At 41.1% G+C, this 72089-nt stretch overlaps 1 protein-coding gene across 1 annotated transcript; it reads right to left on the reverse strand.

Moving 5' to 3' along the window:
* Positions 1 to 5996: 5996 nt before the first annotated feature.
* Positions 5997 to 31559, reverse strand: SERPINB5 (serpin family B member 5). The gene is made up of 7 exons (XM_046671860.1): positions 31450 to 31559; positions 23451 to 23625; positions 20583 to 20720; positions 17814 to 17931; positions 15031 to 15173; positions 10603 to 10770; positions 5997 to 7779 (listed from the first exon to the last, which is right to left on the reverse strand). The coding sequence occupies exons 2-7, from the start codon at positions 23616 to 23618 to the stop codon at positions 7387 to 7389; spliced, it is 1128 nt and encodes a 375-aa protein (XP_046527816.1). The 5' UTR covers positions 23619 to 23625; positions 31450 to 31559; the 3' UTR covers positions 5997 to 7386.
* Between the last annotated feature and the right edge of the window lie 40530 nt (positions 31560 to 72089).

Below are 72089 nucleotides of genomic sequence, written 5' to 3' on the forward strand. Positions count from 1 at the left end.
CTGGCTTATTTCATTTAGCATAATGTCCTCCAGGTTCATCCATGTTGTCACGTATGGCAGGGTTTCCTTCTTTTTAAGGCTGAATAATATTCCATCGTATGTATATACCACATTTTCTTTATTCATCCATTGATGGGCACCTAGATTGTTTCCTTCTCTTGGCTATTGTAAATAGTGCTGCAATGAACATAGGAGTGCAAATATTTCTTTGAGATCTTGATTTCATTTCTTTTGGATATATACCCAGAAGTGGGATTGCTGGATCATATGGTAGTTCTATTTTTTATTTTTTGAAGAACCTCCCTACTGTTTTTCCCAGCAGCTGGGTCATTTTACGTTCCCACCAACAGTGTGCAAGGGAAAATCTACCTACTTCTAATTGGCCTAATTTTACATAAGGATCATTGTCCTAACAAAGTAAAATATTGAATTGATGATGGTGATATCAGCAATGGTAATTATAATAGTAGTAATAATGATTATGTGAGGATGCTTTTATTTCTTTTGCAAATTTTACTGAGTTCAGAGCAGGGCCCCTGGTAGGCTACACAGCACCTTTGTGTGAATTCAACAGACGTGACCCTTCCTCAGACAAGCACAGCCCCACACTCTGATGCACTGCTATAGGAATAGAATGCCCTCTCACCCTCTCAGTGGGGTGCGCTTGTGCAGTGATCAACCTACATAACCATATGCAGTGGTGCTTATGTAAGAGAAATCCAAATAAAGAGTAAAAAACTAGGCCAGTCCGGTGACACAGCAGTTAAGTTTATATGTTCCACTTTGGCAGCCCGGGGTTTGCCAGTTCAGATCGTGGGCGTGGACTCATGCACCACTGATCAAGCCATGCTGTGGCAGGCATCGCACATACCAAGTAGAGGAAGATGGGCGCAGATGTTTGCTCAGGGCCAATGTTCCTCAGCAAAAAGAGGAGGATTGACAGCAGATGTTAGCTCAGAGCTAATCCTCCTCAGAAAAAAAAAAAAGTAAAAAACTGGCTAGCCTGCAGGAAAACAGCCAGGTCTGTGTTTATAATTAGACAGAAAAAACAACCATATGTTGTCGAGGAGAAGAAGCTGATTTTATTGCCTTGACACTTCCCACCTCCCTTAGTAACTTCCTTCCTGGGACTGCTGGAAAAGGAGTCATTTGACCACTAGGGTCAGATCCTAGAATTGGCACAGGAGAGTCTCTGCCTCAGGTGTTTCCATCCTTTTGCTAAAGTGAGGGGTCGTAGCAATCATGCCTCTTCACCTTGGGGAGGCCAACCTTGATTCCCAATGTCAAAGAGGAGAGTCAGCTCAGGCAGCCCTTGACCATGCTTTGGAGGTGGAGGCAGTGCTTGGTTCCACGTAGATGGATGGGTAGGATTGGCTCAGGTAAAGGTTTGTCTTGGCTCAGGGGACTATTGGCGTCGCTAGGAATCTGAGATGACTGAGATGAGGGCCATGCTTGTATCAAGTAGAACCTGTGCCCCTGAAGGGCGAGCGTCTTGGACACTGGAATCCAGGCTTCCTGCCTCCACACTGGCGTTCTTTCCACAGCACTCACCTGGCAACTTGACAAACCTGGATTTTTCTCCTCAAGTTGATTTCCCAGATAAGTTTACTTTTCCCAAAATTTGCTCCACAAAACAATAGCCCTCCAAGATGCAGGGTGAGCACCAGGGTTAGAGGTCACATAAATTCTAGAAACGAGGCCCCACACTCTCCCCGAGAGAGTCACAAAGCACCTTGACTCCTCAAAAGCTTAGAAAGCACACGGAATCTGTTTAATGCTGTTCAGCACAACCTTTTCAAGACTTTTTAACCGTGGGCTTGTATTTCACAGCACAGAACTACTGTTCCACCAGACACACTTTGAGAAATACTGAAATTTTTTTTAAAAGTCAGCAAAGAAACTTTTGTTAGGTAGAAGAGACAACCAAGACAACTCAAATACATGGATTTATCTGCCCAATCAGGTGCTCTTTTCCCATCAATCAAAATTATGAGTTGATATTTACTATTTGTGGGAGGCCCAAGAGAGGCTGTGGTAGAGACAGGGCCGGCTCCGTTCATGAGCTCAGGCCACGTGGGCCTGACAGGCCTCCTGGAAGGCCGTGAGAAATTCTAGGCACACATCTGGGTCTATCTTGTGTCTAACAGGAAAAACACCATCTTCTTTTTCTGTTCCAGGAATTGGGTCAGAAACAGTCATTTACTCTTAGTAAAACACTTTGATGCCCTCGCTTGAAAACCCTCACCAACTGGAGCAGCTATTATTGTCAAGGCGGAGGATGGGGACAGGCTCAGAAGCCACTGAACAGGAAAACGCCCACCTACTAAATATTCCGTGACAGTGGGGTGGGGTTGAGGGCAAGAATGTTGAAGAAGCAGTTTCAGGTCTAAGAGCTAAAACCAAAGAAGGGAAGCCTTTTAAATCTGGTGTGAATGGTAGATGGCATAGAGTGGACTGAATGTGACCCCTGAGGAAAAAGCTCAGAATTTTCAGAAAATGTGTTACCTTTAACCAGAAATGTTTGAAAAGGAAACATTCCTAGAAGGTTGGCTGATTGTGTAAATATTTAGGTAAAGTTTATCTCTATCTACATTCATTTGTCTTCTATTTAACGTAATATTTCATTTCTAACATAAAGAGAAGAAAATCTGCTCTTGAAGTTAGATGGTTTAATTCACAGAGTAAAAATTTTTTAATGTAACCCAATGCGTAGGGATGAAAAGAGTAGGCTCTGGAGTCAGAGGGCTGGGGTTTAAATCCTAACCACAGAGCTTACCAGCCACGTGTGCTCGGCAAGTTCATGCAGGCCTCTGAACCTCAGCTCCTTTCGCCTCAAACAGGTCTTCATAGGATTGTTGCGGAAGCTGAATTGTAATATATGTCATGCTTAGCACAGTGCCCAGCTCATAATTACTGCAAGACGGGCAGTGGGTTGATAAGAGTCATAATTGGAAAAAGTAATCACCAATAGTAATAACTTAATAATAATAATAATAATAATAAAAGATAGGGAGGCACTGGGAGAACCACTTTGGAAAACTGTGTGGCAGTATCTATCAAAGCTGAATATTTGCATAATCTTTGGCTCGGTAACCCTATTCCCTACTGTGCGCGTCTGGGTGTGCATAAATATGCGGCTGTTATATTTTTATATCCGCATTATACATGGCCTTCCCACAAGCAGCTCTGGTGTTAATTCCATAGCCCTGGGCATGCTGTCATCAGGCAATCTGGACACCTACTGCACAGCCGCAGTTTCAGCCTGGGCGCCTGTTGTTTCCTTCAGGTTCCACTACAATCCAGAGGCCCCCACAGGTCACCTCGTTTTTCCCTCCATAACCAGTGGGCACATGCTTCTCCCTCATGGGATTTCCTACCGCCTCGCTGTCTTTCTACATCTAACTGGTGCTCCCGGCCCAAACAAAATCCCACCTCGTTCTCAGTGCTTTCTGGGCCCAGCCACCTCAGGCAGAGGTATGCTCTCCTGCCAGTGAACACCAGTTAGCCTGTGCCCTCCCACAGGGCAGGAAAGGGGTCTTGTTCCTCCTGGTGTCCTGGTGGGGACTAGCACAGAGTCTGGCCAAGAAGATTTGTTTTGTTCTGTTTTCCTGAAGGACAAGCACAGTCTAATTCTTTTGGCAACATTGGGTGGCCAGAGGTGCCATGTGATGTACAAGTCAAAGCAAAGCCATCTAGAGGGCGCCTGCCCCAGTGTGTGGTCCAAAAGCCATGAGTCACAGTGGAAGGAATGTGGGCTTGGGGGTCAGAGAGAGCTGGAGCCATACCCTGCTGTTTACCAAGCTGGATGCTTCACCCAATTCTTTGAGCCTATATTTCTTCATGAACTAGGTGGCATAGCCCCTAAATCTGGGGTTATTGGGTGAGTGAGCAAATGGAGTAACATCCATAAAGCTCTTTCACATATAACACCTGGCCCATTAAAGATGCTCTATGCAACTGGGCTGGTTGCATCTAGGGATGTTTTGGTTGACAAGAAAGGGACTACCAGGATAAGACAAATATTTGGGGACTCCGAAATGGAGAAGGTATAGAGGAGAGAGGAATTCTTCTAGGTGCATTCAGTGTCCATTTTTCAAGGGTTAGTGCCAGTTGGAGGATGCTGGCATCAAGTACAGAGGTTAGGAGTTCTATATCTGAGCTTAGTCTGCATGAGTTCAAATCTAGCCACCAGCTTTCATTAGCTCTGTGACCTTGAGCTGATTATATATCTATTCCGTATCTCAGTATCCTCCTTTATAAGAGGGGATTTCCTTCTCATATGTTTTTTGTGATTATTAAATGAGATAATATACCTGTAACCAGTTTATTGGTGAACTGGGCTGGGCAGGTGGTAGGAAAATGCGACTTAATTCTTTCTTTCCAACGTCCTCGCAAGCCCAATCTGTTGCATCTTCCTCCCCATCCCCAGACCTAATCCCCTAAACTAAATGCCTTAGACAAGCACTTCTCCAGTCACTTCCATGTAATAAAGACATTTTCAGAGATGATAAAACCCAGAATTCTTCTAAATCAGAACTTCAGTCTCTCTTGATTTAAAGCTTCTCCAGCCACCACAGCTGGGGTCTGGTTCGGGCTCACTAACCCAAAGGGGAAAGGAAGTAGATGTGGGTTTCCTCACCATTTTGCCCACCACGCTCTTCCACCCCTCCCCACCCCCCCCCCCCCCCCCACAATACCCAAGATAGGGCAAGGGAAGGAGGGAGGGGGGAGCAGCAGAAAGACCTGACTTGACTGGTCAGTTGTAATCTAATATTTGGTACAAGAGGTGCCAAATGTCATCTCCTTCTCACAGGGTGCTCCTGTGGGTTCTTTGGAGACTCCACACCCTCCCTGGGTAGAGCTTTTGAGCAGAGTCTCAAAATAATCAAGCCTGGCCACCTCCACGTGTCACTGTAGCTGATAGCAAGCCAGCATTCTCCTCTCCACTCCCGCTCTATCCTATTTTTCCTTGTTTTGCCTTAGGGGCCCCTCCAGCCGGCCTCTGTCCTGTAGTTCGAGTCCCAGGTTTCTCAGCCTCGGCTCTGTGAGATTATTCTCTGCTATGGGGGCCTGTTCTGGGCATTGTAGGATGTTTAGCAGCATTCGTGGCCTCTACCCACTGGATGCCAGGAGCACTCCTCCCCTTAGGTATGACAACAAAAATGTCCCCAGGCAATGCCAAATGTCCCCTAGGGGGCAGGATTGCCCCTAGTTGAAAACCATGGGACTAGACTCTTCCAGACAAGAGCTAATCAAAAATCTCAGTGCTTGCTAAATTCCAGGAGACACATTAAGCCCCCTGAACACTTGGCTTTAAGAGGCACTAATCCCTGCCCTCCTCTAAACACTCACTAAGCTTTTCCCATACTTTCTATTTCGTAGCGTGGCGAAAGGGGATAACGAGCCAAGAGTGGCGAAACCTGATTTGGGCACTCTCAGCAATCCTGCCCAAATGGTCTTTCTTTTTTAGCATGTGGGGGCATTTGTCACTCTTTGTACTCAATAGACACATTCTATTTGAGTATGCCGCAGGGACAGGAAAAGGGCTGCGTTGAATACTGGGTTCAGGGACACCATAATTAATTTAAAACAAATGTACATGACACTGAGAGAAATGTACTTAATAAGAAATTATTTTAAGTATATATAGCTGAGTTACTAAAATCACATTTTGAAACTGAGTCCAAAGTGAAAAAGGCTGGAGAAAATTCCCGTGTCGTCCTGGAGGCTTCTGGTTCCATTGTGGACGTTTATGTGGTGGGAAGTCATTCTAGCACTCGCCTTGTCCTTTCCTCCCGAGGAAGAAAGGGAGCGGGAGGAGGAAACAGAGCTGGTTGCAGGAAGAAAGGGAATAGGGGCAGTAATTATCCTGGCTCCTTTTTGTTCTGCATCAATGCCCCCCACAGAGCGTTTACATACAGGAATGCTTTTGCAAGTGGATGGCTTCGTTCTCTTTCAAAATAGTAAATCCAACTTCATGGGGAAAAAAACAAAACTTGTAGTTCAATAATATTTTATTGTCAATAGCATAAAAGAAATTCAATATTGAACGTTCAGAGCAAGGAGAAAGTGGAACCTATTTACAATGAATGGCAGAAGGAAGGAATGTCACAAAATCTTCAGTAAATGTGCTCTTCTGGTAGCAAATTAATACAAACATGCAACACAGATAACCTATCAGAGCAACTTTAAGAATTACTATTAATATAAGTTAATACATTAGCTCTCTAAGTAACTAAACCCATAGACTTTGAAAAAAAAATACATGTCAAGGCAGCGTGAACATTTCCATAGCTTTAGTGATATTTTCTACAGGCATTAAGTTCCTCTTCCTTCCCCATTATTACGTTAGACAAAGAGACAAGTTCCTTCAGCACTCATCAGATTCTTTCAGGCGCTACTGTGAACGTCCCTGTGCATTTTAAGTTGCTGCTTGTCAGACATGCAAAACCTTGTCGAGTCAGTGAAAATTCCCTGCCTGCGGTCGACTGCCAACCAAAGGACGGGGCGGGCGTTCTATCAAAAGTGAAAGTGAATGTTTAATGAGATCTGAAATTCCCCTTGAGGTGCTTGCACTTCTGCTACTATAGGTCTGCAACTTCTTCTCCAACGTTCCAAAAGTTCAAAAAGCTCTGAAAACAAAGTTTTTTCATAAGCTGGTGGCACGCTCATTTGGCAGCAAAATCTGACTCTTATGGGCTACTTAGAGTCTTTATTTATTCGCTTTGTGTCAATATTCTACATTTTGTGGCAGGAATATTAAGGTATTGGTTTATAGGGTGCTGTCCAGACTCTATTAATGGAGTGCCACAATATACAGCATGCGCAACATATTATCTTTCTAAAATCCCAAGAAATCAGAGTTTGAAGAAAACATTTGTCCTGCAGCATTTAGCAAAAGGAGCTGTGGACTGAACACATGCCTGTACATGTGCCCAAGTCTCACTGGAGCCAGGAAAGTTTTGCAGATCCCAGGCACCACAGTTTCTGTAGTCTTTCAGGGAAGTGAGAATATCTGGAACATTCTGTATCCCCGTGAAGGAAGGCAAAGCTCTGACAGTAAAATCCTCCAGATCCTCCTTACAGGAATTTTCTTTGTGGAAGACTGGATTCCTGCCAATAACCCTAGATAGTCTGACAAATAATGAATACGTATTTTTCCTTTAAGGTGATTCCTTTTCATTAAAAGCATTGTCTTTTATGAGGCAGAAAAGGGAACAAAAGAAAGGACTGGGAAAGAAGGGCCTATTAGTGTGAGGGCTACTTATGACAAGTACCAGCTGCTTCCTGATGTAGCGAGAGTAACAATTTATTCTTTTAGAAAGTGATTCTCTGGATGCCCAGGTTACAGAAAGATCAGGTGGGACTTAACCAGGGCTCTGCCACTTAAGGAGAACAGAACTTGCCAAAGAAAATGATGTTTCGAGTTTTGTTGTGCCTGATGATGTAAATAAATGGGTGGTCAGCACTGAATTCATCCTTGTGTTGTAGGATTCGTGATCCTGGCACCTCTATGGAATCCCCACCATCCTCAGTTATTTCTAAGCACACTCTGTGAATAACATTTGAGAGGGCCACTCCCTTGGTCTCTGACATTCCAGAGAAATCAGATGTGTTCTCGTTAAAGATATTTTTCAGCCCTAGATTTTCCAGACTAGCCTTGGGATCAATCATCTTTTCCACCTTAAATTTTGGAATGGAGAGTTTGACTTTGGCATTGGCCATGATGCTGGGATTGGTCCACTGCAAGAGCGTCTCTGAGTCAAGTTGTTTTTCAATCTGAAGGATAAAAAAGGAGAGGAAATTATGTTTTTATTCCAATTGTAAAAGATCCTGCTTGACTAAAAACATGAAGCATCATTGCGAACCCAGTTTTGAAGCAGTGTAGATGCACCATCAAAGGTGGAATTGGCCCTGTGGTTTTGCTATGTGACTAATTTCTCTTATAAAAGATCCACCCAACCACCGAGCATTGTTCTCCTCCACCCCACCCTACAACAATGGTCGCTTTGCACTGAAATTTATGACGGCATTTCTTTTCTATACAGTAGCTCTATAGAAATGAATACATGGATTATGATATTGCATAAATAATAGTGAAATAAATATAAAATTAGAAGAGTTTTTATGCATTTCTTGAATGCTTATTTTGATTTCTCTGCTAGGAAATCCAGAATATTCATGTACTAGGCATGGCATCAAATTTGATAACTCACATTAAAGCTAAAGGTACTCTTTATTTTTAAATGAGAATTAAACTGTCGATCATTCTTTAAGATCACAGGTGATGAATGCATCCATTTCAGTTGGTTATTTTAAAAATGAGAGCTATGCAATGAAGCATAAAATGGTTCAGTCATAAAATTGTTCATTGAGCAAATCTTAAATTGTTCCTCGCCCTTCCAATCTCCCCACTGGCTGGAGGAGAAACATGTACAGCAGAGAATGATAATACCTTGACTATTACTATCATGGGACAGTCCTGCACTGAAGTCACTCACGTGAAACCTATTAAAATCAAGCAGATGGCAAGGTCACAGGCTGGTCACAAATTTGTTTTTTAATGGAGGTGGGAACCATTGGATTCTCTTGCTAATCTATAGTTATTTTTTCAATGGTACTGTTTCATTTAGAACAGATTATCAGGACCAAAAGATCATCATAAGTAACTAGAATTCTTGAGCCAAAAGATATATCCTCTTGCCCATTTACTACCTGGAAGTGAGAAGAGAGGAGAAAATTCATCCATAACTCAAAATGATCATTTAGAAGAAAAAAAAAGCTTTTTCCTCCATCTTGTGTATTATTGGTCAAATTATGTCCCCTAAAAATTCATATGTTGAAGTCCTAACCAGCAGTGCCTCATAATGTGATCTTACTTGGAAATAAGGTCCTTGTAGGTGTAATGACAGCCATAGGGTACTTAACAACAAGGATACATTCTGAGAAATGTATCTTGAGGCAATTTTGTCATTGTGTGAGCCTCATACACACAAACCTAGATGGTATAGCCTGCTACACACCTAGACTACATGGTATGAATTTTATGGAACCACCATCGCACATGCAGTCCATCATTGACTGAAACGTCATTATGCAGAACACGATTATAGTTAAGATGAGGTCATTAGGGTGGGCCCTAATCCAATATGACTGGTATCCTTAGAAAAATGGAAAATTTGGACACACATACAGACACACATACACAGGGAGAATGCCACGTGAAGGTGAAGACAGAGATTGAAGGGATGCGTCTACAAGCCAAGGAATGCCAAAGATTGCCAGCAAATCCCCAGAAGCCAGGAGAGAGGCCTGGAGCAGATTCTCCCTCACAGCCCTCTGAAGGAACCAGCCTGCCGACACCTTGATCTCAGACTTCCAGCCTCCAGAACTGGGAGAAAATACATTTCTGTTGTTTAAGCCTCACAGTTTGTGGTGCTGCATTATGGCAGCCAAAGCAAACCAATACAATACGTATTCTTGAATATCCCTTTCTGAGACTCGGAAGATCATTTCCTCTCTTTCCGTACTTTAATAAGAAAAAACTTGGCTTGAGAGTACTTAAAGTAAGTAAGGTAAAGTGCAGGACAGCTGAATAAGGCTGCAAGAAAAAATGAGGCCACAGCGAGAGGCAGAGTAAGAAAGAGAGAGAACAGTGAATAAAAGAAGAATGAAGATGGGAATTATAATTCAGTCAATAAAGTGATGGATAAAACGTAATGACAACTGAAGTAGCAAGCAAGATGGAGACCGAGGGAGAGTGTCCCCTGAAAGTCAGGGAGTGCTGAGGTGGGAAAGGAAATAACGCAGGTGACCCCTGGTTCCTGAGAGGGCCCCTCCTTCCTCCTAGCCAAGGGCTGAGGCCCACTGGAGGGGAGAGCTGAGGGGGAACAGGTGGACCAGGGGCGGCTGGATGGGGCTGATGGTGCAAACAGAAGCTAAAACGTCATTCACCAGCAGATAAAACTTCTACTGGTATTTAAACCTTGTGCCTCTAATAACCTGTGTAAGATGAAGCATAATACAATCTCATATATGTGTATGTATAAAAGGACTTTTTAAAACCCACAGAATGTATGACACAGAGTGAATCCTAATGTCAGTGGACTTTAGTGAAGCGTGTGTCAATATTGGCTCATCGATTGTAACAAATGTCCCACACCAACGCAAGATGCTGATCACAGGTACCCGAGCCTAGAGTTAAGACCACAGATTCTAACTTCCTGGGCTCAAATCCCGATTCTACATACCACCGACAAGTTATGTGATCATGGGCCAGTTACCTACCCTCTGTGCCTCAGTTCCCTTATTGGTAAACAAGAGTATGGTAATACTTTCTAAATCACAGGATTGTTGTGAGAATTAAATGAGATAGGACACACAGGGAACTTACAGTTCCTGGCACATTGTAAGTGCCAAATAGATGCTGACTGTTTTAATATTAAGGAGGAAGTCTTGGAAAGGACCACGAAACCCTTGGAGACAACCAAGCAAGTGAGATGTAAGGCAGGGCCCTTTGCACAGCCCCACGCAGCACCATCCACACGTCTCCTTGCTACGGCTGGTGGCACCATCATTCTGAAGACCTGCCTCCGTCCTCACCTTCTCCAGGCCCGTGGACTCATCTTCCACATCCTTGGGTAGCAGGATGAGCATGCTGAGGTGCTTATTCTGAAAGGGAAGCTCTATGATCTTACAATTGATACCATCGATGTTACCCATACAGAAAGTGGCCTCCATACTCATCATTTGCACTGGTTTGGTGTCCGTCTGTAAAAGGAGGAGAAATGTGGTTTGCATACTTTTCAGTTTACACATACACACATACACACACATATACACATAGATATATTTATACATACACATAGATACACATACACACATGTATATATACACACACACAAATATATATATACACATCTGTGTATACACACACACACATATATACATAAATTTGCTTTTCTTATAGTTTCAGATCATTATGGCTTAATGATCCATCACTGGCATCCAAACTGTAATGTAACCAAACCATCAGAGACTGTCCTGTAAGAGTTTATGACTTCCTTTGAAAAGTTATTCGCATACTTTATAATTTCACATGTTATATATTACAAGAACTATACCTAATATAATACTATATTTGCTCATATAAAACATTAAAAATAAGATGGTATGACTGAAAATATAGGCAAATTTTAACTTAGTCTTTGTAGATACCTATAATTACAAGGTCTTTAAACCATTCCTGGTGGAGCTGACTTGAAAGGAAATTCTAGCACAAACCCACATACCCATTTATATAGCTTTTCCTAACAAAATACCTAATAAAGAAAACTTAGCAACTAGCAGGAAAAAATCACATTTGTTTTCTCCTCTGTCACCTTTGGTTTTAGTCACCTCTCCCTCAGTCACCTCCTCCCTGCACCGCCACCTGCTCTGATCCGAGCACATGAAGAGGGCCTAGATTAAAGATAAGAACCTCGTGACAGAAACAGATGCCGTGACCTTGAGCAAGTCACTCAACCTCTCTGGGCCTCCGTTTCCTAGTCAGGAATGAGGGGATCGGAAATTTCAGGATGCTGTTACCTCTGGAAAAGAAGGGAGAAGGAGACAGGAGGGGAGAGGGCTACACAGACAGAGCAACTGTTGCTATAGTTTTTCTTTAAACTATCTGAAAAAAATAAGGCAAAATAGAAAGGTTTTGCAACGGTGGTTGTGGGGTTTTATTATTCTCCATAATTTTCTGTATGCTTAAAATATTTGGTAATTTTTAAAAAATGAGAATGTTAAAAAAATCATCTTTAAGTCCCTTCCGGATTCAACACCCCTCCCCCCCCCCCATCATGCAGGGAGCCTGGGAAAGGGTCTTATCCTCAGGCCTTTTCTCTTCTCTGTCCTCATTAATATCTAACCTTGTGTGTCTGATACAGAGGTGACTGATTTTCTGAAGGAAAATTAATTCATACTAAGGAGAAAAGACTGATAGTAATTTAGCATAATTTATTATTTTGATTTATACCTCCCATGGGATATTTGCTGTTAACTGAATCTCTTCGAGGAGAGATTTCAAACTTCATGTAACCCCTGCAGGGATAATATTGCAGTAAAACTTCTATCTGAAATCTTCAAACTGTAAACTGAATCTTACTCCACACCACTCTTGGAGCTAGACCTTACCTATTTTATTTTTTGTACATATCTCTATTTTAACATGTCACATTGTTAGAAATATTTATTTATGTGACTGTCTTTTCACTCCCCACCCAACTAGCCTGTAGTCAAAGCAGAAACCATGTCTTATTATTTGGTTTACGCCAGCACAAAGTGGTTGCTCACTAAAAGACTTGGTTGATAAATAATTGAAGACTTTGACTTGCTACATAACCGGAAACAGAATTATGAGAGAAAAACATACTTTTGAAATTAATTGGTAATTTTTACATTGATTTCTCTTAAAGAAGATATACATTTGTCTAAAATTCCCCATCAAGTTAGACTGCTAATAGTTTCTGAATTTGCATACTGTTGTGATCTCTGAAATTTGTCATCTATTTCATTTATCAGCACTGAATATGGATACAATAATCCCATTTTCTGAACCATAAATCAAGATATAAATTCTGAAAACAGGACTAAATAAAGATGATCTCAGAAAACACCAGATTTATATACGTGTGTGTGTGTGTGTGTATGTGTGTGTATCTACCTTGGTGGGAATAGGCACCATGCTAAACTGTGTTAATAATATAACTCCATCAGTTTAGTCTAGCCCTTAAAGGAGACACCACAGGACAGGAGAAAGGTTTAGTAACGTCACTGCAAAACTTCAGGGGCTGACAGAAGCAAGTCAAAGGAAACAGAGGACAAGTAATAGCCTCTGCATTCAAAAGGAGGGTGTCTCCCCACGCAGCCTGAGTTGTTTTATTGCTTTGTCAGGTGAAACACTGAGAGATCAATGACACTTCAAATCCTTATTAATTCTCTTTTTAGAGTCTGAGTTTCCAGGATGTGAAACAATCGAGCTTTATGACTTAATAACAAGAATAAAGGAAGAGCACACATTCTTCCTCCCTTCACAAAAGACACGCATTAACACTTTCTTAAATGTAAAAACTACAAATCTGAGGGTGGTCGGCGCAAAAGTCCACGGTGTCCTCACTGACTGTGCCGAGGTTTTGATGATGCTCTGGGCTGGTCCTGCGGCCATCAGGCAAGGCACCATCAGCAACACATTTCAGGTTTCACTTAAACATATACAGGGCCCGTTTGTCAGCCCTTCCCAGGGCGGAGGGCCAGCCAAACACTCAGGAAGGGACACTCCGTGTCAGCGTCACTGAGGCCAACACTCCTCCCCCACTCGGAGCAGAGGCTGCGTTCAGTCACGGTCCACTTCAGCTCCAGATAAAGCGCAACACTAGGAAAGTCCCAAAGCCACATTAAAAACGTAAGGACCTGTATATGAAAAACACAGAGTCTAAAGAGTCTAACGTTTTGTGCCTGGTATCTGAGGCACGCCCCTGTGTGCAGGGTCAGTCCTGCCCCCAAAGGTAGCTTTGAGAAGACCACTGTAATCCGCCGGGAGGCTAAACCGAGGAAGAGGAATTGGAAGGAGGACCTGGCTCCCTCCCTAGGACCAATGGATATTCTGAGCAGGGAAGGAACACAATCAGTGGTTGCTGTCCTCTCCCAGTGAAAAGGCTGAATGGATCTTGCACAGGGACCCAGGCTGGTCCCAAATGCCAATCAGGTTTTGTCTGCTTTTGACTGTTTATTCAAACTGACCCTTAAGGATTGGTCATTCATTCAACAAACATTTGCTCAGCACCTACTAATGTGTCAGGGACTGGGCCAAGAATTTATAAACAGAGATGAATAAGGCATTATCCCTGCCCTTAGAAAGCCCGTGCACTAGTGAGGGATCTAGATAAGTAAATAAATAATTTGATTTCGCTGTGGAAAGCACACTTGGGGGAGGGTGGAGGTGGAGAGGAATAACTCTATGGATACAAAAAAAAAGGTAATGGAAGCCAGTCCAGCTAACTCAGGTATAGATTGTATCTGGAAGGTCTTTTCTTCCTGCGGTCTAGCATTACGAAGATGCTATTACAATATTTGGCAAAAACAAAAGTGATTAATGCTAGGTACTCTAGGTGCTGGGAGAAACTTGAAAACTAGAATTGATGCATAGGAGTTCCAAGGTAAAAAAGCTACCTTCAGGTATCGTGCCAGCTGAAGCATAGGTTTGAGTGTGCGTTCTTAACACAAGTCAGATCTCATCAAAGGAGACCAAATCGCATCATCATAGAGCATCTTGGGGATTCCTAGGTCCTCTAACGAAGTCAGTCACTTTCCCAGTCTCAGTTCTTTGGTTTCCTTTATAGAAGAGGTACTTTACCTATTTATGTGAGTTACTTTGACACGGGACATGGCTTCATTATTCACCTCAGTAGCATTAATGAGACTTCGCTGCACAACAGGTTTCTAGTTCTTCCCCATAACGACTCCCAGCACGGCAGATGAGTAAGCCATACTTTTTCCCTCACAGCCAACAAGTCCCTCAAAGCATCTTATAAATTAAAGGATTAGAACCATTTACTTCACTATTAACAGGTGAGAAATGAGATCACAGAGGAACTGATTCATCTGGAAGAAGATTCTCAAACGGTCAATGATGACCCAAAGGCCTCTGATGTTGGGGTTTGGTTTCTTTCTTTTCTTTTCTTACCCTTTCTTGCTAATGGTCCCAAATATTTGTGGCTATTCTCCAGTTGGTGATTTCGCTCCACCCACTGGGTAATAAATTCTATGAGATCTCAGTCAGCTCAGACCCTGAGGACATTCTGGAAAAGAGTGAGAGTCTCTAGATTATGGTTCTTTTTCTCCCACTTGCCTCCCAGCTGTTCATCTCAAGAAAGACACACTACCTCCTGTGCCCTCATTTTCCTCACTGGAGCAAATGCCTCTGGTCCCCTTTGTTGCTATAATTTTTCAGATCTTAGCTGGGATCCTTTGACACGCGGCCCCACATACCTTGTTGACTCTGAAAGGGCATTCTTTGGTTTCTGACTCAGGAAATTTCTTCATCCATTTTCCGACAAAGTAGGCAGCATTAACCACAAGGATTTTGGTCTGGTCACTTACGCCGTTGTCAGTTAAAATGTTCTCAAAGCGGCCTGCAAACAATTTTAGGAAACCACACATGGCACAGGGTTATTCTTCCAAACCACATCTGACACACACACATGTCCACTCACTGAGTGTTTGACACTTGCTGGAGCCACACCAGGGAAGGCTGGCAGCCCAGACCACCTCGTGTCAGAAAGACCCCTTTCTCTCCTTCCATCTTGCCACAACAAGACTTACCAAAGAGACCGAGGGAGGAGAATGAAGGGAAAAAAGGAGGGAAAAGAAAGAAAGAGGAGGATGAAGGAAAACACAAGCTCCCACTTCTGGATGCCTATCCTATGCCAGGCAGTGTGCTAGACAATCAGATACACGAAATCAAACGTTTCTCCCCATTTTACAGATGAGGAAGCTGAGACTCGGTGTTAAGTCACTTGCTCACGATGACATACAAGCAAGGGTGGAGTCAGGATTCAAAGTTGGGTCTCTCCAACTTCAAAGCCTGTGCCATAGAATGGAAATGCATGAGAGCTTCCTTTACGCCTGGCCCTGTCCTTGGCATTTCACGTATATTATCTCCCTTCTCTCACAATGATCTTTAAGGCAAAGATCATTACGCCCATTTAACAGCTGAGGAAACTGAGGCTCAGAGAGGCCAAGTGACTTTCCTAGTTCGCTCAGCTGGAAAGCATGTCTGATGCCAGGACAGCGCTCTCCTCTCCAACCCACAGCTCTCCAGTGCCTCCCCAAACCGCACTGTTTGCCTGGAGGTCAGCTCTAATCACTACCATGGACTCAGTCACAACTATACTTACTACAGAGCTCAAATCCCCAACAGCTGAAATAGTTCAATGGTGATAATCCCTCGATAAAGGAAAGTCGTCACATTTGAACAGCATTGACATTTTGTGCAAAGGATTTGCATTTACCTAATCTCTCGGGTCCTCACACCACTGCTCAGAGCCCTCCTGTCCTGGGCCTGTGACCTGCAGGTGAAGGGAGGGCCCTGCACTGGTTTAATGCTCTGCCATCTTAAAATTCTTAATACATTTTTTAACAAAGGGCCTGCATTTTCATTTTGCACTGAGACCTGCAAATTATGTCACCGGTCCCAGCTATATGATGTATTATATACATGTTATTTAAGAAACCCAAAGACCAGAGAAATAAGGGAGCCGGTGAGTTGCAAAGCTTCAGCTTAAATCTCGAGCTTCTGATTCCAAATTCAGAAGTGTTTGCACCAAACTTTCTTCTCCACTAAAAATCTTAAATTTATGGAGATTTTAAAACAAAGGCCCTTGGAGAGAAAATACAATTATTTAGCAAGTCTAAAAGCAAAACTGTTACACAGCAATTTAAACACGAGCTGCTTTTTGCTTGTAAATTTTAAAAGTCTGCTTAAGCTGGTGTTATTGATACCAGTTTTTTTCTTTTCACACAAAGTTGAAGAAAGTTCATTTCAATGACAATTATGTATGTGTGTATACATTTGTGTGTGTATCTGTATCTATGGCTACCATATCTCATCTTGACTATCATATATTATTTGTTAGTATGTATTATCTAATTTGTTCCTCACCACAACCATGTAAAAACTACATTAGATAACATATGCTCCATTTCACAGTTCAGTAAACTGAGGCTCCAAGTCCAAATACCTCAGTTAATAAGTGTCAGCGTCCGGATTTGAATCCAGGTCTTGGCTGCTCCAAGACTATGTTCTTCCCATGTCCTCAAGCCTCAGCTCCAGAGGGGATGCCAGCATTCCTGAGTCAGTGCAGCGAGGGAGCCGCTGGGGCCCCTCTCACAGGCTGTGTGTCTCCCTTGCCCCCGAAGGGTGTCCCTCCCTAAAACGCTGCGACTACGGCTCAACTGAAAAATCCATCTGTACAGTTCACTCTTTCACGATTAGGTGCTGTGTCCCAACAGGTCCCTCCCTATACACATAAATATATCCCCTGGGAAGGGGGACATGCATACTTATTTGCACTTGATCTCAGCTTAGCTCCAAGTCCTCTTTAGCACGGGGTACGACTCACAGCGAATTTTAATGGAGGGAGGAATCATCGGGGAAGGGAGGGGCCTGAGGGGAGCTCCGAGCAAGAGGCAGGGCCCAGTAGATGCTGCAGAAGAGACTCAGGGCTATCAGAGGCCAGCTGGGATAGGAGCTGTGGACTGCGGACAGGTATCCACTGAGGTTTGTTTTGTTTTTGAGGTTTGTTTGTTTTGATTCTACATGTATATCGATTGCCTGAGACCTTTTTGTGTTTTTTTCCTTCATAAATTTGGAGAATTTTTAGCTGGAAGTGGCCTTAAGGATCATCAAGTTCTAGTCTAAGCCCTTCACTTCCAGACTGAAAAACTTGTGAAAAGCTCGTGACTTGCCCAAAGCTGTACTTTGAGAGCCGCACCCCGCCAGGCACCAGGAGGGCCGGCGGCAGCTCGGTAGAGAGCCCGGCAAGGAAGCTACAATGGACGCCCCAGGAATTCCTGCCAAGTGGTGAGATGGGGCAGGAAATGCCCAGAAATCCAAATGGCTGAAATGGCTTTATGGGCAAGAATCTAGCTTGTGAACCCAAAATATGCAAGGAATCCTCCAGATGTTCAAATTTTATGCTTAGCAGAAAGATTCATGAGAAGGCAGGGTCTGTTTACACAGACTTATAGCAGAATCCGTAAAGGATACTTGCCATCCGTGAGATCCTTAATTGAGTTGTTGATCTGAACTTTTGTTTCTTCCAATTTATCTTTGAAGTCAACAGTTTCCATTTCCTGTGCGTAGGGTCTCTTCGTAGAGCTGATGAACTCCTGAAAAACACCCGGTCCACAAAAATCACAGAGTGCCCAATCTGTAGTCAAACCATTGCGTTGTTACACGGTTCTAACAAAAGGATTTCTAAATATCTATTACTGTAAATACACTTTCATAATCTATAACACTATGTAAATTTAAACATCATGTAGAAATCAATGAATTTTCTTTGTATTAAGTGCTTCCTGTCCTTAATTCTAAGACAATATTGATTATTAAATGACTCCATCAATTTAGTATCAGCTTTGGGGAAAAAAAGAAATGCAATGTTAAATATATACAATTATAATATGGGTTCCAATTTCAGAAACATTAAAATGTAGATATGTATGTCTTAGAATAAATGTGCAGAAAAGGGAACTCTATGAGCAGAAAGCTCTTATCCTCACTGAAATAAAAATCCTGTAGGCTCTTGCTACTCAAAGTGGGGTCCAAGGACCAAGAGCCGCAGCATCACCTGGGATCTTACGAGAAATGCAGAACCTCAGACCCCACCCCAGACCTGCTGAATCAGAACGTGCATTTTAACAAGATTCCTGGGTGATTCAAATGCACGTTAAAGTTTGAAACACAGTGCTGTAGAGAATTTAGCAGTGGCTCTAATTCTACTGCTTGGTAAATATGCAAAACCCTAAATCCCACCCCTATTGATCTTGACTGAAGTGATCTGAGGCCAGGAATTTGCACTAGTAACAAACACCCGGGTAGTTCGGATGCAGGTGGCCCTCCTCAGCCCACACTTGTTTGTACCATTACCAGTAAATCTGCAGGTGATAGGCAACCAACAGGGTCAATGGAATGCAGCCTTAAAAAAAATTCCTTGCAATAATTCAAAATGTTTAACGAAAGTTCAACCAAACTAAACATGGCTGATTAAATGTCATAAGCACAAGGCTCCTTGAATTTCTTCAAAGCAACTACAGCCTTAGCCAATTTCATAGTGTTAATTGCAACCCAACCTTAGGACTGGGTATTGCCATTGACTGAGAGGGCTGGAGGCCCATAAGAACATCAGAGAGCCTCAGCAAGATGCAGGGCCTCCACTGTCCTCACTGCCAGCAACAAAATGTATGAAGCATCTCTTTAAGGACAGCCTAGGAAACTTTTAAAATTTTTCCATGCCCAAGTCCCAACTCACATCTCAATTTTTTATTTATTTTATTTTATTTTATTTGTTTATTTTTTTGGTGAGGAAGATTGGCCCTGAGCTCACATCTGTTGCCAATCTTCCTCTTTTGGCTTGAGAAAGATTGTTGCTGAGCTAATATTTGGCAATCTTCCTCTATTTTGTATGTGGCATGCCACCACAGCATGGCTTGATGAGCGGTGTGTATGTCTGCTCCTAGGATCCGAACCTGCAAACTGCAAGCCACCAAAGCAGAGCACATGAATCTAACCACTACACCACTGGGCCAGCCCCTCAATATATTTTTTTTTTAATTCACCAGGTGATGGTTGGAAGAAAAATGGCTGTGTATATGGGTCTTCAAGCATAAGAGTAAACTCACAACCATATCTAGTGACCCAAGTCCTCAAAAGTTCTCAACCAGAAAAGCAAAGATCTACTGCAGAAAGTAGTAAAGCTGTGTGAAACTGTTTAACTGGTAGTCTACCTTTTAGATTTGCAGAGCTTGAATTTTTTTTTTTTTTTTGAGGAAGATTTGACCTGAGCTAACATCCACTGCCAATTCTCCTCTTTTTGCTGGGGAAGACTGGCCCTGAGCTAACATATGTACCCATCTTCCTCTATTTTCTATGTGGGACGCCTGCTACAGCATGGCTTGAGAAGCGGTGCGGAGGTCTGCACCCAGGATCCAAACTGGCAAACTCCAGGCCACCAAAGCAGAGCACGCAAACTTAACTGCTACGCCACTGGGCCGGCCCCGCAGAGCTTGAAATTTTGACCATCCAAACACAATTGAATCAACTCTATATGACTAAAGTAGAGAATGAACTTCTATGTAGTGTAGGATGTTGGCTATATATTTCAAATACAGATTGTTTAAATATTATGATATACGCTGGGGCCAAATTTAAGGACACTATACTACATTGTTCTTTATATGATTCCTTCAAGAAATGGCTGAATTGCCAAAGCTACCTTGGATAGATACCCACATGACCAGTCTAGTAAAACAAACAAAACGGATTTGTGACTGATGAAAACTGTTAATCCATACCGTTATTATTCTTATTGATTTGAGAAACATCAGAACATTGTGTGCATAAACAAGTGAGGTGGAGAACTTAAAATGTTGTCCCAGGCCCTGTGCCCTGCTGTTTAAGGAGAAAGAGATTTAAATCATGAGCTGTCTTGCGCCTATGGAGGTATATTTATTAGAGAGGCAATAACCCCATTCTCCATTTCTCTCAGTGAGGAGCTAAGAGGAAGGGTGGGATCTACGAGTGTTTGAGAGGGAAGAGGGAAGCCCACGAGTTTCCCTATGTTTTGAGCTAGAAGATGTGGCTGCAACGGATTCCCCTACATTCAACCTCTCCACTAGGATTGTTTTATTTTAATAAGCCTCAAATCTTAAATGAGCATCCTGGAAGTGAACTTCACTGAAAAAAAGATGTGGGTCTAACCACATGAAAATGCCACTCCCAGGAAAAAGTTAAATCTTGCTAATCGCTTTAAACCACTTACCGTAGAAGGATTCAGAGATTTGTCCACATAGAGCCGTTTGATTAGTTTCAGGGAGTAAAAGGAACTAAGTTTGTTTACATCCGATGTTACGGTTTGAAATCCAAAGGGCACATCTTTGACATTCTCAAAATGAAGGACCTGTGAAGAGAAAACATCCATTACCCATGAAGCATTGCCTCTGCCCACTGCAGTGGATGCACGACAGTGGTCAGCCTCTTCAGGGGATACAGTGTATCCCTCCTCAATTGTTTCCATAAAGCAAGGCTTCTCAACCTTAGCACTGTTGACAGAATTCTTTGTTGCAGGCGGGGCGTAGGCTGTCTTGGATATTGTAGGATGCTTAGCAGCATCCCAGCCCTACTAGGTGTCAGTAGCACACCTTTCTCCATTTGTGACAACAAAAGATGTCTCCAGACATTACCAAATGTCCCCAGGGGGAGGGTGGGGGCAAAACTGTCTCCATTGAGAAACACTGCCATAAAGATACTCTTCTCTTGATTTAACTGTAGGAAAATTTGCCCTTTCTCCAAAGTGATACCTCTAATGCTCATACAGAAGGCTTTCCAAACTTGGAAAGGAATGAAGCTGGCTTATCATTTCCACCCAATTTAGAGACAACAAGAAAGAGATTAATACCAAGAGAGACAATCACTAGGCAGGTATCAGATTCCAGAACAGAGGTGTCTCTAGCCAGGCACTATGAAGTCCCTTCAGTTGCTCTAACAAGAGTCAAATGGGCTGATACATCACTGATGGTCAGCAGCAGGGCTGCCCGGGGTAGGCTAGAGCCAGACAGCTCTGCCTTTGAATCCCAGGCTGTTCCTACCAGAAACATAACCTCGCCCAACTCTTCAGGGCTCCACTTTCCCCTCTGTATGATGGACTGAGAATACCTACTTTTCTGAATTGTTACGAGGATTACAGATACTGTATATAAAGCACCTAAAACATTATATGGATTCAGAATGTTAATAATTATTCTTATAGTAATATTCCAAGCCACTCAAAACTAGGACACTATCTTCTGGAGGACTTAAATCCTTTTCTTTTGTTCCAACCCGGCATCTCCTCCGCTTCATGGTGCCACAAACATGATGTCGGGATAAGGTGACTGTCTCCTCACTCCTAATTCCTAATAACCATGCCCCGATGCCGCACCTCAGGTGACGTCACTAAATGGGCACATTGTGCCAATGAGTCACACGGCCTCAGCACAGCAGGGTCAAACGGGCTGGACCAAGGCAGTGTGTAACTCTCATGCCTAATGACAGGTAAAAAGACCAGAAAATTAAAGAACCCAGTAACTACTCTGGGGGAACAACTGCATGTACTGGAAAGACCTTCATTATTATCATTATTGAGGAACAGACTCCTTACCAGGAAGTTCTCTTCTATCCCTTCTCTAATGGGAGATGAGAAATGAAGAAGGGGAGATGGGGAGTTGAGAGAGGAGGACAGATGAGAAGATAGAGCTCCTCTTCCCACAACCAAAGCCTCCTTTCCAACTCCCACTCAGTTTGCAGCATAAGTTCTTCATGCTAACCCAAATAACATTCTGTGGGTCATACTTTTGGGGAATTTGTGGATACAAGAAGACGTTCCCTTTTGAAATGCTAATGAGCTCATGGAAGGAAATATCCTGTTGCACCTAGAATGATCAACTCAAGAACAATAATGAAATGGAATTCGTCTGGCCTTCGCCTACTATCTAAAAGTAAATGGGGGGGTGGGGGGTGAGAGAATGGGTGAAGGGAGTCAAAAGGTACGAAGTTCCAGTTATAAAATAAATAAGTCCTAGGAATGTATAGTACAGCATAACGACTATAGTTAATAATATTGTGTTGCATATTTGAAAGATGCTAAGAGCGTAGATCTTAAAAGTTCTCATTACAAGAAAAAAAGTGTTCTAACTGTGTACGGTGATGGATATTAACCAAAGTCATTGTGGTGATCATTTCACAATATATAGAAGTATTGATTCATTATATTGTACACCTGAAACTAATATAATGTTATATGTCAATTATACTTCAATTCAAAAAAGTAATTTAAAAAAAGTAAAATATAACACCTGAGAGTTGTCTCATTTGAAGGTCTAAGAATTTTACAAAGCTAGATAGTCAATCAAAGCCAAAAAGAAACTCTAAAAATAATTTTTATATACATGCACACATATATACACATACACCTATAGACATATACATGTGTGTGTGTAGCATCATTTTACTTGACTCTTCTCAAATGGGATACCCAAGCCCCAGGGAGTATTCTAAAACATAAGTAAGCGTAATCCATCTTCTTATTTATCCCTGTTACTTGAAGGTAGATAGTTTAAAATGTTATTTCTATATTGAAATAGCATGGATATATTATACCTATCAAATATGGATATATTATAGTTTAGAATATATTAGAGAGTAGAATGTAATTGAGCCTGCATCTTAAAATAAACCCTGATGCTGTAAATAAGTTTCGTGCATAAAACAGGGGTGTGGATTTACACTCTTTCTCGTTGGGATATATACTGTGGAACATTTAACAAACACCACCCTGATTGATCCTCACAATGTAGCAGATAGAAAGCTGTCCAGTAACTTGCTAAAGGCCAATCATTAGTGAAAAACTTGCAATTACCTAGCAGATCCCCAGGTTCTCCATCACAACGTGGTGCTTTTTCTAAACGTGGGTTGCAGGGCAGATAAATAAGTTTCCACATTTAAAAATACATTAAGAGAGTGCTAGAAATGGCGCAACTCTCCATCCTGAGCAATTCTGACCACAGAGCCCCCTTTCATTTTTCCCAGGCACTGCCTCTGTGTGCTAAGAATTTTGTTCCCACTCAAAACAGACGCAAGGTATGGGGCTTACCTGTCCAATTTCATTTGCTGTGTCACCTTTGGCACCTACTTGAGCAAGTGACAGAGAGGTGGAGAGACAGATGGGAGAAAAGAGGACATTGCCTGCTGGCTCCTTCTCACACAGTTGTTTGAACAGATCAACTGCAAAAGCTGAATTTGCCAGTCTCAGGGCGTCCATTGTGGGCCTGGAACAAAGGACAAGGGTGAAGCTTTTTCAGAAGCGTCTTTAAGGTATTCTCAACTGCATTCTGTGAATGCAAGGATTTTATTCAAACAAAGTCATGGTCTTGGATAGACATGAAGAAAGCACTTTCAGTAAATACAATTTAGAAAGCTGATGCTGAAGAAACCTCTGGGAAAATGTCCTAAGGTCTGAAGGGTCCAGTGTGTGAGGTCATCTGTGTGTACACCTTTGCTGGAATCTCCAAATTCAGGCCTCCTTGGCCACAGTGGCCACTGTCAGGAGCACAGTGGTCACACCTCTTCCTCAGCAAGTGGACAGAACAGTTGAAGGCACTGATCAAAATCCTTGGTTTTATTTATCCATATTGTTTCAATTAGGATTTAGGTTAAATCATATAAAGTTGAAATTTTTATAGATCAAAACAGTCATATCACAGTTTTATGTGGTTCCGGTTAATATTTAGTAAGTGTTGTGCATTGATTTGTGTTCCCAAAAAAGATACGTTGAAGTCCTACCCCTGGGTACCTGTGAATGTGACCTTATTTGGAAACAGGGTCTTTGCAGATTTAATCAAGTTGAGGTCATTAGGGTGGCCCTAATCCAATATGACTGGATTCCTTATAAGGACTTCAGTCATTACAAGAACCAGAGAAAAGACACAGAGACAGACATGCACAGAGCGAAGAAGATGTGAAGACACACAGGGAGAAGGCCATGTGACAAGACAGGCAGAGAATGGAGTGATGCTTCTACAAGCCAAGGAACACCACGGATCGCTGGCGGCACCAGAAGCTATGAGAAAAGCATGGAACAGATTCTCCCCGAGAGCGTGCAGAGAGAGCGTGGCCCGGCCAATATCTTCATTTCAGACTTCTGGCCTCTAGAACTGTGGGAGAATTGATTTCTATTGTTTTAAGCCACTCAGTTTGTGGCACTTTGTTATGGCAGCCCTAGGAGACTAATATAGTAAGTAATGGCACCCAGTGAAGGTCAGGCCCCCAACATGTAGCAATATTTATAAACAGCAGCTGTTATTGTTTTTGTGTTAGTACATATCCACTATGTGGAAGACTCTACACCGAGTGTTATAAGGATCAACTGAGACCCTTCTTCTCTGAGTCTGCAATCTCTTCGGGCAGATATGTAGACAAATAAGTAGAATGCAGGGCTGCCCATGCCTTGTGAGTGGTGTAACAAGTAACATGGGAGTTAAAGAAAAGAGAGGGCAGCTTCAGCTAAAATCATGGAGCCTGGTAAAGCAGAGACAGCAGAGGGCGGGCGTCTAGTCTTGGCTGAGAACTCTCTTATTTTAACTCAGCGGTTCTGCCAGTGGTGTCCTAGACCCCTGGCAGTCACGAAGACCCTTTCTGTAGGCCCATGAGGTCAAAATTATTTTCATAATAATACTTAGACATTATTTGTCTTTTCACTTTCAATCTCTCCCAAATGTACAGTGGAGTTTTCCAAAGGCTGTGGGACGTATCTTCTATTAAGCCAAATATTATAGAGATTTACAGAAATGAAAAACAATGTTACTCTTCTCCCTGCATTTTTTTACTTTAGAAAAGTTATTTTTCATAAAAATCTGTTATTCATGTTTTGTAATGGTTACATTATTGTTATTTTTAATAAATTAGTAAACAAATATTTCAAAATTTTTCCAGTTTTAATTTCTAATTTGGTGAGTACCAATAGATGTAATCAATAATTTAAAAAAAAAAAACAGCTCTTTGGGATCTTCAGTAATTTTTAAGAGTGTAAAGGGGTCTTGAGTTTAAAAAGTTTGAGAACTGCAGTTCTGATGAAAGGTCCACCTATCTATCTAGTCCAGCATTCACCCATCAAGCCTGAAAGCACCTGAGTAAATTGAGCAGTCAGGGCATAACCATTTCTAGAAGCCAAATTGAGCTGCATGGCCTCTCTGGGCTCTGCCTGACCCCAGGATGGCGTGTTTCTCAGGGACAGGATTCATATTACCACCCCTGGTTGACTAGTGCATAGATCAAGGCTTGAAGCATTCCCCCAAGCAGCCAGGCACTGTGCCATCAAGCACACAGACACGAAGAATGCACATGACATTGAAGATATTGAAGGTCATCATGTAGGACATGCTCGCTGATGTCAAACAAAGCATCACCACTCAAGACAGAGGGCTTCCTTCAACCAGGACCCAAGGATGCGGCAGAGTCAAATGCACAAGTATGATCTCAATTTTGCAACTTAAACCTGAACATAAATTCAAAATGTGAAGATGTGATGATAAGATCAAGGAATGAGCCCCTGGTCTTCAAATATTTCTTCAGAATTCTCCCTTTTATGGGAAATGTGGCTTGTGTGTAGGATGGACTCAAAAAGACTATAGCATATCTCCGAGTCTGTAAAAGCAAGTTCATGAGCAAAAAGATGTTGTGTTGACCCATTCATGCTCTCTGGTCATCTCCAGTGACTTCTTCCTCCTTCACTTTACGCCCCTGATGAGCACAGCTAAGTGAACTCAGGTCACGTTCTCCTTACAAGCTTATTACAAAGTAACCTGCAGTCAGGGTGGGCACCTCACATTTCCTTTAAGGTCCACTACCTTGTTCTCTCTCCTCTGGGGCGGGGTCAGGACATGGGACAACATCACATCCAGTTGAAGCAGACCAGCCTCAGGTGTGCAGAGGGCAATGAGACAGAAATGGAATCATGAGGAGTGTTTTAACCAAAATGTCCACCACAGGGAAATTAAAAGAAACTTCACAGAAGATTTGGAGAATCCTATCACAGACTTTCAGGACAAGAAGTCTGGCTTTCTCCCGCAGCAAACTGAACACTGATAATACTGAGTTCATCCACAACTAAAACCCAATATGAGCTATTTTTCCACCAAATAGAGAAGCCTGAATGAGCTATTTCTTCACCAAATAAAGAAGCCTAAATCCAGATCCCCATGAAGCTCTCAAAGCTTCAACAACTTGAGGCCTACTCACATGAATAACAATATGAAAACATACAAACTGTTTTAACAAACACAAGTAGTTCTTCCCAGTGTATTTCTTACCCTCCAAAAAGAGAAATTAGGATAATTTGGCACAGTCAGTAACAAACTTTACTTTTTGGGGGGGAAGATTAGCCCTGAGCTAACATCTGCTGCCAATCCTCCTCCTTTCCTGAGGAAGACTGGCCCTGAGCTAACATCCATACCCATCTTCCTCTACTTTATACGTGGGACGCCTACCACAGCATGGCTTGCCAGGCGCTGCCATGTCCGCACCTGGGATCCAAACCGGCGAACCCCGGGCCACCGAAGCGGAACATGCAAACCTAATCGCTGCACCACCAGGCCGGCCCCAAACTTTACTTTTAAAGTTTGATTTCTTTTATGTAGAAAAACTGTGTTTAAGACCTTGGAGTAATCAGCTGAGGGAGTTTGACTGCAAACTCCTAGACGTGGCTCCTCGAAGTAGATCAAAGGGGAAGGAATCCTTTGTGTTAGCATTTTGTTCCAGTGAAATATTATTCATTCATTCACTATAACATTTTGAGATACATTTCGTCTAAATGGCTCTATGAGTACAAGATTGTGGTGGCTTTGCCTACAGTTAATTACACAATGTAGTTACACTGTGTTGCAATTCAAGGCTTGGATTCAGGTCCCTGTTGCAGAATGCAAATCAGCGCACACCTGACAGCTGAGGCTTTCCTGGCGGTGGTGGTCCCTCCCTCTCAGAGGCCCTTCCTTTGCATGAGTCCTCAGCGCATGAGTCAAACAGGTCCGCCTTCCCATCCACATACTGACTAGCTCCTTTCTCAGAAAATTCTCCTCAGGTTGGAGAAGGTCCTACAGCCCTTCATATCTGAGGTCCCAGCAACAATAACGTTCGCTGCTTGACAAAGATATCAGAAAAGGGCTGTACATGGGAATTGTTGTAGGGGCAAACAATCACCAATTAAGTAATGAGTCAGATATTGCACGGTAAATCTGATCAGTTGCTCAGTGGTTAGTCCCAAGTGACCTAAAAACACTGTTCTTAGTTAGTTCAAAGGATGACTTTGGCCACAGCCAATTGCCACCTCACTGTGGCTGCAAGACAATCAAAGAATTTAACAAATCTCAGCATTGTTAGCAATACATGTCCAGGAAAATGCATCAGGTTCCTACATGGACTGTTTTGCATGAGCAAATGCTACGAAAATTATGGGTACAAGAATAGAGATGAGCAATTCCTGTAGGGTAATCTCCACGTCTAATGACTTGTGTTCAGAGCGCTAATATCACTGCAGATTCTTTCCATTTTATTATTACTTTGTTACAGAGATAACTTCTTTGGTTTTCATGAAAACCTAACAATTATAACAAATAAAGAGAATTTTGATTACAGCTCCAATGTAGAAAACACTACATCTTTTAGTAACTTAAAAGTCTAAAAAGGGGCTGGCCCTGTGGCTGAGTGGTTAAGTTTGTGCGCTCAGTGTTTCGTTGGTTCGAATCCTGGGCGCGGACATGGCACTGCTCATCAGACCACGCTGAGGCAGCGTCCCACATGCCACAACTAGAAGGACCCACAACGAAGAATATACAACTATGTACCGGGGGCTTTGGGGAGAAAAAAAGGAAAAAAATAAAATCTTTAAAAAAAAAAAAGTCTAAAAGCCACTTTTATTTTAATCAGAGAAAAGTGAAAAGGAAGTTTAGGAAGTAATACAAATGCAACAAACAAGTTGTAAAAATTTATTGCGAAGCTGCCTGTTTTTCACACTATGTCCTGAAATCATAAACCTTTAAAGTGGGACAAGATCTTGGGCTGGATCTAGTCTGGCCCCACCCCTTCATTTTACAATGAGGAAAGGGAGGCTGACAAAGATGAAGTGATTCTCCCAGGCCACCCACACAGGAAGTGAGGATGGTAAAACCAGACCCGGCATTCACTTCTGGCTCCCAGCCTGCTACTGGCCGACCACACCTTACCACCTTCCTGCGCAGTAATTGTGTCTTTGCTGGCATCTGTTCTCTCTGAAGTCTTAAGAGTTCCAAAAGTCCCACGAGTCCTAAATTATCCCTTTAGAAGTTCCAAGATACCTTGCATTTTTTTAAATCAACACAATACTTTTTTTCTGATTTTCCTACTTAAAGAAGCTCTTGTTCTCTTTCTGCCATTTATGTTTGAAACTATTAATATTATATTGCTTCCACTTAATAAGTAATCAGTACCTAATGCACGTCAGGCACTGAGCTAAACATTAAGCAATCAAAGGTGAACACAACATAGAGGGTTGTCAACCTAGTATCATGGCACGTGTGACAGGTATGATGAGTGTTTTGATGGAGGGCACAAGCGTCCATGGGAGCACTTGGGGAGACAGCTCACTCATAATAGAAATCGCAGGGAAGTCTCCCCAGAAACGGTGACATCTAAGTCAGTCACGCTAAAGGTGAGTCCCAAAGGACAGTTAGGAGTCAGCCATGCAAATGCATGCCAGAGAGAACTGACACAACTCAGAGACTCAGAGACTAGTCCCAAGGGAACAGAGACGCATGTGCTAAGATGCTAGGTGGGCCAGGAGGGCTCACTTCTCTAGACTTGCAGCTTCTCACTGGCCCTGCAGAAAGATTTCTAAAGTTTTTAATGCATCTAAGCCAATGGTCCTCACACTTTTCATCTGTAGACCATTTGGATGAGATAAAGGCCCTGTGGATAGGTTGACCATACGTCCCACTTTGCCTGGGACAGTCCTGGTTTATGTCTGTCATCCTGACATTAGCAATAGTACTCCTTTCACTCTCAAATATGCTGTATTTTGAACAAGATATGTTCACCGTACCTATAGATCATCTATCGTCTTCTATGCACATGCGTTCGTGCACATGAGCACACACACACGTACAGCTATGTGCATAGTTTTTTCTTTCCTTAAAAACTAATTTTTCACTGTGTCAGGTTATTGTGGATATTATTTAGTCTAGTCTGCCTCATTTTACAGATTAAGAGAAATGATGTGGTTAAAAAACTGTTTAGTGTAGAGGGTCCTTAGGCAATGCCATGAGGAACCCTGCCTACTATAATAACTATCATGGAATGCCCAAAAACCTGGCCTCTCCTGTCCACATTCTAACCTCGAGAGGAGAAAAGTCCAAGCAGGATTAAGAAAATAGGAGATCTTGCAGCTTCTGCAGTGTGAAAAAATATCATGAGGATTAATGAAGTGATGAAATGAATAAGTGTAAACGGCAAGTGCTTTGTCACCAGGAAGGGACAACAACGTAAATATAATCAATAAGGTGAATTGCTTAATTTCCCACGGCTGGGGAGCCTCTGCTTTGCTCGGATTTTCTGAGGTCATATCTGCTCCCATTGGTTTAGAAGCCAGATCTTGACCACTGAGCCACCTCACTGCTGCCGAACAGTAAACTAGAGCAGAACTCGCCACCCCAGAATGACCAAAATTGCTGAGACTGCATCCCTTCAAAGTCAACCCACAACCCAGAGGGATTGAAGTGGCAGGATTCAAGGCGTTAGGAAGCAACGATATAAACCTGCTGAGTCACATGGAGAATCTTTTCTTCAGACATGTTTCCAACTCTCCACCCATCAGGGAACCCATCAAACACTTGCACATAAACGGTGGGGACTCAGGTTTGGGACCCCGCTACTTCTATTCCAAACCTCTTGAGTGATGTAGGGGGTGAAAAAGCCGTTAAGATTACCCGTGGTGTCATGGAAAAGTCCACGAGCTGTGAGTTTGAAAGTCAGGATTCTACATCTTGCCACTTATAAGCTGTATGGCCTTGGACACCATTCACCTCTGTGAGACTCTACTCCTCATCTGCAAAATGAGGGACTGAGCTACGATACGTCTAAGACCCCTCAGCTCTGCGAGTCTGAGCCTAACCTGATTACAAGTCTACGGAACAGCCTGGCATGTGCAGTTGATCTTTAGTATGATACACTTAAATGAAGCCGTAAAAACAGTAACGTCTATGAGGAAGAAATTATGAGCCAATCAATTTGAAAAGTCACCCAAGAATACACATTTGAAATCTGTAACTTGTTTCAAATATCCTGAAACCAAGAAATAGGGAGAAAGAACACTTTCAGTTTTTTTTTCTCCCCAGAGCCCCAGTACATAGTTGTAAGTCCTTCTAGTTCTTCTATGTGGGATGCCACCACAGCACGGCTTGATGAGCAGTGTGTAAGTCCACTCCCAGGATCCAAACTGGCAAACCACGGCCTGCCGAAGCAGAGCGTGTGCAAACTTAACCACTACACCACTGGCCAGCCTGGGAGAACACTTTCTGCCATGAAGAATGTGGTTGCAAATAAGTGAACACTGAACGCTTAAAAATGCCAAAAAGAAGAGCAGTTCTGAAGCCTGGATCTCAGCCCCACACTGCCAAGCAGGAAGATGAGCCAGACACTCAAAGGCTTTTCCACTTTCTCCAGGTTTAAGTACCACACCCTTCCTGAAACTAGCATTTCAAGTTCAATCTGAATTCCAAAGTCGGGCTGAAAGTGTCCCCCGAAATACTTTCTCCTCCACAAATCACTGTTGCGCGCCACCACCACCAAAACCTCCTAGCCGTGTTATTTCTTCATATTCTTACCTTGTATGGTTAAGTGATTTCGCTCCTTACGTGGCATTCCTGGTTCTCAAAGGACTGGGAGCTGGAGATGCCGCCCATGTCGGGGGGTGATAGGCGACAGTACTGAAACCGACAGCCCATACTTGAAAATGACCCTTTATGTTGACTGTGTTCACCATCTCCAACCAGCTCAAATAACTGCTATGTTTTAAGAATTGCCAAAAAGAGGGAAATCACCGGCCTTGCTACCCCCGCTTTGCTTACCTGGAGTTACAGTTCTCCTGGAAAACGGACGGCAAGGGAAAAGGAAAGCGAGGTGCGGAAGGACCTTGGTGCGGAGGGAGCTCTCTAGGGCAGAGGCAGCCGGGCTCACCTGAAGCCTGGGCCCTCCCACTGTGACCACTCCCAATCTGCACTCTCTCTGTCCCGCCCACTTCTGCGCTCTCCGCTCTTACTCATGCCTCTTGGCAGCTTGTCCATGATTGAAAAAAATGATTCAGGCTGAACTTGCTGTTGTCTGCACAGCTTCTAAAGGCCTCCAACATGCTCAGGCAGGAAGGGCCTGTCGCTGGATCCTGCCTTGGGCTAAATACATACATACATACATAAGGGCAACCCTAGTAGCCCATGTGGGACCGGAAGGCAAAGTATTATAGGAAATAAAAGGAATATGTGATGGCCATAATTATTCGTACTTCTCAAATACGGTGGCACAACAAAAAGCACTCTAACCTCCGTCCTTTCTATGTAACTGCAGCACCTCATTCTGCTAGATGCCAGAGGTAGCTTTCTATTAAACGGAAAGACGATCATGAAAGACAGAAGAGGATGTATAAATGAAATAAATTATACTTAGCAAAATATGTAATAACAAAGTGATAAGAGAAATTGTTTGATGGAGTTCCCAATAAAATATGGTGATTAGGATTATACAGCTTTGCTCTGAAATCTCTTCGCGTGGGCCAGTTTTCCTGCCTTCTTGCGGCTCCTTCATTTGGTGAAACCTACTCCCTTCCCGTAAAATCCACTCTCAGGAAAGGAGCTGAAACTGTGCAAACTGCTTCTCTGCTGTGCTTACCTAATATTTTCTATTATTCATTAACCACATTGTTTCAAAATGATCTATTTATTTTACAGTCTCTTCTATCTGACTACGAGAATCTCAAAGGTAAGGACCAAGCCTCGTTCATTTTTGTAACGTCAACACTTGGTATGGACTTGACAGAGTACCCAGTCAAGAAATGCTTGTCCACTAAATGAATGAGAACAACTCATTTTGCTAAACTAAGATTGACTGATAGTTTCCCTTCCCCCCACCCCATGCCCTGGGTATTTTTTTGTTAACCAGGATCAAAGTCATAAACTAAATGAGTTGAACTCTGAAAGTAGAATTTCAGACATCAGTGGAGCAAGAGGAGGCAAGAAGGTCATAAGATGGTCATGTGGACAGGATACCTCTCAAAAATTACACTCTCCAGCTGTAGCAGGGAAATGTGGGTTGAGGGGCAGAGTCATACATTTGGAAACTGACTCTATCACTCATTGCTTGAAAACTCCTAGCCAAAGTGCTTAGTCTCTCTAGTCTCAGTTTCCTCATCTGTAAAATGAGACACAAAGATGCATGAAGAGACAATATGTATAAAGTGTCTGGCACACAGCATTACTTCCTAGTAATGGTCGTTATTACCACTTTGCCTATTCCTCAGACAGGCACAGACTCAGGGAATTATCCTAACGGCCAAAAGGCTAGTGCAGGATATTCACATCTAATTCACTACAATCATTTATTGAACACCTGCTGTATGCTTGCTATTGTGACCCACAGATTTTAAGAGACTTGCATTCAAATCAGAGAGCTTTGTCCATTCTCCCTTTTGATGTTCAAATTCCCTCTACAGCTCTCCTGCTCAGTGCTTGTCTAACCTGGGCAGAAACAATTCCGGCAACAGGAATTCAGCAACACCCAATGAAGCCAGAACATAATTCTGACTGTTTTAAGTAAATGTTTCTTTAAAAATATTTAGTGCAATATGGATTGAAAGAATAAACATAGTTAAAATGTCCATACTACCTAAAGCAATGTACAGATTCAGGCAATCCCAATCAGAATCCCAAGGATATTCTTCACAGAAATAGAACAAAGAATCCTAAAATTCATATGGGGCAACCAAAGACCTCTCAATTGCTAAAGCAATCCTGAGAAAAAAGAACAAAGCTGGAGGCATCACAATCCTTGACTTTAAAACATACTACAAAGCTATAGTAATCAAAACAACATGGTATTGGCACAAAAACAGGCACACTGATCAATGGAACAGATTTGAGAGCCCAGAAATAAAACCACACATCTATGGACAGCTAATTTTCAACAAGGGAGCCGAGAACGTACAGTGGAGTAGGAAAAGTCTTCAATAAATGGTGGTGGGAAAACTGGGCAGCTACATGCAAAAGAATGAAAGTAGACCATTCTCTTATGCCACTCACATAAATAAACTCAAAATGGATAAAAGACTTGAAGGTAAGACCTGAAACCATAAAACTCCTAGAAGAAAATATAGGCAGTACACTCTTTGACATTGGTCTTAAAAGGATCTTTTCAGACACCATGTCTTCTTGGACAAGGGAGACAAAAGAAAGAATAAATAAGTGGGATTTCATCAGACTAAAGAGCTTCTACAAGGCAAGGGAAAACAGGATTGAAATGAAAAGACAACCTACCAACTGGGAAAAAACATTTGAAAATCACATATCCGACAAAGGGTTAATCTCTGTAATATATAAAGAATTCACACAACTCAACAACAAAAAAATCAAATAATCTCAATCAAAAAATAGGCAGAGGATATGAACAGACATTTCTCCAAAGAAGATATACAGATGACCAATAGGCACATGAAAAGATGCTCAACATTACTGATCATCAGGGAAATGCAAATCAAAACTACACTGAGATATCACCTCACACCCATTAGAATGGCTATAATAACCAAGACAAAAAATAGCAAATGTTGGAGAGCTTGTGGAGAAAAGGGAATGCTCATACACTGCTGGTGGGAATGCAAACTGGTTCAGCCACTATGGAAAATGGTATGGAGATTTCTCAAAAAACTAAAAATAGAAATACCATAGGACCCAGCCATCCCACTACTGGGTATCTATCCAAAGAACTTGAAATCAGCAATTCAAAGAGATTTATGCACCCCTATGTTCATTTCAGCATTATTCACAATAGCCAAGATGTGGAAGCAACCTGTGTCCATCAACTGATGACTGGATAAAGAAGATGTGGTGTGTATATGCAATGAAATACTACTCAGCCACAAAAAATGACAAAATTGTCCCATTCATAATAACATGGATGGATCCTGAGGGTACTATGTTAAGTGAAATAAGCCAGATAAAGACAAACACTGTATGATTTCCCTCATATGTGGAAGATAAACAAACATATGAACAAAGAGAATTATTTAGTGGTTACCAGGGGAAGGGGGGTGCAGGGTGGGCACAAAGGGTGAAGTGGTGCACCTATATGATGACTGACAAATAATAACGCACAACTGAAATTTCACAATGTTGCAAACTGTCATAACCTCAATAAAAAAAAATATTTTGTGTGAAATGATATACCTGTTTGGAGGAAGAAACATTTGCTCTATAACTCCAAAAATAATCTATAATTTTCTTCTCTCTCTCTTTTTTTTGCACGGGGGGGGGGGGGGGGGGGGGGAGGAAGATTAGCCCTGAACTAACATCCATTGCCAATCTTCCTCCTTTTGCTTGAGGAAGATTGTCACTGAGCTAACATCTGTGCCCATCTTCCTCTATTTTGTATGTGGGATTCTGCCACAGCATGGCTTGATGAAAGCTGTGTATGTCCAAGCCTGGGATCCAAACCTGTGAACCCCGGGCTACCAAAGCAGAGAACACGAACTTAATCACTATGCCACTGGGCCTGCCCCCATTCTCTCTCTTTTATTTGCCACAAAAACCACGTTATTGACTGTATATTAAAAAGAGTAGATTTATTTTGCAGGGAAGAACTATAGCTTAAAGAATGAATTATTCATTCATTCATCATACAGTTTTATCAAACAATAATTTCCTCTAGTTCAACAAAAGTAATCATCATTCCAAATATTTTATAACCTAGGAAACTGGTTGGTTGGTGCTCTTTCTTACCCATAGGTTGACACATTGCAAACATTATAACTTGATTACTCAGCATGTTGGCTGAGGGATGGCTTGACACACCCAGCCACTCCTACGAACAACTCAAAGGAGCTTTGTTAGAGCATGCTTAGAATCATTCTCCCTCTCTTTCTCTCTCTCTCTCTCGCTTCTTTCTCTCTCTCTTCTTTTCCAAGAAGATAAACTTCAGCCACAAATTCTCGAGCACTCTCCCTAGATATCTAAAAATAATCAAGTATTTTTTTCCCCACTGACAAGTATGATTCCCACCAATGCGTGTGACAGCTTTCCTATACAACAGAGGAATAATGAGAACCCTGCACATTTCCAACAGTTCACAGAAATTACACAATAAAGGCTCCCATCTAGTCACTGAAGACTATTATCTCCTTTTCATATGTGGAGAAACTGAGTCAGGAAAGATAAGGTAACTTTATCTTAGAGTTTCTGACTGAGACAAAAAAAATTGCTTTCAAAACCCCAGACTTATAGTCCTTTACCCTAATTATGTCCACTTCAAAAATCCAAGAGCTAACATGCTTTCATGCTTTTTGTCTTATCAAATTCTGTTTGATAAGCTTAAAATTCTGTCCGGAAGAAATTTTAAATGATAACCTGTTATGAAAAATAATTTACATTAAATTTTCTACTAAGAAGCAAACTTAAGTGGAAAAAAAAACCTGACAACTAAAAAGAAATTCCCAACTCAGACAGTGCAAAAAATAAAGAGTAAAAGCAGGACTCGAGTTAAACCACAGACAACCAGGTAGCGTAAGAGGCATGATTTGCCTTTAAAACCCTTAATACTGTGTGCAAAGGCATATCCGAGCAGAAAATTCAATATCAAATCACTTAGATTTGGTTGATGGATGTAAAGAAAAGGGAGGTGACAGTGTGGAAAAGAGAATTCATCTTGGAGTTGATTCTGAGCCACACTCCACTGCTCATTAGGTATTAATCATCAGCAAGAAACTTAACTTCTCTGGGCCTCAGAATCCCGAAAAGTAATAAGGAGGGAGGGGTGGGACCCATGGTCCTATGTTCCTTTCAGATGAAAAGGTCAAAGAGTGAAAGTCTGCCTTTACCTGTCCAAAAAGAGCTAAATTCCTCTTGAAAATGCATAGTAGGGAATGCACTTGGATGTGACATAATAATGAAATAAAAATTAAACATATTAGTTCATCGGTGACTGGATTTTAACTCATTAGGTAATAGAGCTATGTGATCCATTGACTTCACATTCATTTGTTCAAATATTTGTAGACATAAAAGATTTTATAATTTTTCATATGTAATTCTTATAGGACAAAAGGACCAAATATAAGAATCAAAATGCAACCTTTCCAAAATATCCAGGAGAAATAAGAATTTCAATACAGCTGGTAAGAATGTAAATTAGCCAACTCTTCTGGGAAATAATTTGGCACTATGTTGCCTTTTTAGTATCCATCTCCTTTGACCCAATAATACAACTTTTAGAAATCTTTCTTAAGGAAATAATTACAGATAAAGTCAGTGATTAATGTACAAAAATGTCCATGGAGATATTATTTATGATAGAAAAACTAGAAACCAGCTGATTGTCCATCAATAAGGAAATAATTAAATGTATGTTTTCAAAGAGTAATGCTCACAAGATTAAGTTGCATAACAATAGGTTACGAAATATATATATATACTTAGAGACCTTTGTTCCTTGCTGTAATGCACTGAAAGCTTGCTTCATTTTGTATTAAGAAATTACATGTGTGTATATATGCTTAGAAGACAAAGAAAATGCATAAAATAATTTTAACACTAGTTATTTCTGATTGCTGAAATTAAAGGTGATTTTTATTTTCTTTCTATAGTTGCCTATATCTTCCAAATTTCCTAGAGTCATTATATATCACTTCTAAGGATTAAAAAGTTATATTTCTTGACAAGTTACTTTCAAAAAGCAGTCTGCCACATAATAAATGTGGGCTTTGCATAATAAATCTCCAGTTATAATCAATTACTACAGTGTTGTTCACGAGATACCTTCTATTTTAGTCCCTAATAAAAGGCTACACAACTCAAAAGAAAGTTACGTTTCTTAAGAAGTAGAAATTCCAGAGTTTCCCTCAGATGAGGTCTAGAACCACTCAGCAGCCCAGCAGAAGCTGGTGTCTCACCCAAGACCAGCAACCAACCAGGACTCCTCCCAACATGAGCCAGGCCAAGGAGGACAGGAGCCAGGGAGAAGCTGTCATGCAGGAGCACCTCCAGGAGGATCCCCGCCCAGGGAGGGGACTGCAAGTGGGAACAGGCCTAACCCTCCTTCTCCTCCCTCCGCCCTCCTCCCGCACAGCATCAGTCAGTGTGCTGACTCAGTAGCGGGCTGTGGTCTCTGCCTTGCTACATGATGCAAGAAAGCATGTCAAGGAGAAGCTGACGCTTAGCTCTGAAGGAAACTTGGCCAACACCAAGTCAAAACCCCTTGTTTCCAAACATGAAACTTAAGCCCACGGTGCCTTGTGTGTGCATTTAAGTGATGTGAGTAAGACTTTTTACTACATGCCTTCAGACATAAGTTTACCATACCATTTTATGTAAGCACTATTTTTATTCTATTTTATAAATGAAAAGGGAAAATACTACAGTGGCACAAGGCTAGCAGGTAACTCCCTAGGTCACAACGTTAGTAAATGGCGGAACCAGATTTAAATCCAGGTGGCACTCTTAACAAATACACTATACGCTTATATTAAACACTATACTCTTGTATTTAATCTGAGATTAAATGTATCATTTAATGTGGAATATGGAATATATTGTATGGAATATAAGAGGGACTCCTTCCTTTAATAAGCGTTAGTTCTATATGATGATAGGACCGATTTAATGAGAAAGACGATGTAGGAATTTGCACGTCTCAGGAACATGAAGTCATCTGGCTTCACTTGGAAAGGGAGGAAATTTTCAAGGAGGCTTCCAAGGAATTTGGGGGAAGAAGAAGAAATATTCAAACCAACCTACACTATGTATGTAGGGCACCATGCTAGACTCTTCAGATGAGCGCTCTCAGTCTTGGTCTCTGCCTCCTAGATGGGATTTGAGGTTGATTCCTTCTATCCAGTGTCTTCATTTGCCCCAACCCCGGAGGACTCTGAGATTTGCTTGTTGTAGCTCCAAGTCCTTCCAACGTAGAAACTTGAGAGCAGACGTTTCTCCACTGAGCCCCATTCTGTGCTCGTAACCCTTCGTCACACCCACGTATTATGAGCATTTGAGCCTGGTCGCCCCCTAGACCCTAAGCCACATGGAGAGCAGGGACTATGTTTTATTTATCCATATATCCCCACTCCCCCTCCAAGAACTCACATAGGGCTTTGCACAATAAACATTAAATAAACATGCCTTAAACTGTGAAAGGACACATGAACTTATCCCTAGTAGCAGAAAGCAGTAAATTGCTTGTAACAACAGCAGACAATGATGGTTATAAAAGGAAGTGGTGTCCACCTCCAAGAAAGAGAGTTGCTATTTTAATATTTTGGAACATAAAGAATTAAAAATTATAGTCGGTAAATCAAAGTCTCTTTTTATCCAATTAGATAAAAATGCTTATGCTACTGGTTCTTCAACACCACTGTGCAACAGAATCACGTCGAGGCTGGGGTGTTGCGGAGCAGGAGAGGAAGTACAATCAAATTGCACACTCCCACACCCAAGTCCCCAGAGACTGAGAGTCGATAGTTCTAGGCCCTGGAATTGGAAATCTTTCCAGTGGTTGAGAACAGGTTGTTCACAGATCCCACTTTCAAAATCACAGGCTTCTGGCAGGTTCCACACTAACACAGGCCATCAAATGGTTAATGCTGATTCTGACATGAGACTAGCTGGTTCCCAGCTCTGCCATTTATTGACTCCATGGCCTTGAGCAAATTGCTAAATCTTACTCAGCCTCAGTCTGCTCATCTGTAAAATGGGGGTGACATTTTAGCAACTCCTCATAGGGTTAAAATGAGGACTAAATGATTTAACATATGTAAAGTGCTTAGAGTAGTGCCTGCCACCAATCAACGTCCAATAAATAACCATCATGATTTTTACTCTAAAAACCGTAGTGAAGTTACAAATAGCAGAGAAATTATTTTTACCTGTATAGTAGATATAAAGATAAAGGGTAGACTTTTTTTACTTGGAAGAAAAATAGGTAGTTTTTTTTAAAGATTGGCTCCTGAGCTAACAACTGTTGCCAATCTTCTTTTTCCTTTTTTTTTCCCTTCTTCTCCCCAAAGCCCCCCCGGTACATAGTTATATATTTTAGTTGTGAGTGCCTCTGGTTGTGGCATGTGGGATGCCGCCTCAGCATGGCCTGATGAGCGATGCCATGTCCGTGCCCAAGATCCAAGTGGCAAAACCTCAGACCACCAAAGGGAGCGCAGGAACTTAACCACTCGGCCACAGGGCAGCCCCGGTAGTTTTTAAAGCTTGAAAGGAATTAAGATTCATTGGCTGTATCACACGCATGCAAGCACACACACACATATACATATACACACAATTTATGCAAAATTTCTACTTTCTACTTTTAGGTCTGGGTATCTTATAAATAGCAAAGAGCAACAGCAAAAGACTAAACATACAAAATGAAAGTAAAAGTCCAATTTACCAGTAGTAAGAGAAGAGAATTAAGACATTGAAGAGGGGAGTCTATATTTATTAATTCATATTAAATTTCATATTAAATGACAGATACTTATCATTACTATCACGACAACTTATATTCTGATGCTTTGTAGTTTATAAGTTTTTTTGCATACACATATTTTTCCCCAAAGAAATTTTAGGTATTTTTTTCTCTCTCTAAAGTCAGTTATGTATTATGATTCCAATTTTATAAATGAGGAAAGCGATATTAGAAATTTAACCAACTGCTAGTAAGAGATGGAGTCAAGCTCACACGAGAACTGACCCCAAACCCTGAGCCTGTACAAATACCACACCACCCGCCACTGCTTAGTAAAACAGTTAAAAAATAAATATGGAGTCCTAAATATAGCCCAAGAATGGAAGAAAATAAATGAATCAAAGATAATTCCCTATATATTTATTATCAGTTTTCTTTCCAAAGGAGGCTTTGAAGGGGAAGCCCAAACGCTCACCACAAAGCCGAACCACCATCCTGACCCACTTGGTTAGGATCAAGCTCCGCCCCTCCCCTGTGCTAAGTGCCATTCATCCGAGAGAGTCATGACTGTCCTCTGTGATGGGTATCTCCCACAGGTCCCTCTATTAGGGAGCCATAATTCTTGCACACTCCTCAACTGAATTGTATTATCAGCTCCGCCACTTGTTGGTATTACAAAGATGATGTATTCACTCTCCTTGTGTAAAAGAATGTGTCTTTGATCTTAATCTTCAACTTCTTTTTTTCAAGCTCTTAGTATTTCAGGATTTGATGAGCAAACTCGCCGTGACTTCACAGGAGGATATCATCAGCCAGAGAAGAAGGAGCCGGAGGAAAGTGGAGCAAGTCTTTCACTACATGTAGAGAGGCAGCTTGGTGAGAATGGCAGGATCTCTCCTCTTTTCTCTTTACCTGTCTAAGATTACAAGGATCCCTTTCTTTAGCTGAGCTGCCATAAAATCAAAGCTAACTTTACGTTAGAGAAGGAGAAAAGTTGAGAAAGAATGCAGTTCCCTAAAAAAAAACAATAAATAGGTTTATTGGCACATGCGTTGAGAATTAAATAGAAGAAACATGAGGTGCAAATTAAACAGAGATTTCTCACCCACTACGTCAAACATGCAGCATTTGATTCTTGAATTAGAAGCCCACAGTGCATGACAGGTATTAGCAGTTCTTTTCAAGGAGATAAATTACCAAGTCATTGTAAAACTCACCAGATGGGTTTTAGGTGAGAGGTCTTGTCAGGTGGCTAATAAGACAAATCTAATGTCAGAAAAAGACTTCTGGGTTTCTTCCTTTTGAAAACCAGCCTCACGTTGACTTGCTTTTCCCATCACTCTTGTACCACTGATAGGGACGTTTGTGCTGATGAGGCAAGCTTATCCCAGGTCTAAGCAATTATAGGCTGTTGGGAAAATTAGTTTGGGTGACGAACACAAGTTTTGTATATTCCTGCACCAAAGCGTTGAGATCATTTTAACTTTAACATCTCTACAATGAAAAGTCTGCGTGCCAAGCCCAATATTGAGAAGACAATTCCCCAAAATTGCATCATCTCTTGCTTGATCCAGGCTCACAGCTACGTGTGATCTGTTGGCATAAACTGAGCTTGTTCAAAGTTTAGTACAAATACTATCTTTTTTTACAAAGGAGTAATCAACATACACTAAATAGTCCTAACTTAGAGAAAAAACAGCTGTGATCTTCCAGTCACCTGGTGTACAAATAACTGAGGCATCTGAATCTAGTGGAGAGTTTTCTGTCCTTGTCACACTATAGGAATATCCATGTGACAAAATGTGGCGAATTACTTGTTTTTAGTCATCTGAAAAACATTTGCCTGTGTCAAGCATCACAATATAAAATGCTTCATTGATAATCCCCATGGCCCAGAGTGTCCTCAAATTTCTGCACATTGCACAATTCGTGGCGTCAGAATTGAATCAGTGGTCTCTAGCTCCCCTTTTCTCTGGCCCTCCCTGTATTTCTCTTCCTCAGCATGAAATTTAAGACTAAGCCATACAGAAATTATATTCTCATCTTTTACGGTGACGCCCTTTTAGCTTGGGGCAAGTGGTTCTCATATCTTCTTCAAGTCTCCATTTTCTTATCTTTAAAATGAAGGTAATAACACCTACCTCTAGAGGAGATGGGAAAAATAATTAGCCCTGAAATGCTTTGAAGAGGAAAAGTGCCACATTATTTTTTGTGCTCATTGTCTGACATAAGATGCTGCATTTTCCACTTGCCTTGGCATGTTCTTTAGGAAAACCAAAGATGAGACTGTACTAAAAGAGTTTGTGCAGTTAATTCTTGGCAAATTAACATAGTCTATAGTTGCATTCTTTTACTGCCTTAAGCGTGCATTCTCCTAACCATCTTACTGTTTTGAAAATGGACACGAAAGAGAAAGAACCCAACATTTATTTTGCCTGTCCTCTGTGAATCTCAGATAACCCAACAGGTGATAAAGAATTTTCTCTTTATAGGTGTATTCCAGCCAATGAAGAAATGATAGGATTAGAACATCGTTTTTATAACCCGTAACGAGTTAACACACCTAGGCTATGATCCTCAATGGCTGATACCATCACAAAAAGAGACACAATCAGACATTGTGTATTTCTTTTCTTAAAAAAAAAAAAGCTGTGCTGTTTTTGGTGAAGAAGATTGGCCCTGAGCTAACATCTGTTGCCAATCTTCCTCTTTTTTTTTTTTTCTCCCCAAAGCCCCAACACATAGTTGTATATCCTAGTTATAGGTCATTCTAGTTCTTCTATGTGGGATGCCACCACAGCATGGCTTGATAAGCTGTGTGTAGGTCCACGCCCAGGATCTGAACCAGAGAACCCTGGGCTGCTGAAGTAGAGCACAGGAACTTAACCACTTGGCCACAGGGCAGGCACCTTGTGTATTTCTTGACGGAAGTTCACATCATCACCTTTGAAGTAGTTTAACCAAAACAAATTGGACCTGAATGTGATCAGGCTTCCAGATTTAACTACAAATTTCGGGAAATATAAGGAATAGAGGAGAACTTTACACTCTATAGAGATTCCATCAGCAAAGTCCAGACTACAGGAAACTCTGCAAGCACATAACCACTTTTCTTCAAAAATTAAACTGCAAGACCAAAAATAGTAAAATGGGAAACCTATAAATTCGAAGAAATGTATGAGATACTAAATAATCACAATTATTTAGATTGTGCTTCATGAAACTGTAAAAAATAAAAATGATTAGAAAACCAAGGAGATTTGGGGCCGGCCCCATGGCCTGGTGGCTAAGTTCAGCACACTCAGCTTTGGCAGCCTGGGGTTCATGAGTTCGGATCCCAGGTGTGCACCTATACCACTTGTCAACCAGGCTGTGGGGTGTCCCACATACAAGATAGAGGAAGACAGGCACAGATTTTAGCTCAGGGCAAATCTTCCTCAGCAAAAAAAAAAAAAAGAAAAAGAAAGAAAGAGCAGATTTGAACACTAACTGGATGTTGATGATGTTTAGAAACTGATGTAATTTTTTTCAGGTGTGATTCTGATATCAAGGTTATAGTTTTTTATCCCTCTCAATTAGAGATACCTACCAGTATTTTTACAGACAAAAATTAGGGTTCATTATAGTGTTTTCTCCACTTTGGAATATGTTTGAAATATTCCATAATAAAAGTTTAAGAAGAAAGAGAGAATTTAAAACTTAAAAAGAAAGATCCAATACAGCCTCTAGATGCAAGAAGCAGGCGAGACTGTTCGATATAGTGAGTCAGTTTTGAAGACAGACCGTTTTACCAATTCAAGAAGGATTTCAGGGGCCCAGCCCAGTGGGGCAGCAATTAAATGTACACATTCCGCTTCTGCAGCCCGGGGTTCACCAGTTCGGATCCTGAGTGCGGACATGGCACCCGTTGGCAAGCCATGCTGTGGCAGGTGTCCCACATATAAAGCAGAGGAAGATGGGCACGGATGTTAGTTCAGGGCCAGGCTTCCTCAGCAAAAAAGAGGAGGATTGGCAGTAGTTAGCTCAGGGCTAATCTTCCTCAAAAAAAAGAAAGAAAGATTTCAGGGGTGAGTGGCATCAGTGATCAGAACTAAGCAGACGGGGAGGGGAAAAAAGAGAACCCAAATGCAAGAGAAGCAGTTTGAAGCAGTTAATAAAAAGCATTGGACTCCAGGTAGACAACACTCATCTATCAAGTATAGTATGGCAGTCGAGAGCCCAGGCTCTAGACTCAGGTTTAAACACTGGCTTCACACTTACTAGACATGTGAGTTTGGGCCAAGTGCTTAACCTCTCTGTGCCTCAGCTTCCTCATCTGTAAGACAGGAATGATAGTAGTACTTACCTCATAGGGTGATCGTGAGGATGAAATGAATTAATACTAGTTAAGGGCTCAAAAAGCCTAGCATATTTGCCATGCATGATGACAGTTATTTTTATTATTTATAGGTTTTAAAATCTAATCATCTGATGCTCAACATCATTGATTATCAGGGAAATACAAATTTAAACCACCATGAGATACCACTATACACTCTTAGAATGGCTAAAATCAAAACAACTGGGACTTCAATGTTGTCAAGGATGTGGAGGCACTGGAACTCTCATACATTGCTGGTGGGAAGGTAAAATGGTACAATTACTCTGGAAAGCAATCTGGCTATTTCTTATCCAGAAAAATGTACACTTAGCTTGTGATCCAGAAATTACAGCCAGGAGAAATGAAAACATATGTCCACACAAAGACTTGTACAAAAATGTTCATAACAGCTTTATTTGTAATAGCAAAAACGAAAAGAAATAACCCAATGTCCATCAGCAGATAAATAAACAAATTTTAGAATATCCATACAAAGGTAAACTACTAAGCAATTTTTTAAAATGAACAATGAAAACATGGGTGAATCCCAAAACATACTGAGCTAAAGAAGCTGGACACAAAAGAACACATACTATATAATTTCATTTGCACAGGACTATAGAAAACATAAATCGAATCTATAATGACAAAAGAGATCAGTGGTTGCCTGAGACCAGGAGTCGGGGATTGACTGGCAAGGGGCAAAGAGAACCTTTTGGGATGATGGGAATGTTCCATATCTTTACTGTAGTGGCGGATACGTGGAAGAATGCATTTGTCAAAATTTACTGAATGATACACTTGAAGTGAGTACATTTTATTATATGTACATTATACCTCAATAAAGTTTAATTATAAAAATCCAATTAGCTAGCTAAATTAATGTGTGATTCTGTATTGGATCCTGAACCAGATAAAAGAAGGAAGGAGAAAGAAAGAAGAGAGAGAGGAAAAATATTTTCTTCTTTGGCTCTGTAGGACATTATTGAGATATTGGGACAACTTTGGAAAACTTTGGGTGAGGTTTATGGATTAGATAACAATATTATATCAGTGGTAATTCCTTGATTTTGATACTTTTACTATGGATATATAAGAAAATGTCCCTGTTTTGAGGAAATACCCATTGAAATATTTAGAGGTACCAGGGCAAAATGTCTGCAATTATTCTCAAGTGAGAGAGAGAGACAAAGAGTGAGAGAGTGAAGGAATAATAAAGTAATCATGTAAAATGGTAACATTTGGAGAATTGCGGTGAAGAATATAAGAGAATTCTTTGTATTATTATTGCAATTTTTCCTTAAGTCTGAAAAGTTAAAAAAACGATTTGAGCAACTTTAGAGTATGTGGAATTTTAAAACTTTAGTCATGACTTTATCTCACTTATGCAGTAATGTAATTGAATTGGGAACATCAAATCAAATGTTTGGAACCTGAGATAGAGCATTTAAATAAGCAGAGCCCCAGAACTGGCATAGAAAGAATTAGGGGGTCCCACCTGGTCAAGAAGAAACCAGGGCAGTCCACTGGTCAGATCTGAAGAACTGTCTCCTCCAACGAACAGAGTGGGATGTTGCAAACTCAGGAGCCAGCCATTTCTATCCAAAGTCTAGTTCTGAGAGAATCGAACTCCCTTCTCCAACTTCCCACCCCCATCCCTGCTCTCCTCACCCACAGAAGTGGCAAGAGGAAGCTCTGGAACCTGGCTGTGATCATAAGGATGGCAGTAACCAAAGCAACGTAATTTTAGGAAAGTCAAGAGTATCCACTCTTTACAGAATATTTCTGTTTTTCCTCTTCCTTTTCCTATAGTATTTCAAATGCACTTCAGTTAACATATATAGTTTTGTAATTTGTTAAGACTCCACAGCATAAGTGACAAGAAGAGAAAAAAATACTTGTGCCTTTCAAAAAGATATTTCAGATAAAAACGTATGTATTATAATTATAATTACTGTAATTATACCAGTCAAAATAATACCCAGATGAATTATAAAAATAAAAAAAATCATGTAAAGCTAGAATGCAAGCCTACAGGAATCCTTTATGCATATAAAAATAAGTTTTCTCAGAATTCTCTGAAACAAATACAAAAGATTACATGTATATATACATATATATATGTATATTATGAACACATAGGGAAACAAAATCTAGGTCTCACCTTTTACGGTGCTGTAGTTAGAATGCTTAACAGTTATGAAAGAGCTGTGGATGTCATGAGTCAGTGGTATTGTCAGCATGTGTAAGGAAAGGAGTAGGCAGTCACTGTGGTTGCTCATGATTCTCAGGATCTCTTCTGATCTAGAATATGTTTGTCAACACCTAAAATCCTATTTGTGTAAGCTGTGATTTTCACCTAAGGTGTGTGGTGCCTTTGCATAATCTTACAGACAGCCAAAATGTATAGCAATTCATAGTACTAGAAAACGTTCAAGTGTGAAAGAAAATTCTAGAGTGATGAAGAAAAACAGTATATGTATATGTGATATATATATACGTGATGAGACTATATAAGTCTGATATATATATATATATTATATATATATTAGAATTGTCTGTCACACAGAGAAGCACTTGAGTAACCAGTTTCTATGAACTGAATAGTTACTTCCTCCCAAAATTCATATATTGAAACCTAACACAATGCCCAATGTGATGGTATTAGGAGGTAGGGCCTTTGGGAGGTACTTAGGTCATAAGTGTGGAACTTTCATGAATGGGATTAGTGCTGTTATAAAAGAGATCCCACAGAGCTGCCTGGCTGCATCCATCATGTGAGGACACAATGAAAAGTCAGTCATCTATGAACCAGAAAGCAGGCCTTCTCACCAAACACCAAATCTGCAGATACCTTGACCTTGGACTTCCAGACTCCAGAACTGTGAGAAATAAATTTCTTTTATTTATAAGTCTTAAAATCTTATGGAATTCTCCTTGCTAGGTTTTGGGCTTGCATGGAACCTATCACTCTTTCTTCTTCCTTATTTCTCCCTTTTGGAATGGGAATGTCTATCCCATGCCTGTTCCACCATTATATTTTTAGACGTACATAACTTGTCTTGTTTCACAAATTCACCAAATCAAGCAGCACCTTGATCTTGTACTTCCCAGCCTCCAGAACTGTGAAACATAGCTTTCTGTTGTTTGAATCACCCTGTCTATGGTGTTTTGTTATGGTGGTCCAAGCTGACTGATACAGGTAATAAGACGATTCAGTGGGGGAAAGAATAGTCTTTTCAACAAATGTTTCTGAGAGAGATGGATATCCACATGCAAAAGAATAAAGTTGGACCCCTACCTCACACCATATATGAAAATTAACTCAAGGTGGCTCACTGACCTATGTATTAAGCTCTTAGAAGAACATATAAGAATAAACCTATGTGACCTTGGATTAAGCAATGGCTTCTTAGATATGACATCAAAAGCACAAGCAACAAAAGAAAAACAATAGACAAATTGGATTTCATCACAATTACAACTTTTATGCTGCAAAGAACAGCATCAAGAAAGTGAAAAGACAAAAAAATTTACTCCACAGAGTGGTGGCAAACATTTGCAAATCAGATTAAGGGACTTGTATCCAGGATATATAAAGAATTCTTATCTCTGAACAATAAAAAGACAAACTACCTAATTTTTTTAAATGGGCTAAAGACTTGAAAAGATATTTCTCCAAGGAAGATATACTAATGGCCAAGGAACACATGAAAAGACACTCAACCTTATTGGTGACTAGGGAAATGCAAATAAAAACCATGAGATACTACTTCACACTCACTAAGATGGCTCTAATCAAAAAGACAGAAAATTACAAGTTTTGAAGATGTAGACAAGTTGGAAGCCTCATCCATTTCTGTTTGGAATGTAAAGTGGTACAGCTGCCTTGGAAAAGAGACTGGCAGTTCCTCAAAAGGCTAAACACGTGACCCAGGAATTCTATCCCTTGGTTTATACCCACCAAAAATGAAAACATTTGTGCACAAAAACTCGTACATGAATGTGCATAGCATCGTTATTCATAATAACCAAAAATGGGAAAAACTCAAATGTCCATTAACGGAGGAATGGATGAATAAGAAGTGGTATATTCATACAGTGGAATATTATTCAGCCATAAAAAGAAATGAAGTACTGATACCTGCCACAACATAGATGAACCTTGAAAATATGATGTTAAGTGAAAGAAGTCAATCACAAAAGACTGTACATTGTATGATTCTGTTTATATGAGATGCCCAGAATAAGCAAATCTATAGAGACAAAAAGTAGATTAGGAGTTGCCTAGGACTAGGGGTTGGAGTGAAATGGGGAGTGACTGTTAATGGGTATAGAGTTTCTTTTAGGGGTGATAAAAATGTCTGAAATTAGGTAGTGGTGATGGTTGCACAGTTCTGTGCATACACTAAAAAAGAAAAAACCACTGAACTGTACACTTTAAAAGAGTGAATTTTATGGCATGTGTATTATAGCTCAGTAAAGCTATTATCTAAAAAGGAATTCTATAGGGAAAGTCAGAGTGACAAATAAATACCAGCAGTAAGCCAGCTGCAGGTTAGAGGAAGGTCATGCTTTGCTGGATACTCCTTGATAGAATTGGGGGGTGTTTTAGAAGCTCTGGAGAGAAGATAAGAAATGAGATAAGATGATGCAGGAGACAATCACCGGAAGATGGGATGAATGGAGTGGGTGAGCAGCAGGAGCAGCCATTCAGCTCTAAGGTTGAAGCTGTCATTTCAGACCTTGAGAAGGAGGAAAGAGAAACTTACACTGGGCATAGATATGTTAGGGAGTGGTTTATTTTGCAATCACGCATCATACAAAAGTACAACTTCTCAGTAGCATTCTAGTTGTCATTCTGGAGCAGTATTGAAAAACCTAGAGTAGTCTTAGTCTTATAGACAGAAATAATCTATAAGCAAGCTATAAATCAAAATTGGGGGGACCAGCCCCATGACCAAGCAGTTAAATTCCTGCACTCTGCTGCGGCGGCCCAGGGTTTTGCCGGTTCAGATCCTGGGTGCAGACATGGCACTGCTCATCAAGCCATGCTAAGGCAGCGTCCCACATGCCACAACTAGAAGCAGCCACCACTAAAAATATACAATTATGTACCAGGGGACTTCTGGGAGAAAAAGGAAAAATAAAATCTTTAAAAAAAAAAATTGAGGTGAGTTTATTATAAGCTAATCCTGAGGACCATATAGGCCAGGAGAGTCCCTTCACAAAAGAAGGAAACACTCCAAAGAAGCAGGGTGTACAGAGTGGTTATATACCATCTTGGAACAAGGAGCATACATCACATATGACAGGAATGTCTCTTTTACAACAGTCAGGAGATTGCTTTGCTGGCACAACAGATCAGTGAACACAGCAAGGAGGTGGTCATAAGGCGAGTGGTCACAATGTGAGCATAGCAGGTCAATAATTAATGCTTAGTTTAGGGAGAGATGCTTATCCTTAAGGAAATGTCGATATGGGGGAAGTTACATCCCTATCCTTAAGGGTGTCATTCTGTTCTTTCAGACATAATAAATATTTAAAGCAGATATACAACACATGCTTAACGGACCACATCAGGCCCTTTTAGAAAAACAAGGTCAGGACAAATTAGTTTTAACCCAAATGGCTTCCTCATTTACTCCAAAATATCCTATTGCTTGCCACTTTTTTATCAGTCTCCAGCAATAACCCTAGTCCCTCTTTCAAACGCAAAGTCTACCTTCAAAATCAAAATTTTTGTGTTGCAATCCTCTGAGAAAAGTTCACCTAATCAAATCTTATTGACTGCAGAAAATATATGAGTTCTATATTTAATTGAAAGGAGTACTATTCAGAGAACCCCTCCCTTAATATGTGAGTTAATGGAGCAATGGGTGGGGCAGTTCATGGTAGTACCCAAGCAGCCCCAGGCTACTGGGAGCTCTTGGTGAGTAAGCATGAATCTGCCCAGAGTTAAGGCCAAGCCCCAACAGTGTGGCTGCCAGTGACGTCACAGGTAAGACAAAGGAAGGACTACTGCTGTGGTCACACCCCTCCACAGAGGTGGTATCAGTTCAGATGTGAAACACTGCAAACCAGGGGATGAGGGATTAAGTCGTCTCTTTCCATTTTTATAGGTGAATTAATGTTCCACTGAGATTCAAAACAACTACTGAACTGAGAGAAACAAGAGGCAATTGTTCTAGGCAGCCCCAGCCTGCAAGGAACTGACTAGCTTTTGTGGAAGGGATCTCTAGCCGCAGTGAGTGGAATCACTGGTGTGTATGGGGGAGACTAGATCTCACTCTCTTTCACATGACCAAGATTCCTGTCAGCAACTGACCAGGTTGTGCCTAATTGGTTAGCCATTCATCATATTACATGCACATGACCTACCTAAGCTTATAAAACATTATATATGCCTTATATAAAGGCATTTTGATCATCTAAATTGACTTTCAAAATTCTAAAATTGAATCAAACAAATTTGTTTTCATTTTTCCATAGCATCTCTCAGTAGAATGAGGCAGCAAGATATATTAGAGGAGCACTCTCGCCCCAGAATCCAGTGCTGGTTCCAACCCTCCTAGAATATATGTCTTCAGATTAATTATACAACTTTTCTGAACCTCGTTTTTCTCATCTACAAAATGGGAATAATTATTCCAAACTCAGAATTGTTTTGAGGTTTAAGTAGACACCTTAAATTCTAAGCAAAGACCATTCTCTCCATGTATGCAATCAAATGCTAACTTTGCCCTAGACATTTGGTTGTCTAGCAAGGATCCTCCTGGCTCAAGCTACATGTTAGAATTACCTGGGAGTGTTTGACAAAAGCAGGTCCCAAGCTCTACCTGCAGAAATTCTGATGTAATGGATCTGGGGTGGGGCCCAGGCCATCAATATTATTAAAAAGCTCCAGGGCAATTCTAAATAGCAACCAGGGCTGCGAATCACTGGGTAGGAGCCTTCTCAAATTGTGATCTAGGATTCAGTTTCAACAGAATCACCAGGGTTGAGTGTAAAATGAGTTCCAAGGCAGGGCCCCACCCTCTGCCTCCTGAGTCAGAATTTCTGGGAGGAGTCCCCAGATCTCCATTTTTAACAACTTCCCCAGATAATTGGAATGTAAAGTAAAATTCAAGACCTGGAAGCCGGTGGGAGTAACCAATGCTTCCTAACTCTGGTTGAGAAGAAAGTTCTTTGAGCCTCACTCCCAGAAAAGATGATTTTTTTTATGTATCTCTTCAAGTGCTCTGAGTTTTGGGGATCACTCCTCTAGACTTCCACGCCTTCTATCATTCACATATAAAGGACCAACTGTATGATGCATGATCCAAAATCTACATTCAGGATGAGGACATTCCTGAACCAATTTTACTATCGCATTCCAACATGAAAGAATATGTAGGAGACACAGCTGCCTATTTAACTGGGAAGGAATGTGAGTTAATAATATGTTAGAATTTCCCACCTCCCCTCTCCTCTTTTGAACTTCTTCCACCTCTCCAACTTGAGGAGAGAAAAGATGTAAAAATAATATATTTATTCAAGAAAAATAGATTCACTGATATATTTATTAGAATTACATATACATGCAAATATATGTATATACCCACAATTACATATGCACATATATATATATATTTACACCTACATATACATATTCTTATATATACACACATACGTATATTCCTTGAATTTTTTCAAGAATATTCCTTTAGTGGATTGATCCTGTAGTGAATTGGCTTCCAGTAAGTTGACCTAGAGCCCCTATTCTGGTCAAGGGAAGCACCCCATTCCCTGAATGAACCATTTATTTTCTGCTTTTGTGACTTCCTGCCAGTGCACCTGGAACATCACATTTCCCCTCCCTCCACTAGTGAACACCTACTCATCTTTAAGTTCCAGCTCAATGAGAAGTCATCTTTCCCCGCTACTGGCCCAATGGCCTTCTTCCCTTCCCTCTCCCCACTACAGACAAAAGTTATTCCTCCCTGCACACATCCTCATCCAGGGCTCAGCACAGGATGACACAAAGAGTACTTGTTCTCAGGAGGGTCAACAGTCTCCGTATTATCTTTAGGAAATACTGGTTCAGTTCTTACAAGTCACACTCTGGGGTAAACTAGGCCTTTACAAGGTGTGCTTTCAGTTAATGAAATATTGTCTGATACATCGCCCAAAATACTGAGGGTGGATCTAAGGAATTACTAGAACCACAGAGCCAAAAGCCCAGAACGATTTCAAAAAAATGGTCTGTGGAACTCATAGATCATTGGACAGTTTTGACCACAGTAAAAATTTTAGTTGGTGCGGCCGGCCCCGTGGCCAAGTGGTTAAGTTCACACGCACTCCACTTCGTCAGCCCAGGGTTTTGCTGGTTCGGATCCTGGGCATGGACATGGCACCGCTCATCAAGCCATGCTGAGGCGGTGTCCCACATTGCACAACCAGAGGCACAACTAGAATATACAATTACGTACTGGAGGGTTTTAGGGAGAAGAAGAAGAAAAGGAAAAAAAAAAAAAAGATTGACAACAGATGTTAGCTCAGGCGCCAATCTTTAAAAAAAAAAATTTCGTTGAAAGCATTTTACAGGGCCATTGGAGGGTGTAGGAAAGCAGCCAAATATTCAAAAAAAGAACTAAGAAAATTAAAAAAAAGAGTCAATAAACTACAAGAAAAAAAACAAAATGAGTTACAAGAAAAGAAACATAATTATAGTATACACTACGTGCTTTAGTAATGAACAATATTCCCATAGTTACATCAAGTATGAAACTTGATGAAACTCAATGAAAACATCAAGTATGGGTTTAACCAGGAATTGTGATACATTAGGAGGTTGTGAGCAGGGAAAGGAGATAAGAACTAAGAAATATAAAATTCTCATCTATTGTAAAAGGAAGTCATTAAGTCTTATAGGTTGAACTGTGTCCCCCAAAAAGATATGTTGAATTCCTAACCCCTAGTAATTAAATGAGACCTTATTAGGAAATAAGGTCTTTGCAGATGTAATCAAATTAAGATGACATCTTTAGGATGGGCCCTAAGCCAATGAAACTGGGAACCAACTTGCTTTAACTATACTCAGTTAGTTGTCTGTTTGCAAAAGCAGATAGATAATGTATTATGAAAGCCCACCCTAAGATAACATCTCTGACACTTAGGTCACCATGGTAACAGGTGCTTAAGTTTTGCAGGAACTGAGAGTCAACTCCTTGTCCACTTCAGGCCAATTAAGACTACAGACTCAACTGGGCCTGTGCAGATGACCTGTAGGTGACCTTTTGACGTCAGGGGTCTGAAAACTCCACCCTCAGATCATGTTAATGTCACCATTTTGTGAACATGCATCCTATGAAGAGCCATGAAGCTTGACTACGCTTGTGCAGACCATCAGTTACCTCATTTCTCCTTACCTCCAATCATCTATCCCCACACTTCAGACCACCCTGCCTCCTTTATTCCATAAAGATCCCTAATCTCCATTTTCGGGGAGGCAGATTTGATGTTCATTCTCCCGTCTCCTTGCCTAGCTGCCTTGTAAATAAACCCTCTCTCAGCTGCAAACTTCTCATCTCAGTGATTGGCATTTCATGCAGTGGACAGAACTAACCTGGTTCAGTAACATCAATAAGACTAGTGGCCTCATAAGATGAGGGAAATTTGGACACAAAAATGTGCACCCAGGGAAGACAACAGGAAGACATACAAGGAGAATGACCAAGCGACAACAGAGGCAGGAGGTGAAAGTAGTTGCTTCTGGGTCTTAGAAACTTCTTTTAGTGAGGATGAGAATACAATCTGACTTTTTAAGCTATGTGTATACATTATTTTGATAAAAATGAAAATTGAATTTCAAAAGTAAACAATAAAATAAGTGGTTACATTGTGGGGGTCACAACTACCGTACCTAAAAAACAGATGGAAAGTCTGTCAGTTATGTGCATGAGTACTTGGGCTTGGCATCCAGTACAGCTTCAAAATAATTCAGACAGCACCTTCATTTCAGACAATCCAAATGAAAACAACGATGTGCTCTGACTAGGAGAGTGGGTCTGGTAGTAAAGAGGACATCGGTGTCAAGACATATGAAAGAGTTTGAATAAAATTGTTTCAGAAATGTGAGTTTGGAAAAAAATACCATATTTCTAAATTAGTATATTGTTTTGTATAACATGTGGCTTTTAAATATGTGTATCAGTAATTGATTTAATTAAATATAAATAGAAGGGAAAAAAAGAGATGGACTGGACCAGTCATCTCCTTCAAGTAGACAAAAATCTTACTTTCCTTATTTTACATTTGAGGAAACTGAGATCCAAAGAGATTGAACAACTGCCAAAGTGCACTCAGCTAGACAGTGGGAAGGCAGCCTGCAATCTGATTCTCCTGCATCCTAGTATTTGCAATTTACTGATTGCATAGCATCTTTCATGTAAGGACAAGAAAGCGTCTATAAGCCCTATTAAAACCTCATGCCTCTTTGAGGCAGGGGAGAAGCAAATCTTAGTCTTCATGTTAAGTCAATGAAGGAACAGAAAACACAAAGAGATTGTTACTACTAATGATAATAAAACCTTTATGTATGTAGCACCTTTGTTGTGAGAAGGCCATGCTATTAATCCATGATCCTACCTCTTCATGAGGAAAGCAGGTAGCAATTAGTCTCCCTTTTTACAGATGAGTATACTGAGGCCAAGAGACTCTCTACCCACAAATTTGATAACCTAGATGAAATAGACCAATTCCTTGAAAGACACCATCTTCCAAAACTCATACAAGGAGAAAAAAACTATCTGAATAGGTTTATATCTATTAAAGAAATTGATTCAATCATGAATAACCTTCCAAAACAGAATGCACCAAGCCCAAATGTGTTCACTGTTTAATTCTACCAAATATTTAAGGAAGAAATTATACCAATTTTCTACAATCTCTTCCAGAAGATAGAAGAAATACTTTCTAATTCATTCTATGAGGCCAGCATTACCCTAATACCAAAACCAGACGAAGACATTACAAGAAAAGAAAACTATAGACCAACTTCTGACAAAACTAAACATAGTCTTATCATATAATCCTGCAATCACGCTCCTTGGTATTTACCCAAAGGAACTGAAAACTTATGCCCACACAAAAACCTGCACACAGACGTTTACAGCAGCTTTACCCATAATCGCCAAAACTTGGAAGCCACCCAGATGTCCTTCAGTAGGCGAATGGATAAATAAACTGTGGTACAGCCAGACAATGGAATATTATTCAGTGCTAAAAAGAAATGAGCTATTAAGCCATGAAAAGACATGGAGGAACCTTAAACACATATTCTTTAGTGAAAGAAGCCAATCTGAAAGTGCCACATACTAATAATTCCCACCATATGGCATTCTGGAAAAGGCAAAATTGTAGAGACAGTAAAAGGATCAGTGGTTGCCAAGGAGTGGGTAGGGAGAGGGATGAATAGGGAAAACATAGAGGATATTTAGAGCAGTGAAAATATTCTGCACGATACCATAATGATCAATACATGTCATTATACATTTGTCCAGACCCATAGAATGTACAACGCCAAGAGCAAACCCCAAGGTAAGCTATGGTCTTTGAGTGATTATGATGTATAGATTCATCAATAGTAACAAATGTACCACTCCAGTGAGAGATGTTGACAATGGGGGAGGTTATGCATGAATGGGGTCAGGGTGTATATGGGAAATCTCTGCACCTTCCTCTCAATTTTGTTGTAAAACTAAAACTGCCCTTAAAAAAGAACAATATTTTTTAAAAATGAGCCTAATCAAGGGGTTAAAGTTAAAATCAGCAGTATCGGGACAAAGTGAATTTATGTGCCACCTGATGGGATACAATGAGAACACAGCACCACTTCTGTGATATTCCTGCCAAAGACATAACCTGCATGCAATTATGAAGAAACGTCAGACGAACCCAAGTTAACAGACATTCCACAATATAACTGGCCTGTAGTCTTCAAAAGTGTCAAGGTCATGAAAGTTAGCCTCTACTGGACGCCTGTTACCCAGCAGGATTCTGCCGGCACTGGGGATTCAAATATGGAAAGTGCTGGGTCTTTGCTCTTAGGGAGCTCCCAGTCTAACTGAGGAATTGGGCACAACAGACAACTGGATGATCCTTCCAGCTAAGTAAAGTGCGCCTTCAATTGGTCCAACACTCTTTATCAATATGCTTTGGAGATCATACACCATTCCCATCAGCAAAGCCATGGGAATAAGCGAGCACTGAGAGAAGGCTGCAAGAGCAGACCATAAGGCTGGAGATGCGATGTCCAGCATGACCACAAACTTAACCCTGGGGTGCCTTAATTCTCTATTTGCAAACTCAAGGAACTAATACTAATGAGTATTATTAGATCAAGGAGGTCCTTTTAGTTGCAAGTGATGGAAAAACAAACTTGCCTAACCAAAACGGGGACAGTATAGGCCCATTTAACCAAGCAGTGGGTAGGGCAGGAGTGGACCACCATTCAACCCCTTCAGAACTTTATCTCATGTCTCCCATTTCTGCTTCTCTCTGTCTGTTGGCCTCAGTCTCCTGCTGCAGGTCAATTTTCCCAGGCAAAGTGGACATATGCCCCAGAAACTTCAGCCACACGTCATAATATGCCATCACCAGAAAGCACAGGACTCTTCTCTGCCTACTCTACTCAGAAAATCCTCAGGGAAGTATCCCGATTGGCCTGGCCTGGGTACAAGTCCATCTCCAGACCAATTACTGTTGCTGGGTCCCTTATCAATAGAGTATATCCTTAGAGTGCCTTGAATTCAAATTGTTCCATTGGAAAGGGAAACACCCCTCAAATGGCTTTTCAAAGACCTTATAACAATCATCATTTTAATGACTAAGCAGTAAGTGCTTTAATATTAGTAAGACCCCAAATATCTCCATTGATTTTGACTTCACTAATTTGAAATATATTCTCATCCATACATAGGACTGATTTGTATTTGCTTAGGTTCAAAATAATTGGGCTTTTTTATATTTATGATATATTAACATGATATATGACAAAAAATACCTTTTCATTTAGTTCACTGACAACCACAAGTATTTTCATTTAGATAATATTTTAAAATATTAAATTATGTTTCAAGTATTCCATAATTCAGAATTTTCCCTTATCCAAACTCAATTTTTTCCTAATAATTCTAAACCAGTGAGGACCTGCTCCTCTCTTTCTCTATGCCTTCCTTCCTCTCTCTCATCTCCGTCACACCCACCCCCTCCACTCTGCCCATAAAGCATGTGGGAGAACTCATTCATTTCCTCACGAGACAAGACATTTGGCTGTAGGATGCAAATGTGGTTGGGCAGGCTCTCTGGGCAGGGACCGGGCACAGTTCCCAGTGGGGTTTGTTCCAATAGAGGATCACCCAAACAGGCCGCTACAGGAGAATCACCAGATTCCAGTTTCTAGGAATGAATGTATTTCTGTTACACATTCGGAAAAAATGTTTCATCAGGGCGTGGGGCAAGCCCTGTCTTCATCGAATCTTGGCTCAATGAACTCGCACTTTCAGGAAAGGTGGGGGAGGAACTTGGGAGAACAGTTAAAAAAAGGGTCTCATTTCAGGTCCCCAGTCACCCCAAGAATGGAGCTCCTGAACTGTACCTTGGAGGAATGAATGCTGAATACACTGATACACCATGACATTCACTCCACCTTGGGAATACATGTTTATGTGGTGACAAGAAATAACACATATATGTATGCATTTCCAGAGACACATTTATATCCGAAGGAACTAGAAGTGGAGCAACATGTTTCCCTGGGGACTCATTTTTCTGACTTCCCGTCAGCCTCAATGATGGCCCCCATGTGTTTACTGCCAACAAGTGACATCATCGCTGCCTCATTCAGTCAGCACACTTTGAAGAGACACTCAACTTGACCCACTCAGACATACTGTGTGTGTGTGTGTGTGTGTGTGTGTGTGTGTGTTAATATTTCTATAGGCTACCGCATGCTTTTAATTTATTGCATTTTCAAATGTCTAGGCATTTATTCAAGGTTAAAAGAACGTAAGTTTTAAGACCCAAGAAATACAATAAACAGTCCTGTTTCCAACCACAATACTGCTTAAATTGAATAAATGAAAAAAGTACTAAGAAGTAATGTTTTTTAGAACCGTGGTACAAATAAATGGCTCATAAAACATAGGTTAAGTTCTGTCTACTCTGAATTCCTCCACCTCTCCTATTACGATGCTTCTCTTGCCTCGACTCCCCTCAGTTTTGATCCTCACCATCACTGGTTCTTGGTGCAAACCCCTGACCCTATTTCTTCCCAGGCTCGCTTCTCTGTCCTGATTAGCTCCAGCGCTCCCCAACACCCACATCACCCCGTCCACCAGCCTCCACACGCAGCCACTTTGAAACCCTTGGTCTCCTGTGAACATAGAGGGGTGTCTTGTGAGAAGTGATTGCATGGGGCTCCCACCCTCCGTATGCAACTTCATTTACAGTCTCAGGCCTCCCACCAGCCCCAGCAGGGCCAGAACAGCGAACAAAGATGTTGAAAGGAGTAAGGCAGAAAAGATGTGAAAGGACGAGTAGTAGAGCAGACCTGGGTCCCCGAGGCCCCACTCCCACTCCAGTGAAGTAAAAGATCCTCTCATTTGGGGGGAAGGAGGAGGAAAGTTTGGAAAGGAAGCAAGAAGGTACCGTTCCGTGTGGGGGCCTCACAATCTGCCCATCCTTTAGCAAGTGGGGCTGGAGGTGGAAGGAGAAGAGCACATTATGAAGCCCCTTTTTAAGTTTCAAAATCCAAAAACAGGCAGAGCCTGAGCTTCAAATGCTGGAGGAGGCCCAGGGGACAGCAGGCTCCACAGACAGGTTCTCCCTGGGGTTACCAGGTTGTGGGAACCCTACAGGGGACATGGCAATCCGCAAGTGTGTGCACGCATGGGAGGGTATCTGAATGTGGCATGGCCACCCCCTTCCAGGGGGCTTAGATGGCAGGGATGCAAAACCGTCACATCCTAATATCTATCCTATGATGCCCCCTCCAAATTACTAAATGTGGCTCAATTGACTTATAAGTAGCCAGACTATTTTTTCCTCTATATTAGAACTAAATCCAATTAACAAAAGAATTTATATTATGTCTGATTTTTGAAAGCTCAACCCGTTATGTGCATAATTTGCCCTATGTCTTCAAACATTTCCATGTATCCCTGTTCTATTGCCATACATTAAACTAAGTGGAATTTGACTTTTTCCCACTGACACCATATGCCTTACAAGATTCCCTAGTGGAAGGTAGGTTTCGTCCAGTTCTCTCTCAAGGGACACCTTTCATGACTCCCTCCCCCCTAACCCAATAGCACTTTCTCACCATAGCATTTATTGTACTCAAAATTACTTGTGATTATCTATTTTACTATTTATTTAATATTATTATTCAATATTGTGATTATCTCACCAAATGGACTCTAAGATCTATGTCTCTTTGACTGTGTCTGTCCCCAGGGCCCAGCACAGTGCCTGTCCTATTCTAGGTATTTAATAGAACTTGGTAGAGACTCTGCTTACAGACTTTGAACTCACAAGTCTTCACAGATATACACAAGCTCCTCTGGAAGGCAAGAGCACATCAGATCTAATTGCCTATATTATAGTCTAATCTCCACTACGAAGACAGCTAATTTAAAGCTAAAGTAAACAGGCGGCTTTTCCAGGAATGCAGCCCCCTCTGCTCTGTTTCAAAGGGTACTACTTGGGACATGCTTCTGCAAAGAAGTCCCATCTCCACCTGTTGGCATCATACCCGATCTTCAGGGCCCAATTTAAAACTGTCCAAATTCTATATTTTATTCAGGAGATAACTCAGTTCCACTTGGGATAATTCATTTAAATGAGCTTGACAATTTGCTTTTAACTTTCCCAATTATGGGCAGACTTGGAGACAAAGTTGACCAATATAGAGAGGGGGAAATAAGAGGAACCTCAACATGGAAGTGAAGTCTTGAGGGGCTGGGGGGGATGCTGGCTAAGATGCTGTAACAGGTATGGAGAGATGGAAGTCCCTTGCCTAATGAATCCCTTGTGGGGTGGCTTAATTGCTGCTGGCATTCCATACCTTTCTTAAAGCAGCAGCCTATGGACTGCCACGCGCCTTGTTTAATTTACGTATTCCTCAAACATCCTCTGGAATATATCAAACACCCAAGACACAGAGTAGAAAGGCATAGACATCCTCAAAGATTCCCAGTCAAGTATGAAGAAGGCAGTGAATGATTATGATCTAATGTGGGGCCAGTGACAGGACAGAGCAGTGCATGGGGTACCTAAGAGCAGCAACCCAGCCTGAAGGGGGACAGAAACTCTCGGAGAGGAAGAAGCGTTAGGAAATGGGAAGGGTGAGCATTCACAGTGGGACGGGAAGGGAAGGAGCAAAATGCTCACCCTCCAAAGGGAAAAGCCAAAAGATGATGCCTAAAGCTGGAAAATCCAGAAGTAGAAATACACGTATGCTCTTTGGAGAATTGGAAGTAACTTCTAAAATGACCAGTTCAAAAGAGGTGAAAGAGCGGCCAGCCCCAGGGCCAAGTGGTTAGAGTTCTGCACGCTCTGCTTCAGGGGTCTGGGTTCACGGGTTTGGTTCCCAGGCGGGGACCTACTCCACTCATCACCCATGCTGTGGTGGCATCCCACATACAAAGTAGAGGAGGATTGGCACAGATGTTAAGTCAGGGCTAATCTTCCTCAAACAGAAAAAAAAAAAGAGGAGGATTGGCAACAGATGTTAGCTCAGAGCAAATCTTCCTCACCAAAATAAAAGAGGTGAAGGAAGGGGCCTCTGGGAAGAGGGAAAATGGAAAGAAAGGGGGAACTGATGCTCAAAGCTTGGGTATCACTGACAAAATCAAAAGCTAAAAATAAAGAGGAAAAACATTCACTGAAACCCTAGTTTGAAAGCTGCATGATAGCCATCACATGGAGATGTCATATTGTAAGCAATCTCCTACTGTTGAACATTTAGGTTGTTTCTATTTGTCTCTGATAAAATAAGGCCATGTTGAACAGCTTCATTCATGGATCTTGATCTGCATCTCTGATTGCCTTCCTGGCATAGATTCCCATTCTAGGGCAGAAGGCAGTGGACTCTGTCAGAAAAGCCATGTCCTTCCACCATAACCCATGGCTCCTTCTAATTAGACTCAACAAAAATGCCCTTAAGGACAAAGTCTTTCAAGATCAATAGTAAATTTAATTAGTTTAATTATATTCTTATTTTCATTAGTGCAATTATATATGTTCATTCATTAGTTCAATTTTATGTATGTATCTTATGCTTAACTAGCCCACCCCAGTCTCAGATCCCACGGGAAGGGGAGAGGAAAGCCAGGCAAGGGTGTGACCACCTGTCTCAAGGTATGTGGGCTGTTCCTGAGCCCAGGACAAAGCAGTCACCCATTGCCTCTGGCCAGACCTGTGGGGCACGGATAGAGCTCTACAGCGGCGGGCTGCAGCCATCCTGAGAACCGATACAGGCTTGCTGGAATTGAGTGAAGAGATGAAGAGCCATTACCAACTGTCTAACAGGAGCTTCGCACCCAAAGCCAGACTTGTGCTCAGATTCCCCGGCTACCATTCCCATGAGTGTAACTGCTGGTCCAGGAGGTCTAAATGTCTGAAAGCTCTGGATACATAACATCAAACCACTTTCCAGAGCCCTTGTACACCAATGATACCAGAAAAAACACGAACTTCTGGGCTCTTGCAAGCCAATTTATTAATGTTTGATGGTCCTTTTCAGACAAACGGATTTCAGAAAAATTGTGAGATGCTACCCTTTGCTATAAATTGTAAATTATGAAACAGCTAATGCCACATCCCTGGTGTTCCTATCCTTGCTTTGGGGTTTCTCTAGTCCTGTGCTAATTAAAAACCACTAGCCCCGTGGGGCCACTGAACACCTAAGACGTGGCTAGCCTGAACTGGGATATGATGCAAATGAAAGTACACCCCAGATTTCAAAGACTAAGTGCACCAAAAGAATGTGAAATATCTCATTAATGTTTTTACATTGATTACATGCTGAAGTGGCAATATTTCGAATACATTGGGTTAAATAAAAATACATAATTAAAATTAATATTGGGGCGGGTCTTGTGGCCGAGTGGTTAAAGTTCCATGCACTCCCCTTTGGCAGCCGGTTTCGTGGTTTTGGATCCCAGGTGCAGACCTGCTCCACTCATCAGCCATGCTGTGGAGGCATCCCACATACAAAGTAGAGGAGGATTGGCACAGATGTTAGCTCAGGGCCAATCTTCCTCACCAAAATAAAATCAATTTTGCTTGTTTTGTTTTACTTTTCTTAGTGTGGCTGCTAGGAAATTTAAATTACATATGTGGCTTACATTGCGCCTTGCGTTATTTTTCTATTGAACAGCGTTATTCTACAGAGAAGCATTTTTCATTTCAACCCGGAAAGCGGTAGGCCAAGATTTACTTCACAGCGGGCTTCCTAATCTGTGTCTGTTCTTGTTTCTGCCCTGAGGCTACTCCCTCTGGCCATTTTCAAGGGAGAAACAACAAAAGGTGAACTGCCTACTTTCGCATCCGTGCGGCACAGCTGCATGGGTAGAGAACTGCAGTTTCTAGAGGTCGCCAGTAGAGGGCCCTCTTACCACACTTAGCGCTGAAAAACACTTCATACAGTTCGAAACATAAATTCTTTTTAACCAACTCTGGATTGTTAATTGATTAACAGATAATTGATTGAACCAAGAAAATTAATTAATTCGTATTGAGTGAAAGAATTTCTTTAAAATTTGCAGATGGATCTGATATTATGGAACTGCTCTAATAGACAAACAATAATTAAAAGGAGAAATAATATTTGAACTCCTCCTCTTTTAATTTTTTTTCCTAAACCTCTTTGAATTACAATTCGTAAAATAATTTGAAGTCCCTTTTCGGACCTCTAGGCACTGAAGAGTAAAATTCCAAAATTTCCTGATGTAACTACTTTATTTATAAAGGAGTTTTATCCTTTGTCTTTTACATAAAATATTCACAACCAAAGGGTGACTTCGTAATTAATATTTAATGTCCTGTCATAATTAGTGTTCTTAATGGCAGATATTCTTATGAAGCTAATTGTCCCCGAGTTCTGCTTCTCCTTGGAACCTTCTGGTAATACTTGGATAATAAATTAGTTTAACTTGATATTGCCATTGCTCAGTGTTCTTGCTTGCAAAGAAGAAAAACTAACTTTGTCTAATTTAAACACAAGGAGAGGAAATTCCTTGAAAGGAGGATTGTAGAATTGAAGGGAAGGTCAGAGAATGGAGTTCAGGCATTAAGCAGGAACCAAAGGAGGCCAGAAACCACACCATGTAGAACCACTCGCTCCACTGCCGGGTTATAGAATCCGATTTCACTGCCCTTAAAGCTTTGGGCCACTTGCTCAGGATTCAAAAAGCTTGGACAGGAGTACAGAAGCAGAGGATGTAAGCTCATGGTCGTCCACCAGGGAGACTGCCCCCTCGACCCCCACCCCAGCGTCCACACTGAGAAGGAGGGCTCTTCCTCCCTCCTCTGCTTGGGCAATCTGAGTGTTGTGGTTTGAATTGTGTCATCCAGAAATAGATATGTTCAAGTCCTAACCCCTGGTACCCGTGAATGTGACCTTATTTGGAAATAAGGTCTTTGCAGATGTAATCAAATTAAGATGAGTTCATTCTGGATTGGGGGGAGCCCTATATCCAAGATGGCTGGTGTCCTTATAAGAAAAGGGAAATCCAAGCACAGAGGCTCAGACACCAGGAGGACACAATGCAACAGCAGAGGCAGAGATTAGAGTGATTCATCTACAGACCAAGGAACACTGAGAATTACAGGCAACCACCAGAATCGAGGAGAGGTGAAAAAGGATGCCCCCTGGAGCCTTCAGAGGGAGCCCGGCTCTGCCAGCACTTTGATTTGGGACTGCCAGAATCCAGATGAGTGAGAGAATAAATTTCTGTTGCTTGAAGCTGCTAAGTTTGTGGCACTGTACTTTGTTACAGCAGCCCTAGGATATTAACACACTGGGGTTCCCTAAACAAGGAAGGGTGCTTTGCAACCTGGGGAGCCGGAAACCCCAGACACAATCTTCTGTTCTCTGTGCTTAGACATCTGACAAGATTTCTTTAAAATCCTTTCAATCAATCACAGAAATATTTCAGAAATAACAAAGAGCTAGGAAATCTACAGATCTACTACATTTAGATTTATTCATATAAATATGTTAATTAATTGGTGAATAAATTGTAATATAAAATTAATAAACTACAGAAGTAAATATGACCCAATCCTACCTGCCATATACATATTTTTGTGGAGCAGGGGGAGAGGTGATATCTCACATTTATCAAGAGCCAGCTCTCTGCCAGTAACATGGGTTCCCTTTTATTTTGCTGAGGAAGATTCACCTTGAGCTAACATCTGCACCAATCTTCCTCTATTTTTTAGTATATGGGCTGCCAGCACAGCATGGCTGCTAACAGAGAGGTGTAGGTCCGTGCCTGGAAACCAAACCTGGGCCGTTGAAGCAGAATGCGCTGAACCTAACCACTAGGCAACTGGGGCTGGCCCACACGGGTTCCATCTTAATTCTCACACTAACCCTTGATATTGGCATTAACTGTTAAGGAAATTGGACTTAACGTAGACATGCGGTCCAGCCAAACTCATGCATCTAGTACGAGACCTCCACTTTTCTTCCCTGTGTTAGGCTAAAAAGAATGCCCACAGCAGAGATGAGCTTATGAGCTGATTGGGAAATAAGAATCTTCTGTGAAACTTCTCTGGAGAAGACTCTGCACAAACCACATGGTCAGCAGCATCCTGCCTCCATGCCTGGCCCTGGTTTCTCCTCTTCCACCGCAAAGAGCCAGCTCAAGAGTTGGTTCCTCTTAGTAGCCAGCCCGGACCGGCCCAGAGCACTCTGTTCTTCCTGCAGCCTCTGCTGCCTGTAACACTCAGCTCACTCTTGTCTCTCAGGACTGTCTACTTCTGGTTCCTCCACATGGGAATGGATTATAAACTCTTAGAACAGGAATCCCACCTTATACAGGTTGCTGCCAGCAAAACCGTCGAAACTGGAAACACTACCGATCAATGCTCACTTGTGAGCACCAATGAGAAGTCTCAGGTCCAAGGACAGCGAATGACAGGTGCTCAAAAATGGGATAAATTGATTAATTCAAAGTCAATTCTGGAATCAAGCATTATTGTGTAAAATTTAAAGCGTTTCTTACTTTGCACCTTATAATGATCACTTTTGGTGCAAACAAGATGAAAGGAAGTGGCCGAGGTTGGCAGAAACCTGCTGCTTGTTCTGTGTTTGCCTGAAAGAAAGAGGAAGCGTTCAACAGCATCCAGATGTGGCACAAATGCAGAAGCACGGAGCAGTGAGGACACAACGTGCCAAGGCTGGTGATGAGAAAGAGGAGCCTGAGAAGAATGATTGAAGAAAACGTCAAGCTGAGAAGCAGCCACATCCAGTCTGTGTTGTAGCCCTTCAAGTCGACTTGAGACCTGCTGGAGCTGGCCTAACTACCTGTGGAAACCACAAGCATTAAGTGTCAGGATTAACTGTAAGATCTGAGTAAAAGACATTACAAAGGTAACATCTAATACCTTTGTAAAGTAATAGACTCCTACTGGAGTCCATTAGTAAGTTTTCCCAAAATTTCATACCCAACCACCATCTACATTACAAAAGATAGCATTATGCTGTGTCTGCCACAGTGATGCCCTAGAAACTGTAGACTGCTATAAAGTCTATTTTATTTTCCCATAGGAATAGTGCTACACCTTGGCATCAAGTTGTTCATAGAAGTAAAAATAAAAAGCACCACCATTTAATGAATGTCCACTGTGGGCCAGACATCATAGTCCATTATCTCTCATCTTTGCAGTAACCCTGTAAAGTAGGAATTATTAGCCTAGTTTTAAAGATAAAACTAAGTTTCAGAGCAGTTAAGTGCCTGTCCTTGGGTCTCACTTCAAAATCTCTAATACTTTCTATTACACCAAATGTTTTGACAATCTGCAGTAACAGTAAAGATGCAATTCTAAGCATCCACAGAAATTTCAAGTAGTATAATTATGCTGTGCTTTGAAGGATTGGTTTAAAGCAGCAAGAGATTTTAGATATGATGGAGCTCAATCTTTTCACAAACAAGCGAAATAAAGACAAGAGAAGCTAATTACCTTCCTAAGGCCAAAAAGCAAGGGAGTGGCAGAGCCAAGAACAGAACTGGGGTCTTCTGATTAAGTCACCCCAAGTTTCATCTAAACCCAACTCTTAACTCTCTAAGAAAGGCCACAAAGCTGTTGAGTGGGAGAGTCAGGATTAGAATTTAGGACATCAGGACTTCAAGCTCAGAGAGAGCTCTTGCCACCACACTACAACATGCAGACACAGCACAATAAAATTACAACATCACCGTTGGCACTTCTAAAATACATTTGTGTTGTAATACTCATTACAATCAATGCACAATGCTGGCCTTTTTCATTGGGGAAATTTAGAAGGAGCTTGGAGGGTTAGATGCCTTTCCCATAATAGACAACTCAATTTAGATTTGTTGATTGACATGTTGTCCACTTGGCTCAATTACATGATACTTTACACTCCAGAGCCTTTGAAGAGAGCCAACTTCTAAATAAGTTAATGTCTCCATCTCTCTCCAAGGTATATATTTCTCCTGACCTAAATCTACCCTTTAGGGGCTCTTATAATATCCCTTTTCTGGAATTTCTCACTGGCACAATAACACCACTTTCTTTGGGGGTATTCCTTGCCTTGATGGGGGTAGTATACTTTCTCTTTTCAAAGGGAACCTGAAGCTTTTGCTTCTACAAAATCCCACCATTTTAAAAACAGGCGCTAAAACATGAAGAATGGAAGCTGAACATTTCAGTCTTTTCACATCTTCATTTGTAATTTCCCCAAGCACGATATCTCTTATTATAGATATCCCTTACTACAGTGTTTTAACCATCTATGAATACCTTTATCATAACAGTATATGGAAGGCACTTGTCATTAACACTACAATTTGCTGCTTTCTCTTGTGATTTTTATAGACCCAAGGGCCTCTACAAAATTGTTTTCCAGACTGCTACTATTTGTCATTCACATGTTACTGAGTGTCTTTCACATGATAACTGTTTGGCCCAGTGACTTGTTGCACAAAGTTAGGTAAGCCAAGGAACTCTCCAAGAGAAGCAGGGGTGGAGGATGGAATTTTCCAGTGAAAAACACAGCCATTTTGCAACTTCAAAAATATCATTGGGCAGCAGTTGATCTTGAGAGTATTTGTCTGGCATAGAATAGCGTATGTTCCCAGCATGACCTTAGGATATAATTCGGTAATGAGATCATTTGGCAACCTTGAGCTTTAATACAGTGAAATTAAATAATTGAATTGGCTGTGGTTTTTAACCTACCTTACTCTTCCAAGATGGAATTTAGCCAAGATCATGAATAAATACTTGAGCTTTCAAGACTTCCATTTTGTAATTATAATTTGAATAACATGAAAGGACAACTCTCCTCAGTAGCACAGAGTGTCTTTATATGAACAAATGTAAATTCCTTCATGTATCTAAGCTTCCTCTCTAGGCACAAGTCAGGCCCAACCCTTTCTATGATCACTGCAGCCAACATTTCTCACTACTTGTTTCTAACTCATAAGGTGTACATTGTATTTATCATTCATTTTGACCCATAAAGACAGCCTTCTGTTCATAATGGCTCTATTTTTTCCAACTGTACTTGAAGTTTTTGAGAGAAGAGGCCATGTTTGACTCGTTTGGATTTGTTTAAACATCAGATTCAAGTGTTGCATACCTAAGATGAGCTCAGTCTACACCAGCTGGTTGAGTGTTTGTAAAGTATTATTGATTCAAGCATAGGTGTGTCATCAATTCTATTGTCTCTTCTTAGAGTCCCAGGTTTACATCTATTTACAGATATAGACAAGAATTCCATCCCACATGCTTTGATTCCAAAGTGTAATACAGTTACAAATAGCCCAGGAAGGGGAGTATTAAATGTCTTATCTAGTTAAAATATTGACCTTGAGGTACATTAAACAGCAGTTTCCAATAAAACATTTTTTAGAATTGGCAGTTTTTGGGGGCCGGCCCAGTGGCACAGCGGTTAAGTTTGCACATTCTGCTTCAGTGGCCCAAGGTTCACGGGTTCAGATCCTGGGTGCGGACATGGCACCACTGGGCAAGGCCATGCTGTGGTAGGCATCCCACATATAAAGTGGAGGAAGATGGGCATGGATGTTAGCTCAGGGCCAGTCCTCCTCAGCAGAAAAGAGGAGGATTGGCAGCAGATGTTAGCTCAGGGCTAATCTTCCTCAAAACAAACAAACAAACAAACAAACAAAAAGAAACATTGAATAAATACATTTAAAAAAAAGAATTGGCAATTTTTGGTTTTCATCTCACCATTGAAATGTATCATTTTCAAGTCTAAATAGGGAAACTGATAAATCACAAGGAAGAAAATTGCCAGCTGATTTTCAATCTTAAGGTGATCAGGTTGATCTTTTACTTGGGGGGTCCCTGGTCCTGACAGCCCACTGCCCCCCTACCCCCAGAATATTACCCTCATCTGTTACTCAGAAATTTACCATAGCGCCATTTACTAAATGTTTAGCTAGTAATTAAACCACGAGGCTTCTCTACGTGTTCTACACAAAACCACAGCCTACTTATTTTTCTTTTCTGACACAATGATCTATTTCTGAAAATGTCTGCAGATGTAAGTCTGTGCACTTTGAAAAGGAAGGAAAGGAAGATAGAAGCAAAGTTTAAGGTCTCAACAAAGATTTGCTTGAAGTCATTACTAATGAGCTTCTAAAAAAGTGGACAGCATTGCACTATTTTCAGAAGAAAAGAAATCCACACTACTAAACAGACATTGTGTTCAAGCCCTCTCTGGTACAACACATAATTACTACTCTTTTGATGTATTCATTTTATTTCTGCTTAATCTCGTTGTTGAGTTGATTTAATTTAGCAATCAAATGAGACAATGAACAACTAATTTAGACTATAATTCCTGGGAAAATGTTCACTTTGATAACGAAACGCAAAATTCCTTTGCTAATCTAGATAGTTGTTAGCTTGATGATGGCATTGCTGACATTTGGGAGATTGTGCTCTCTGTTCTGAGATTGAACCTAAATTCTCCTAAATCTTTCTCCTGAAACTAGTCCATGAGAAGTAAATGGAGGTTGATTTTTGGACTAAAAAGGGTTGCACCCCAACACTCTCATCACAGATCTCTGTGTTGATTTAATGGTAGCAATCTTGGGAAATTTTGCCTGTTCGAAAGACGGCTAGAATCAGTCCTTCAGGAGAAGGAGCTCTCAATGGACAATAAGAGCTTCTACGTCCAAGTCAATTTCACTGCTGGAATATGCAGTGGTCAGCATATTTCAAAAGTACAGAGAAGTGGGTCCTCTTTCTAAACCAAATGCTTCCCCTCCATACAATTTTCCAAGGCAGCGATTTATCATGAAGCCTCTCTTTATAACCATCTGTCTTAAGTCAACTCCATTTTTTGTCATCTATTTTTTGTTTTCTCAATTAATGTAATATTTATCTGAGTCCCGTAAAACATAAATTATATATGCACTCATATATGGTGCCAATAAAAATTTTATAGTTGCTTGTGAATACAGTATTTCCAACATGAAACCTTACATAGTTCTCTTATGTTAAGAACAGAATATTAGCTTCTCCTTTCTCCTTTACAGAGACGTGTTCTAAAATCTTACTGTGGTGGACATGCTCTAAGGGACCCCCCAGTGAGTCCTGTCCTTGTATAATCCCATTGCCTGAGTGCAGACAGAAACTGTGACTGCTTCAAACCAACAGAATATGGCAAAGGTGGGGGGATTTTGCTGTTGTAATGAAGGGCCCTGATTAGTTGACTTGGAGTTAACCAAAAGGGAGATTATCCTGGGTGGGTCTGACCTAATCAGGTAAGCCCTTTAAAACAGAGTCTGAGCCTTCTCTGAAACCAGAGACTTGAAGCAACAAAGACTGTGTGTGTGTGTGCGCGTGTGCACATATGTATGCACATTCTTGGCTTTGATGAAGCAAGCTATCATGAATTCTACAGACACAAGTAAATGAATTCTGCCAACAACCTCAAGGAGCTTGGAAGCAGATCTTTCTGAGTTGAGCCACCAGATGAGAACACAGCTCCGCCTACACCCTAATGTCAGCTTTGTGAGACCCTGAGCAGAAAACCCACCTAGGCCGTGCCTGGGCTTCTGACCCACAGAAACTGTAAGATAACCAAAGTTTGCTGTTTTAAGCCAGAGAGTTTGTGGTAATTTGTTAGACAGCAATAAGAAACCTATGTGATCACACTTAAAATAATTATTTATGAAACACTACAAGCATTTACTTTAAATTTAGGAAGAAGACAAAGATGACTATTCTTGACACTTTCAACATTGCATGGGAAAGAGGCAAAGGTACTATTGTTTGCCAATATTTTCATTGTTTATCTGGAAACCCAAAGAGAATACATTGATAAGCTATTAGAAACAACGTGTCTGCCAAATTAGCCTATACATATTCATGGTTTCCTGCATATAAACCATAACCAGCTTGAAAATATAAGAGAAAAAAATATACTACTTATGCTGGCAATGATAACACAATAAAATACCTGGAAATAGCCTAAAAGAAATGTTCAAAAACTGTATAAAAAAATGGAACTCTACTAAGAAGCATACAAGAAGACACGAATAAAGATATAACATAAATTTGAAATCTAAGGAAATTCAATATTGCAAAGATGTCCATCTGCCCTAAACTAATCTGTCAATCTATTTACAAAATAAATTGATATGGAAAAGTAACTATAAGAAATCTTAACGATCCTGAAAATTGTTGGGTGGGTGTTAACCATGTTCCAAGCCCAATTCTGCTCTATGCTAGTCTCAGTGAATTCTCACACAGCCCCATGAGACAGATGGTATTATCACTCCCATTTTATAGATACAGAAACAGCAGCTTGGAGAGATGAAGTAACTCCCTAATACTTGCCAGAGCCAAGATTTGTTGTTGTTGTTGTTGTTTTGGTGAGGAAGATCGGCCCTATGCTAACATATGTTGCCAATCTTCCTCTTTTTGCTTAAGGAAGATTGTCACTGAGCTAACATCTGTGCCAATCTTCCACTACTTTGTACGTGGGACACTGCCACAGCATGGCTTGATGAGCAGTGTGAATGTCCATGCCCCAGATCCGAACCCCTCAAACTCTGGGCTGCTGAAGCAGAGCATGCGAACTTAACCACTATGCCACCGAGCCAGCCCCTAGAGCCAGGATTTGAACCAGGCATTGTAACAGTGGTGCCTGAGTCCTTGACTGATTTTCCATTCTGCTTAGAATGAATTGGGCAGTTCCACAAGATACTGAAATGTTTTATAAAGCTACTGTAATAAAAACAGTCTTTCTGGCATAAGAAGAGGCGGTGAAAAGAAATAGTTAAGACAGAATCATGATTTCATACAAATCCTTTGAGAAATTGGTATATAATAAAGGTAGCCTTTCAAATGAGTGGAGAAAAGATGGGTATTAAATAAATAATATTGGGACAATTGACTAAATAATATTGGGACAATTTGGAA

Source organism: Equus quagga, chromosome 9 (assembly GCF_021613505.1).
Source record: "Equus quagga isolate Etosha38 chromosome 9, UCLA_HA_Equagga_1.0, whole genome shotgun sequence".
Taxonomy (NCBI): Eukaryota; Metazoa; Chordata; class Mammalia; order Perissodactyla; family Equidae; genus Equus; species Equus quagga.

Coding starts and splice junctions, on each gene's coding strand:
- SERPINB5 (XM_046671860.1), bottom strand. CDS start 23,618: ATGGACGCCCTGAGACTGGCAAATTCAGCTTTTGCAGTTGATCTGTTC. Junction 20,721..23,450: donor CAGCAAATGAAATTGGACAG/GTAAGCCCCATA, acceptor TTCTCTTCACAG/GTCCTTCATTTTGAGAATGT. Junction 7,780..10,602: donor AGTCCACGGGCCTGGAGAAG/GTGAGGACGGAG, acceptor TTTATCCTTCAG/ATTGAAAAACAACTTGACTC.